Raw genomic sequence first — 70,322 nt, 5'->3', positions numbered from 1 at the left:
GTCGGTGTAGGCCCTCGTCCTCGGGGAACCGTATTCTAAGTCTGTGGGCAAGATGGCCTCGGCCCCATAGACCAGAAAGAACGGCGTGAAGCCCGTGGCTCGGCTCGGCGTTGTCCTCAGGCTCCAGACCACCGAGGGGAGTTCCCTCATCCATCGCTTGCCGAACTTGTTGAGGTCGTTGTAGATCCGAGGCTTGAGTCCTTGCAGAATCATGCCGTTGGCACGCTCTACTTGCCCATTTGACATGGGGTGAGCCACGGCGGCCCAGTCCACTCGGATGTGGTGATCCTCGCAGAAGTCCAGGAACTTCCTGCCGGTGAACTGGGTGCCGTTGTCGGTGATGATGGAGTTCGGGATCCCGAAGCGATGGATGATGTTGGTGAAGAACGCCACCCCCTGCTCGGACTTGATGCTGTTTAGGGGTCGGACCTCGATCCACTTGGAGAATTTGTCGATGGCGACCAAAAGGCGGGTGTAGCCCCCGGGTGCCTTTTGCAAGGGGCCGACGAGGTCCAGACCCCACACAGCAAAAGACCAGGTGATGGGTATCGTCTGCAGAGCCTGAGCGGGCAGGTGGGTCTGCCTTGCGTAGAACTGACACCCTTCGCAGGTGCGGACAATTCTAGTGGCGTCGGCCACCGCCGTCGGCCAGTAGAAACCTTGTCGGAAAGCATTCCCGACAAGGGCTCGAGGCGCTGCGTGATGGCCGCAAGCCCCCGAGTGTATTTCTCGCAGGAGTTCCTGACCTTCGGCGATGGAGATGCATCGCTGGAGGATGCCCGAGGGGCTGCGGTGGTAGAGCTCCTTCTCGTCTCCCAGCAAGACGAACGACTTGGCGCGCCGCGCCACCCGCCGAGCTTCGGCTCGATCGGAGGGTAGCTCTCCTTGGTGGAGATATTGCAGGTACGGGGTCTACCAGTTTTGATCAGGCGCGACCCCACTTCGCTCCCCCCCCCCCCGACGTGCAGCGTCTCGCCCTCGGGGGCCGAGGGTACCTCGGGCCGAACCGAGGGTGCCTCGAGCCGAGCCGAGGGTGTCTCAAACTGTGCCGAGGGTACTTCGGGCAGGTCCGAGGGTGCCTCGGGCCGAGCCGAGGGCGCCTCGGACTGTGCCGAGGGTACCTCGGGCTGGGCCAAGGGTGCCTCAGGCTCGGGCGTGCCGTCGATCTTGACGGAGGGCTGATGCAGATCTCGGGAGAAGACGTCCGGGGGAACCGTTGTTCGCCCCGAGGCTATTTTAGCTAGCTCGTTCGCAGTCTCGTTATAGCGCCGAGCGATGTGGTTGAGTTCGAGCCCGTAGAACTTGTCTTCCAGGCGCCGAACCTCATCGCAGTAGGCCTCCATCTTCGGGTCGCGGTAGTGGGAGTTCTTCATGACTTGGTCGATGACGAGCTGCGAGTCACCGCGAGCGTCGAGGCGTCGGACCCCTAGCTCGATGGCGATCCGCAATCCGTTGACCAGAGCCTCGTACTCAGCCACATTGTTGGATGCCGGGAAATGGAGACGTAGCACGTAGCGTAGGTGCTCCCCGAGGGGCGAGACGAAGAGTAGGCCTGCGCCGGCTCCTGTCTTCATCAGCGACCCGTCGAAGAACAGGGTCCAGAGCTCCGGTTGGATCGGAGCTGTTGGGAGCTGGGTGTCAACCCATTCGGCCACGAAGTCCGCCAGGAACTGGGACTTGATGGCCTTCTGAGGGGCGAACGAGATTGTTTCGCCCATGATTTCCACCGCCCACTTTGCGATCCTACCCGAGGCCTCTCGGCACTGGATGATCTCCCCCAGGGGGAAGGATGACACCACAGTTACCGGATGGGACTCGAAGTAGTGTCGCAACTTCCGTCGTGTCAAGATCACCGCGTACAACAGCTTCTGAACTTGTGGGTAGCGGATCTTGGTTTCGGACAGTACCTCGCTGACGAAGTAGACAGGCCTTTGAACGGGCAATGCATGCCCCTCTTCTTGCCTCTCGACCACAATCGCGGCGCTAACCACCTGAGTGGTCGCGGCGACGTAGACCAAGAGGGCTTCTCCGGCAGCTGGGGGCACCAAGATAGGCGCCTTCGTGAGGAGCGCCTTCAGGTTCCCGAGGGCTTCCTCAGCCTCAGGGGTCCAAGCGAAGCACTCGGCCTTCCTTAAGAGGCGGTACAGAGGTAAACCTCTTTCGCCGAGGCGTGAGATGAAGCGGCTCAAAGCCGCGAGACATCCCATGACCCTCTGTACGCCTTTCAAGTTCTTGATGGGCCCCATGCTGGTGATGGCTGCGATCTTCTCCGGGTTGGCTTCGATGCCCCGCTCGGAGACGATGAACCCCAAGAGCATGCCTCGGGGCACCCCGAAGACACACTTCTCGGGATTGAGCTTGACGCCTTTTGCCTTGAGACATCGGAATGTCACTTCAAGGTCGGAAAGGAGGTCGGAGGCTTTCCTTGTCTTGACTACGATGTCATCGACGTAGGCCTCGACCGTGCGTCCAATGTGTTCGCCGAACACATGGTTCATGCACCGCTGGTACGTCGCGCCCACGTTCCTCAAGCTGAACGACATGGTGACGTAGCAGTACATGCCGAAGGGTGTGATGAAAGAAGTCGCGAGCTAGTCGGACTCTTTCATCCTGATTTGGTGATACCCTGAGTAGGCGTCGAGGAAAGACAGGGTTTCGCACCCAGCAGTGGAATCCACGATTTGATCGATGCGAGGCAGAGGGTAGGGAACCTTCGGACATGCTTTGTTGAGACCAGTGTAGTCTACACACATCCGCCATTTCCCCCCTTTCCTTCTCACAAGCACAGGGTTGGCAAGCCATTCGGGATGGAATACCTCCTTGATGAACCCTGCCGCCATTAGCTTGTGGATCTCCTCGCCTATGGCTCTGCGCCTCTCCTCGTCGAATCGGCGCAGAGACTGCTTGACGGGTCGGGCTCCGGCTCGGATGTCCAGCGAGTGCTCGGCGACATCCCTCGGTATGCCGGGCATGTCCGAGGGACTCCACGCAAAGACGTCGGCGTTCGCGTGGAGAAAGTCGACGAGCACTGCTTTTTATTTGGGATCAAACTCGGAGCCGATCCGGACTTGCTTGGAGGCGTCACTGCTGGGGTCGAGGGGGACGAACTTAACCGTCTCCGCTGGCTCGAAGTTGCCGGCATGACGCTTCACGTCTGGCACCTCCTTAGAGAGGCTCTCCTGGTCGGCAATGAGGGCCTCGGACTCGGCGAGGGCCTCGGCGTACTCCACGCACTCCACGTCGCATTCGAACGCGTGTTTGTACGTGAGGCTGACGGTGATGACCCCGTTGGGACCTGGGATCTTGAGCTTCAGGTAGGTGTAGTTGGGGACAGCCATGAACTTCGCGTAGCATGGCCTCCCCAGTACCGCGTGGTAGGTTCCTCGGAACCCGACCACCTCGAACGTCAGGGTCTACCTTCGGAAGTTGGAGGGTGTTCCGAAGCAGACGGGAAGGTCGAGCTGTCCGAGGGGCTAGACGCGCTTCCCGGGAATGATCCCATGGAAGGGCGCAGCGCCTGCCCGGACGGAGGACAGATCGACACGCAGGAGCCCGAGGGTCTCGGCGTAGATGATGTTGAGGCTGCTGCCTCCGTCCATGAGGACCTTGGTGAGCCTGAAGTCGCCGATGACGGGGTCGACGACGAGCGGGTATTTCCCTGGGCTCGGCACATGGTCAGGATGGTCGGCTTGGTCGAAGGTGATGGGCTTGTCGGACCAGTCTAGGTAGACTGGTGCCGCCACCTTCACCGAACAGACCTCCCGACGCTCTTGCTTGCGGTGCCGAGCCGAGGCATTCGCCGCTTGCCCACCGTAGATCATGAAGCAGTCGCGGACCTCGGGGAACTCTCTTGCCTGGTGATCTTCCTTCTTGTCATCGTCGTGGGCCCTGCCACCCTCCGTGGGTGGCCCGGACCTGTGGAAGTGGCACTGAAGCATGACGCACTCCTCAAGGGTGTGCTTGACGGGCCCCTGGTGGTAGGGGCACGGCTCCTTGAGCATCTTGTCGAAGAGGTTGGCACCTCCGGGGGGTTTCCGAGGGTTCTTGTACTCGGCGGCGGCGACAAGGTCTGCGTCAGCGGCGTCGCGTTTCGCTTGCGACTTCTTCTTGCCCTTCTTCTTGGCGCCGCGCTGAGTTGACGCCTCAGGGGCATCTTCCGAAGGGCGGCCCTGGGGCTGCTTGTCCTTCCGAAAGATAGCCTCGACCGCCTCCTGGCCGGAGGCGAACTTGGTGGCGATGTCCATCAGCTCGCTCGCCCTGGTGGGGGTGTTGCGACCCAGCTTGCTCACCAGGTCGCGGCAAGTGGTGCCGGCGAGGAACGCGCCGATGACATCTGAGTCGGTGATGTTGGGCAGCTCGGTGCGCTGCTTCGAGAATCGCCGGATGTAGTCTCGGAGAGACTCTCCCGGCTGCTGTCGGCAGCTTCGAAGGTCCCAGGAATTCCCAGGGCGCACGTATGTGCCCTAGAAATTTCCGGCAAAAGCTTGGACCAGGTCGTCCCAGTTGGAGATCTGCCCCGGAGGCAGGTGCTCCAACCAGGCGCAAGCGGTGTCAGAGAGGAACATGGGGAGGTTGCGGATGATGAGGTTGTCATCGTCCGTTCCACCCAGTTGGCAGGCCAGACGGTAGTCCGCGAGCCACAGTTCCGGTCTCGTCTCCCCCGAGTACTTCGTGATAGTAGTCGGGGGTCGGAACCAGGTCGGGAACGGTGCCCGTCGTATGGCCCGGCTGAAGGCCTGCGGACCGGGTGGTTCGGGCGAGGGACTCCGATCCTCCCCGCTGTCGTAGCGTCCCCCACGCCTGGGGTGGTAGCCTCAGCACACCCTCTCGTCGAGGTGGGCTCGGCGGTCGGGGTGATGGTGCTCGTTACCGAGGCGACCCGGAGCCGCAGGCGCGGTGTTGCGCGTGCACCCGGTGTAGACCAAGGCTTCCCGCATGAATCGGGAAGTCGCGGCATGATGCTCCGAGGGGTACCCCTGCCTTCGGGAGGCGGAGCTCTCGGCCCGCCGGACCGCGGCGCCTTCTAGGAGATTCTTGAGCTCTCCCTAGATTCGCCGCCCCTCGGTGGTTGATGGCTCCGGCATCGCGCGGAGGAGCATTGCTGCGGCAGCCAGGTTCTGGCCGACCCCACTGGATGTGGGTGGCGGCCTGACCCTGACATCGTCGGCGATGCGGTGCTGGAAGCCCTGGGGTAGATGACGTATTTCTCCGGCCGGAGGTTGGCCCGCCCATGCCTGCCCGACGTCCCGGCGGATTGGCTCAAGCGCTCCTGCTCCCTCGTCGAGCCTGGCCTGCACCCCGCGGATTTGCTCGAGCTGTGGGTCATGGCCCCCCGCCTGAACGGGGACCACAGCTAGCTCCCGTGGGATATCAACACGAGGCACCGGCCTAGGGAGATCACCGTCCTCCGGCATGCCGAGATGGTTGCCTTCGGAGGGGCCCCCTAGATCGACGTGGAAACATTCGTGGCTTGGGCCACAGTCCTCGTCGCCGAGGCTACGGCTTCCGTCGGAACAGTCGGAAAGGCAGTAGTCACATGCGGTCATGAAGTCCCGCATGACACTGGGGTTGCCAAGTCCAGAGAAATCCCAACAGATGCTGGGCTCGTCGTCTTCCTCGGACCCAGAGGGCCCGTAGGTCGAGACGTTCGTCAGCCGGTCCCAGGGTGACCGCATACGAAACCCCAGAGGGTTTGGACTCCCCTCTACGAGAGCACCCGCCAAAGCGAAGCCGCTAGGCGGGTCGAGGCTGAATCCGAAAGACGTGGGATGGGAATCGGTCGGTACCTCTTGGTCGACGGGCGGCGATGAAGTCACGTCGGGGACTGACTGCACCGTCGTCTCAGGTACAAGGGTGACGTCCAGCAAGCCTTTCACGAGCGCGCTGTCGTCGTCCGTTTGCCCGGAATCAACGCGTTGCGGGGAGACGGCGCTCGTCTTCGTCTCAAGCGCGAGGTCGATGCCCTGTGCGCCCCCCGTTGGGGTGCTGGCGCCGTCGACTCGCTCGACAGCCGACGAGGCGCTGCCTCCTGCCTGGCCTTGGTTGCCCCGCCTCCTCCTCCGTCGATGGGGGAGAGGACGGGGTGAGCTCGAATGTTGTTCTTCCACCACGCGGGGAAGACGTCGTCGATTCCGCCACCGGCGGGCGGGCTGTCGGCCGCCATTGTCGCTGTCGCACGGCGGTGGAAGGAGTATCATGCCGTAGCTGCCGTCGAGGGACACGAACTCAAGACTCCCGAAACGGAGCACCGTCCCGGGTTGGAGAGGTTGCTGGAGACTGCCCATCTGGAGCTTGACGGGAAGCTGTTTGTCAACACGCAGCAGGCCCCTACCTGGCGCGCCAACTGTCGGTGTTTCGAGACCGGGGGGTCCCTAAGCCGATGAGTGAATGTCGCCGCGTGCCCCAGCCTAGATGGGTCGACGCGAGGCCGAGCGCGAAGGGGGGAAGTGAGGTGGCCGGAGACAGGCGTGAGAGAGGTGGGAATCCCGCGGCCTTCGTGTTCGTCCCGCGCCCAGGTCGGGTGCGCTTGCAGTAGGGGATTACAAGCGTCCACGCGGGAGAGGGAGCGAGCGGCTTCAAGCGAGCGCCTGTCTCGCCCTCGTCCCCGCGCGGCCAACCCTCTCTAAGAGGGCCCTGGTCCTTCCTTTTATAGGCGTAAGGAGAGGATCTAGATGTACAATGGGGGTGTAGCAGAGTGCTACGTGTCTAGCGGAGGAGAGCTAGCGCCCTAAGTACATGCCGTTGTGGCAGCCGGAGAGATTTTGGCACCCAGCTGGTGTGATGTCGTGGCCGTCGGAGGAGTGCCGGAGCCTGGCGGAGGGACAGCTGTCGGAGCTGTTGAGTCCTTGCTGACGTCCTCTTGCTTCCGTAAGGGGGCTGAGAGCCGCCGTCGTCACAGAGTATGCGGGGCGCCATCATTGCCTATCTGGCGGAGCGAGCCAGATGGGACGCCAGTCTTGTTCCTGTGGCCCGAGTCAGCTCGGGGTAGGGTGATGATGGCGCCTCCTATTGACGTGGCTGGTCTGCGCCCTAGGTTGGGTGATGTGTAAGCTCCTCCGAAGCCGAGGTCGAGTCTGTCTTCCGTGGCCGAGGTCGAGTCCGAGCCCCTGGGTCGGGCGAGGCGGAGACCGACGGATGAGGCCGGGGCGGAGTCCGAGCCCCGGGGGTCGGGCGGAGCGGAGTTCGTCGTCTTCTGGAGCTGAGCCCGAGTCTGAGCCCTGGGTCGGGCGGAGCGGAGTTCGTCGTCTTCTAGGGCTGAGCCCAAGTCCGAGCCCTGGGTCGGGCGGAGCGGAGTTCGCCGTCTTCCGGGGCTTAGCCCGAGTCCGAGCCCTGGGTCGGGTGGAGCGGAGTTCGCCGTCTTCCGGGGCTTAGCCCGAGTCCGAGCCCTGGGTCGGGCGGAGCGGAGTTCGCCGTCTTTCGGGGCTTAGCCCGAGTCCGAGCCCTGGGTCGGGCGGAGCGGAGTTCGTCGTCTTCCGGGGCTTAGCCCAAGTCCGAGCCCTGGGTCGGGCGGAGCGGAGCTTCCTATGGTGCCTGCGGCCGGGCCTGACTGCCTGTCAGCCTCACTCTGTCAAGTGGCACCGCAGTCGGAGCGGCGCAGGCGGCGCTGTCTTTCTGTCAGACCGATCAGTGGAGCGGCGAAGTGACGGCGGTCACTTCGGCTCTGTCGGCTGAGGGGCGCGTGTCAGGATAAAGGTGTCAGGCCACCTTTGCATTAAATGCTCCTGCGATTTGGTCGGTCGGTGCGGCGATTTGGTCAGGGTTGCTTCTTGGCGAAGACAGGGCCTCGGGCGAGCCGGAAATATGTTCGCCGCTGGAGGGGGGCCTCGGGCGAGACGGAGGTCCTTCGGGGTCGGCTGCCCTTGTCCGAGGCTAGGCTCGGGCGAGGCGTGATCGAGTCCCTCGAATGGACCGATCCCTGACTTAATCGCACCCATCAGGCCTTTGCAGCTTTATGCTGATGGGGGGTTACCAGCTGAGAATTAGGAGTCTTGAGGGTACCCCTAATTATGGTCCCCGACAGTTTTGTTAATTGATATAACTTGTGAACTAATCTTTACTCTTAGCGTTGTGAATGAGATATATTCAAGTTCACACCCAAAGGTTGGGCAATGTTGGCTACTATGAAAAGGATGATAATGGCTATAAAGGTGAACAAGTGCTCGACAAAGAAAAAAAATTAAAGCAACTACCTATCAAAGATGTAATAGTGTGCGCAACAAGATTTAGTATAAGTAGTCGTACTATGAAGTGGAAAACTCAAAGTTTAATAATGTTACTTTTGTGCGATTAAGCGAAATGAACTTATGTATTTACGTTGGACCTAGTGAAGTTATGAAATTTCACTTTATACATCATTGGTGAAAGGCTAATTGATAGACTCTAATGTTTGAGACACGATAGAATTAGCATATATGATAAGGATGGAGGAAATGAGACTTGGATGTCTAGTATGGACGTCGGACCCTAAGCTATGATCTAATGGGAGTCGTCATACTGGTTCAAAGCTCACATTTGCTCTCTAGTTTGTTTCAGGAGAGCGTCACACCCGTATAATTTGGTACGACAATTGAGAAAACTAGATGGGTGCACTATTCACTAGGAGGGTCAAACTATTTGTATCCTATGTGACTAGGAACAAGGGCATCAGATCATGTGCTCTGGTCTTACAGTGGTCGACGAATTAGTTCAACACCACTAGTTGTTGTTCTTTGTTATATTTTCTAAGGACATCAGATCATGTGTCCTATGGTACAAAAGTTGTCGAATTAGGAGCGTCGGACCATGAGATTTGATCTGACAACCCCGCAAAAAGTGCGCAATAATAGTTCCCACTGAAAGTCGCCTAGAGGGGGGGTGAATAGGACGAAACTGAAATTTACAAAGTTAATCACAACTACAAGCCGGGTTAGCGTTAGAAATATAATCGAGTCTGCGAGAGAGGGTGCAAAACAAATCGCAAGCGAATAAAGAGTGTGACACGCGGATTTGTTTTACCGAGGTTCGGTTTTCGCAAACCTACTCCCCGTTGAGGTGGTCACAAAGACCGGGTCTTTTCAACCCTTTCCCTCTCTCAAACGGTCCCTCGGACCGAGTGAGCTTTTCTTCTCAATCAATTGGAACACAAAGTTCCCACAAGGACCACCACACGATTGGTGTCTCTTGCCTCAATTACAAGTGAGTTTGATCTCAAGAAAGAATGAGAAAGAAAGCAATCCAAGCACAAGAGCTCAAAAGAACACAACAAATCACTCTCACTTAACACTAAAGCTTTTGTGGAATTGGGAGAGGATTTGATCACTTGGGTGTGTCTTGTATTGAATGCCTAGCTCTTGTAAGTAGTTGGAAGGTGGAAAACTTGGATGATTTGAATGTGGGGTGGTTGGGGGTATTTATAACCCCAACCACCAAACTAGCTGTTTGGTGGAGGCTGTTGTCGCATGGCACACCGGACAGTCCGGTGCGCCACCGGACACTGTCCGGTGCACCACCGGACACTGTCCGGTGCGCCAGCCACGTCACCAGGCCGTTGGGTTCCGACCGTTGGAGCTCTAACGTGTGGGTCCGCCTGGCTGTCCGGTGGTGCACCGGACAAGTCCTGTAGACTGTCCGGTGTGCCACCGGCGCGTGCTCTGCTCCTCTGCGCGCGCTGGCGCGCATTCATGCGTTGCAGACGACCGTTGGCGCCAAGTAGCCATTGCTCCGCTGGCTCACCGGACAGTCCGGTGTGCACCGGACATGTCCGGTGAATTATAGCGGAGCGGATTCCCAAAGCTGGCGAGTTCAGAGTCGCTCTCCTCTGGAGCACCGGACACTGTCCGGTGGTGCACCGGACAGTCCGGTGAATTATAGCGAAGCGCCTCTGAAAATTCCCGAAGGTGCGAAGTTTGGCTTGGAGTCCCCTGGTGCACCGGACACTGTCCGGTGGCACACCGGACAGTCCGGTGCGCCAGACCAGGGCTGCCTTCGGTTATCCCTTGCTCTCTTTGTTGAACCCAATTCTTGGTCTTTTTATTGGCTAAGTGTGAACCTTTGGCACCTGTATAACTTATAGACTAGAGCAAACTAGTTAGTCCAATTATTTGTGTTGGGCAATTCAACCACAAAAAACAATTAGGAACTAGGTGTGAGCCTAATTCCCTTTCACCCACAGGTAGTTGTCTCTTGTGATATTATAAATAGGGTTAGTGATGTTGGCTTTCCAACTTGATATACACCCTAATAAGTTAGATAAAACATCTCCCATTCACATATATTGATAGTGATTCATCTCAAGTGAGTTTGTGAGTTATATAGTCATTGGTTTGAGTTGTTGCATCTAGTGGCACTAGTTACGATATTGAGCTATGGGGTTCTTATCACTCTTGGCGATTGTCACCACTTAGATGACTTGGAGGCAGCGAAGGATCATTTAGCAGCTTTGGTGGTTGTTGTGAGCTATAATCATTGGATTGTAAGGGGCTCTTGTGGTCATCCATGCGGGAGATTTACAAAGATCAACTCTAGCTACAATGTGGCTTGTTGGAGTGCCTTAGTAGAGTTATTTGAAGGAAACATGTGACGTCTAAGAGGGGGGGGGTGAATTAGGACATCTAAAACTTTCTCTAATCTAGGCCACAAATAAATCCCTAAAGCAAAACCTATGCAAAATAATCAAACTAGAATGTGCAAACTAGGTTTTGTTTAAGTGTTGCTATCTCTACCGCAATGGCTAAGTTTCAATCCTAAACAATATAAGTATAAAGATAAGATTGAAACTTAAATGCTTAATATAAATGTGGAAGCTAAAGAGTAAGGTAGAGATACAAACTCTTATGGATGGCATCGATATTTTTACCGAGGTATCCGGAACCACGTAAGGTCCCGACTAATCCTTGTTGGTGCTCGTAAGTAAAGGGAAGCTCACGCGAGGGCCAACCACCACAGTCAAGTAACTCCGTAGAGAGCCGCAGTCCTTCTCCACGTGCAAGTGGTGCTCCGCTTCTGGCTCCTCTCAACGCTCCCCGCCGTCTCCACTATCGAGCTTCCGGTTGAAAACGTCGCGGACCTCGTTCCTTCTGGTACACGGTGGCGGTTGTGACACAAACACGGTTGTCACGGTCTCGCAAGACTCTCGCCCCACTCGGTACAATTACAACGGCTTGCGCAAGAGCCGAGGGGTTGTGTGTTTTTCTAAGCTCATTCAAATAAATAGGATTCACCTAGAGCAAACGCTAAAGCGGTCTAACTAATCTAAGCACTTCGCAAAGCACCTACACTAATTACCGAGTGATTCTATTAAGCACTTGGGTGTATGAGCACTTGAAAATGTCTATTATATGCCTTGGTATCTTGCTTGGGCTCCCACACCTTGAAATGACCGGTTGGGGTGGTATTTATAGACCCCAACACAAAACTAGCCGTTGGAGAAAAGTTGCTGCTCTCTGCGGCAACCAGACAGTCTGGTGCCCCTGTCCGGTGCGCCTAGCCGTTGGACTGACACCGCAGGTGATCGTTGGCATTGTATGATTTTACACCGGACAGTCCGCGTGTCACATCGGACAGTTCGGTGGCTTATCTCCACTAGTGCCACCTAGAACTAGCCGTTGGGCTACTGTTCCTGGGTGCACCGGACAGTCCACGAGTGGCAAAACTTGTCTTCGTTTCTTGGACTTACTTGATACTTGTTGATCTTCTTATGATCTGCATAATGTCTTTTTTTGAGGTGTTGCTTTCCTTATTGCCTTAGTCCAAGTAATCTTAACATTCTGTGAACTATAAACATAAACATTAGCAAACACATTAGTCCATAGATTATGTTAATCATCAAACACCAAAACCTATTGAGCCAAATGACCCGGGGTCCATTTTCCTTACATGATTCTTACGACACCCTTTATAGGTTTTGCTTGTTACACCATTTAAGCGCATAAATCATCTAGTTTGGACTCACCACGAGGACATAGGTATAATATACTACAAAAATATTAACCATAATCAAGTAATGGAAATGTTTACCAGGTATGAATCAAAGTTGACCCTCTCATTTGTATGTCATATGAATGATCGGGGACGAGTTGCGTAGAGCTTGTCGAGATGTATACGTTTGACTTATAACTTGTTCCATGTGTATAACATGTGAGTTTTTACATAGTCTGAAGATTTGGTCCATTGGATGATGTAGGGACGTAGGGTCAAGGAGAGACTTGTGTGTTTTTCCTCATGACGTCTCTTCCTCTCTGCTAGCTAGCTGTTGTTTTATCAAGGTTACTTTTTATAAATCTTTATAAGATTAATGCTAGAAATAGGTATAAAAATTTGCATAGCAGATTTTCTATTCTACTAGGTGAGTGCCCGTGCGTTGCAACGGGAACATATAATGTCACGGTAATTTTATGTACAAATATGTGTTATGTTGTTAAGAGAAAAAGTTTCGTAATCTATTTGTGGTTCTAGTGATAAGATGGAGAGCGAGAAAATTCAAGCTATGGAAATACAGAAGATGAAGAACTGGTCGAAGGTTACCACACTTTCAGTTTTGTGGGCATCAAAGAATCAAATTCAAAATTTGCATATCCATGAACTGTTGTTCAATAATGATCGAAACTTGGAATAGATTGAAGAGAAACCTCATCGCATGGTACAACGGTATGTACCAAAGCATGTATGAAAGAGGACACCGAATATTGCGTAGATTACAATGAGGAACCATTTGATATTTGTTAAGAGAGTAGAGAGAGTCAGAGTCCGACGACGAACCAGACCTGCGAACGGGGCTGCCGTGGATGACTCCAGCTTCTTGCAGGCAGAACCGTCTGAGCTCAGGGCATCGATCAGCACAGGCGTGTTCCTTCAGGATGGTGAGACATAAGTTGTTAGATCAGATCAGATCAGCACAGGCATGTTCCTACAAGGGGCGGGGGAAGACATAGGCACTGAGCTCGCACGCGGGGTAAGAACCACCTGTCAACTATTTCACCGTTGTCGAGCTGTCCGCTAGTGCCCCTCCCCCAGGAGAAGACATTTTTCTTCTCGGAGAGGGCTAGAGTGTGCCTCAATCCGCATGCAACCTGGGAGATTTTCTGTAGCAAACCACATTTTGTTTAAGGAAAAAGTCGGCATTACGCGCTAGCCCTCCCATATATAAGCACGTTGTACCTGATCCTCTGGAAAACTGACTTGTCCAAATAAAGCTAAATAAAGTATAGGCTAACACATGTATACCTTTTGTAAAGTTGAAGTAGTTCGTGCAATATATATTTACATATGCCGATGACATGAGAAAACATTCGGTGTGGTCATTGTGGGAACAACAATATAAAACAATTATTAACAAGCGTAGATTCATCAATCTAACTTAAATACTGGAAACAGTCCTAGAAAATGAGCAGTAAAGTTTTAAAAAAATTGCAAGACTCATGTACTCCTAGCAACAAAGTTCTGGCGAAGTACAACAGCTACAGGTGAATTTCTCTGGACTCTTCTCTAAATTACTATTATTAGAATGGAATTCAATTCCAATGATCCAAACGGGGCGTTAGAGGAATTGAAATTCACTCGATAAATTAACTTATTTAGTTTAGAATTTGACATTCCACCATTTTTCAAAGTTAATATATAAGTCTATCTTAAATTCATGGGGTGGATGATGAGAAATAATTTTATGCATTAGTAGAATTTGTTTCTACTCTGTAACTTACATGACACTCTTCATCTCACTCCTCTATAGTAAAAATGTGGCACATAAATATCTCCGACATCTTGATAATAATAGTATATAAATATATTTTACATAAAAGCGAATTAGCTTAATTGATATATGCCTAAATTACTATTATTAGAATAGAATTCAATTCCAATGATTCAAATGGGACGTTATTAGAATAGAATCCAATTCCAAAGATCCAAACAGATAAGAGTTAAACCCACTCAATTCCTAATCCATATGGATCAGGATTGAAACGAACATGCCCTAATTGATATCTAATTGATATCTTTTGGCTAGGGTGCCATCTTACTCTTCGAAATCACCCACAGCACATTACATGGTGCAGAATGTGAGTTTCCGTTCAATTCAACAGACCATTAAAATGAAAGAGGGGAAAAACTGACTTACACTTGACGGCATTCTTTACCATTTGCTGGTAAGATAGGTGGCGATCACCTAATATCTACACTAAACGGTCATATGCATCAAGATATTAGAGCATCTCCAAGAGCTCTCCATAAAACGACTCCTCAAAATCAGTTTCAAGGGACATCTAAATAATAAGTGAGGGATAAATTTTAATCCTTTCTCCAACAGATCCCTTAAAGCAGCAGTTTGTTTCTGGGGAGCCCAAAAAACCCCTCATTTGTAGCTACAAATGAGGGAGTTTTAAGGGCTATGAAAAAGTTGGGGGCACTTTAGGGGAACTGTTGGAAACATGTTTTTGTGTTTTTCCTAAAAAAATAGATTTAGGGAAGACTTCTGGGGAGCTTTTGGAGATGCTCTTACACCCCTAGATTTGTACATCTTTGTACTATACAAAACCGCTCTACCTAAACTACAAAACCAGCGATAACCGCTAAACTGTGCATGGTGTTTCTCAATCCAGTTTTCCGTCAAATTTTGAAATGCTCCTCAAAAGTTGTTTGGAGCAGACGTTTTGTGCCTGAGCTACATACCGCACACGATTTGCTTTCACCCACGCAGGCTCCTAATTGGCAGAAATAAAACCAAGAAACAGCACAAGGGCACTTCAGTTATGAAGAAATCGCAGCAACTGAACAGAAGCAGATAGATACAGAAAATCACCTCAAGCACAAAGTGTGAGAAACCAAACTTGATTAAGAGGAGAGCATGCTCCATTATGAGGATTGCTGCTAGTCCTGGCTCAATCCTCCATTTCCCCTCCTCGTCATACAGACAAACGAGAAGCAAGCAGTTGGTGCATATTGCCATCACAACCAAGAACTGAAAACAAACTTCAGAGTGAATCAGGGCATGCATATTCCCACAACTCACAAGTAGTGAAATTAAAAAGCTCAGCTAGTAAACCTGGAATATGTTCAACAATGCTCCAATTGTAGCTGCAGCACGCGGCTCAGGTGTTTTCAACATGACTAACAACTTCAATGCATCTGCTCTGATTTCAGTAAGATTGTTCTGTAGTCCAAGTAGTTCACAACAACATTAACAGAGTTAAATCAAAGCAACAAACACAAGAGAGGCTAAACAACATAGTGAATTAGTGATTTAGTGATAGAGATCCATACCAGAGCTGCAAAGCAGAATATCAATGTAAATGCACAGGCAAACATCATTATCATGCCAAACTGAAGAGCCAGCTCCAGAAAGTCTGTAGTGGATTCAATATTGCTACGGGAGTTAAAACATTGAACCTGCACTTTATAAAGACAACATCAACGACCACACAAAGTAAACTTAAGAGAATATGTGATGTAGCCAACAAACATCCAATTGATAGGTCCAACCAAACACATTTATAAACCAATCACAATTGTAGAGCTAGTTACTATTAAATTCACGATGACTACACACTACATGTGCTGCCCCCTTAGCCACAATGGATTGTAATGCAAAAACACACTACATCAGTTAAAAAACAAAAATCATTCTACATCCAGTTGTTACAAGCCATTGGTAAAACCCTTGACAGAAGAGAAAGAGCTATTCTCGATGACAAACCAGAGAACACCATAACATGCCCTGAAAATCAAACGAGCCAATTTAGTATAAGATTAAATACCAGAGATAAACAAAAGACACCAAAAGAGCATACTAAAAAGAATATTTTAGCAATCGAAGCTTGACCTATTAATAATAAAACAAACTCAAAACCTACAAACAAACAAGTAATGTGGCCAACCATAAATATCTCATAAGCCTATCGCCAAAGCTTCTTAGAGGTACAATACCAGTTGGCACATGTGATATGGTCTTCTTCTGACACAAGATTGGTACATGGTAACCTATTTGTTGTATAGATGACAGGACACAACACAACTAAAACAACAAATCACTAAAATTGACGTAGTTCATAAGTGCATATTCCTCCAACACTTCGAATAATGGAAGAGTAGTAAGTCCCTCCCACTAATTATAAAATGCAATGAAGGGGTTGAATAATTGTCACCTTCGAACACAGGCCTGGCACATCAAAAAGTCGAGCCTGCTGTGAGAGTGACTACAACAGTAAGATGCAGGGTAACTACGCAAGAGCGTAACCTTCTCATGGCGAGTCCACCGAGAACCTTATAACAGACGACTCAGCCTGGGCAATAGCGCAGAGCCCACGGTTGTTCACCTCTTCATACAGCTCAGCGCCACCCTGTTCAGCGGATTCTTGTGCACTGGAGTTATCACCTTGAGCAATGAGTGGAGTTATCGAATGAGATTTTTATTTCAGACTGCAATGACTGTTTTACACCAAAAGTTGAGGACGCCAATAAAACAACTAGTAATCTTGAGGACCTTACCAGTCCTATGCACCGACCGACCCATGGACAGTGATGATCAAACCGCTCCACATAGTTATTGCAAAACAGACAACTTCATTAATGCTTGCAGGCTGTCGCGGGCGGGGCAGGGTAGGCGTGATCTACGGAGGTGGAGGCATGGCGTAGCCTGTGGACGCCCTCCTTACATCCTTATAGAGTAGTATAGATAAGTCACAACTATTCATACTTAAAAATATAAATAAATTTTACATTATCACAAAAAGATTACAAAGTAAAAGAAATAAAATTGATAAAAATGGTATGAACAAATGAACATGGCGTAGAATCTTGTTAATTGCACATGGGAACTATTATGTCAACAGGGAAAACAAGCAATCTGCTTCAGTGAAGAGAAGTTCAGAATCATCAAATTGATCGTTAGTACTATATATATTATCTCGAGCACCCTCAGTTTGTTATATAACTTCAAACTATCCATAATTGCACATGGGAACTGTTCTATCAACAGGAAAAACAAGCAATCTAGCTTTAGTGAACTAAGTAAAGAGAAATCCAGTATCATCAAAATGATCGTTAGTAATATACATAATATCTCGAGCACCCTCAGTTTGTTATATAACTGATGAGGGGAGCACTGATCCGTTTAAGGATTATCCATGAAACCATTATTATTTTGTTTATACTGCTCATACCATGAAGGTGAAAATCTAGCAAAGCTGGAATAAACATAGTTAACAAATAGCACATCACAATCAATTCAATAAAGTTGTGCCAAAAAGGCATCATTAGTTCAATGGCATAACTAACCATGACTAAACCCAATGTGGTATGCCCTTGGGAATGTCACCACAAACTCTCCAGGATACTGTACTAACCTGAAACAGTACATATTAGCAAAAAAATCATAAGATCTGATGTCTGAAAAATATCATGAACATTTGACCCAATGGAAACTCTGGCCATTTCAGAGCTTGTACCTACAGCAGGCACACCACGGGCTACAAGAACATCTGGAGACATCAATGTTGTCTTCTCCCCAAGCACTGCCAGCGATGCTGCGTAGATTAACAATACAAATTTATGGAACCTGCTAGACCACAACCGAAACATGCAGATGGCGAGCATGAGAAAGGACAAATACCAAGGCGGTCAGGGTTTCCTCCATATCCATGTACACGAATAACTTCCTCTAGCTCTGAGGCTCGGTCCCTAGGGACTGCATACCATGTCTTGGGTGCACCGGTGTGAAAGGAAGTTAACTGGTTTAGTGTAGTGAATGAAAAACTGGCATATTTAAACTTTCAATCAATACATGACAAAAGTAAAGCAGCACATACAATTACTAAGCACACAATTTTCATTTTCTCTATTTTCTTCAAACATATATAACAGCATACATATAGTCTCTAGGAGGCTGGGACTGTGTAATGCATGTTTCCACATAAGGTTCTATAGAACAAATAGAATATCAATATTGATGTCATGCACCTTTTTTCTCGAGCATTAATCCAAGTAGCAGTCCAAAATTTCCTGTTGGCTTCCTTAAGAATAGCAAACAAAAAAAGCAGGTAAAATGGTAATTCTTTGCAAACATGGTATAAAAGAAGGCAGGGATGGGAGCAAACCTTAGTACCAACAGGAAAGCAGATATCCATAGATCCTCAGGAACATAGCAACAAATCGTTAGTCAAAATGCACGTAAAGTAAATAGCAACATCATGCAGGGCAGTCAAACACTGTCTAAATTTCATGCAAAGTAAATAGCAACCCCATACACTTCGTAGTTGTTATCTTTTCCTTCTAATTTTACAAAACAAGCATACACGATTTCTCAAATAACCTTTCCGAAGAAATCCCAAATAGTATAAAACGATCAATAGTTTTGGGTCAGTCTCGTGTACACAATACAAGAAACCATGCTAAAACTATAGATGTAAGCACAGAAGTCCTTACGGGACTATATACCGACCCATCAAGGAATCCGGCTTACAAGACATTTGTATATTCCTAGCCAAAAGAAGGTTGAGCTAAATGGACAGACCAAAATAGTTTAAGCTCTAACTTCAGCTGACTATTAATTAAAACATAATTTGTATAGTGCTAACAAAGGAAGACAAGATCATTGTCTTATAATTCCTTTTGAGATAAATGCACAATGTTTGACTGTCGGATTCCTCGATGGACAAAAATAGCATGTCCATTCTGCGAGTTTGAACATTGTGTTCTGCTTATAAAACCAGTTGGAGGAGTTCTACACAATACATGGTAGTCAGTTTTACTTGAATTGTTTCATATTAATTTGGTTTATCTCCATTGCTTCTTTCAAATATTTAAATAGATCGTGTATTTGCATCAAACATCTGGCCGAGCAAGGGGAAACGAAAAAATAGTCCCTTTTGATAATTGTTTTGTTTGTTCTATATTCTCCTTAACAAGTGCTATGTGCCAAGGCAAAATTTAGCTATGTGTTCTCCACATATACTTGTTCTCCGTCAGTGACTACATATACTTGTTCTCCATCAGTGCCTTCTGATTCACTATTATTTGTGTTGTTTAGGTTATTGCTATGCACCACACCTCTTTCCTTAGCTTATTTACTCTACCTGGTATGGTGACCGCCTTAGAATTAATGTGTTAAATAATTAGGCACATTCATGTTGAATTCTGACCAGTGTTTATTTCAGCTATGGCAAAACTAATGTGTTACTGAATATATATAAAGGTCACTAAAAATTCTAGAAAATAACAAATTCTTATTCCAGAAGTGTGTTGAACAGAAATGTTACATTCTCTAATTGTTGATCATACATATGATGTTAAGCAGAAAAAAATAGACACCAAGTATGTCCAACTGTGTTTAGTAAAAACACGGATAGAAGGTGAAGCCCCATGACTCTCAGGTTCCCTGTGTTGTATGAATCAACAGTAGAAGATTATAGTATATCAATTAGAAATTAAACAAATAAGCAATTAGAAACTTACATAACTATCTATTCGAAGTCCCAAGTGCAGTGGCCTCCTCTTGTTCCCAATCCCCTTAATGGAGATGAAGCTACGGGGACGACTTGCCAGCCAGCCTGGCGGACGGTGTTCTCCATGTTACCCTCGGCACACAGATAGGCACGCATGGCCTTGAACGGGCCTGGGAACAGCTCGACCACACACAAATAAAAATCCAGGGACACCAGCACATCATACTACCCAAGTGCAGTGGCCTCCTCTTGATGAAGTGGACGGGGATGAAGTAGTATGTCCAGGCACACCACCACATCGTACCGCAGGAGTGGGAGGGGATGAAGAAGCGGGCGTGGGCGCACAGAAGAGTATGAGGATGGGGACGGGCCACCAAACGCAGATCTAACCTGACCCAAGTGCGTACAGCGGTGGAGATCACAGGCGAGGATGGTTAAGACACGGCGGCGGAGATCCGGGGCGAGCATGGGCGGGGGCGTGCGGATGAGGATGAGGATGGGGATGGGCCACCAAATGCAGATCTGACCTGACCCAAGTGCGGACGGCGGCGGAGATCACGGGCTTGGGTGGTGAAGACGCGGCGGCGAAGATCGCAGGAGAGCGTGGGCGGGGGCATGACGCGCGTGGTTGACGGGGGCGGGGGCACGGTGTAGTTGTGGACGCCCTCGTTAGGCTCATATAGAATAGTAGAGAATAGGTATATGCTCATGCATTGCTACAAAATCGATATGATAAAATAGAGCAAAAAAATATGCATGTGTTTCCTCAATGTAGATTACTACATTATTCAGAAAACCAATTTGATAAGGGCATGGTACCATGCACGGAAAACAGAATATGTACACACATAATGTGAGTACAATGTTTGGTTGAATATATACAAAATGCACATCAAAATCTGGTAGCCTTCCATGACTACATGTGGGAAGACTAACTGCAATAAAGCACATAAGAATCCAAAAAATGTGTCAAGTACAAAAATAACCAAAACATCAAAGGAGAAAGGCGTCACTATTTTAGAAATAAAACAAAGTCAAGTAGCTAGTACCACCAACAGAATTCGTTCCACAACCTCCCCCTACATAACAGAAGTGACATCAAGTGCATGTTTAAGACTTGTGTAAAGAATCTAAAAAGGTGGGGAGAATATGTGAACAGACACATTTGTGCCAGGAATGCAAACACTTATCCATGGGATTCTTGTTCCTAACATTTGACATTGTAGTGCTTGTCAACCAACAAAACATATTTGCTTATACCAAGTTAACAGAAAACTATACTAAAGTTGGACACCAGAAAAACAACTGTAATTATTCAGAATTGGTAAATAGTGACAAACAAAAGCAAGCAAATGCATAATATGACAGATATAATAGCAAAATGAGTAAATGAATTGTTCCTGACCAAAAAATGAAACACATATTAGGCCTACAGTGCTGCAAATTACATATAAACCATGAAACATTCATTAGAATAAGTTGTAGATCAAGTTACCCAGATTAGCTTGTACGAACCGAGTGGGATGATTCCCCATCATGTGTTGATCGACGTTAGTGCTTCTGCAAAATCCTCTTCATCTTGTCTCCTTCAGTGCAAGCTTGGATGAGCTACATCCGACCACCATCGTTGTTGTAGTCTGCGAAAATAACCTCGGAGAAGAGCACAAGCAGCAGAAATGTAAGGTACCGAGCTAAAAGAATCCTAGGATTTGAAAACAACCAATAGTGTCTGAAACTGAGCATATGTTAACCAGAGCATATACTATGGAGACAGCACATGTTAAAGCTGAAACTGAGGAACTAAGGTTAAAGCGCTGCCTTATTCCAATTAACCAAAATCCTTGCCCTAACCTTATGTCTGCATCAGCAGTTCTTAAGCACAACTTAACACACGAAAAAAGATCTAGGGATTGGGGTTCTTACTGGGGCCTGAGAACACAACAAGAAGCCCCTAAATTGGATGGGTGTGGGCTAGACGATGCCCCGGGGCCTTCCAATTGCGTGCGGGCAACACCACTGCCAACTTCTCGGCGGAGTCTTCATCGCCCGCCGCCTTCTCCTTGCAATCGCCTGCGGTGGCCATAGGGGGAGCTCGGAGAGGGGCGGCTCTGGCGTCCTTCGATCCGTCGGCGTCGACCTCACGAGCAGGGGAGGCAGCTAGCGAGGATCCGGGCATGGGCGGTCGCGCCGGGAGACGACACGGATGGCGAACTTGTCCTGCCCGCTGTTCCCTTTCTTGGAGCTAGAGGAGGAGGGAAAAGGCCACGACCACGCCGCACGGGGGGCGAGCTGGAGCTCCCAACAGTGGAGCTTGAGGCGTCGGGGTAGGTGCTGGCGGCGTGCCGAGGGCTCGACATGTTCTGCCTCGCGAACCACAACGCGCCCACGGTGCTCTGCAGGCCCATCAGCGAGAGGAGAGGGAGGAGCCACCGCATCGATTCTATGAACCGAGGCCAGATCTAGAGCCAGGAAGCTAGGGTTCGCCAGCTGCCCGCCATGTCCTCCACCGTGTCGTGATCGCGTTACGGCGTCGTCCCCAATTCCTCCTGCAGCATGCGCCAACACCGACGCCGCAACGGCTCAAGCCGGATAACGTCGCGGTCGCAGGCGACGAGGCGGCACCCTCGTATGGCGGCAACGAAGACCGAGGCCGGATTCTTCTCCCCGCGCGCGGCGGGGCGTGCTACAGGAAGACCGGCGCGCGAGCGCGCCTGGAATCTCGATGAGGAGAGGCCGAGCGTGACGCGATGGGCGTGGGAGTGGAGGTGAGCGGCGGCGGCTATAGGATTGGGAGAGTAGAGAAGGGGAACGACGACGGTTGTGCGCGATTGAGGAGAGAACAGCGAAACGGACGGATGGGACGCACGATACTACGGACGGTCCAGATGGATGGGAGGCAGAACGACAGACTACCCTTACAGCCTTAATAGGTAGTATAGATTTACAAACTTAATGCTAAATAGGACAATACAAATTTGCATCACAGATTCTCTATTCTATTTATTCGCAATCAATAACAAATAATAAAAAAACTGGTATCCAAATAAGTATCGGCATATGATCTGATGCTGAATTATAAAGCAAAGATTTAAAACTACCTTAAAAAAAGAGAACTAAAATTAAAGCCAAAAAATTTGCTGCATCGCTCGCGTCGCACCGGCCACCGTTCACCCCTGACCCCCATTTCGTTCCTTCCAGATCTCCCCGCCCCCGCATCTCGCCCGCCAGCTACCGGCGAGTGGGCGCGCGCCCGCCGCCGCCGCGATGTACCTGGCGTACGGGTGGCCGCAGTCGATCCCTCTGGACCCGGACGACTCGGACCGCGTGGTCCTCCTCCGCGTGCTCGGCCGCCTCCTCCTCGCCGTCTGTCCGGCTTCGCTTCACCTCTGGTCCGCCGCCCAACACCGGGTCCGCCTAGCCCGCTCCGATCGCTCCCCGGAGTCCCTCGCCACCCATGGCCACAACGCGCACGCCGCGTGGAGCCCCGACGCCAGGACCGTCGCCGTCCTGGTCAGCCCACTCCCCCTCCCGGAGCACTTCGCTCGCTCCCTCCGCCCGCGGGCGCGGCAGACTCACCATGCTGTTTATGCGTGCTGTGTACAGACCTCTTCCTTCTACCTCTACGTTTACAAGGTTCAGCACTCGGGAAAGCAACTGATCGTCGGTGGCAAGCAGGTCCCGGGGCTTTGCCTGGCTAGTATATCCCTAATCATCACCGAGAAGGTTCCTCTCGCCAATGGCGTTGCTATAACGTACTATGTCCGCCGCCCCTTAAGTCTTCGTCTACAAAATGAGGCGCTCCACTACTGCAGGGGAGCTGACTTGTAAGTTTGATGTCCTGTTGCAGGAGCAATTTCGTGTGTGACAGCAAAAGCATGCTCCTCGGACTATCCAATGGGCATGTGCAGGTCGTGTCCTGGAACGCTGAGGTACATGGAAATGCATGCAACTTTTGTTTATTGTAAGTTACTGATTATTAGGTGTGAAATATAGGTCTGCTGTACCCGCTCTTCCTACTTGCTATGCTAAGTGTTGTCTATGTATTTGTTGTTGCTTGCCAGTTCTCAGACAGCTTCAAGCTTGGTTGCTATGTGTGTTCATCTGAGAAACCTACTGCTGCCGTAGATGCGTTGGTGTTTGATCCTCCCAGTTTGCGAGAAAGCTCTAACGCAAGGCCTGCTCCTTGCTGCACAGGCAATTCTTCTATTGTCCATGTTGAGCTGTCGGTGAAGCTGAGATTGCTGGTTGCTTTGTACTCAGGCTGTCGCATTGCCCTCTGTACTATTGGTAAGAAGGGATTAAGGCAGCCTGGCAGCACCAGAGTGGAGAGATGGTTGGACACTGATGATGCGATGTGTACTTCTGTGGCTTCTGAGCAACAGATTCTTGCTGTCGGGTGCAGTAGAGGTGTTGTTGAATTGTATGATCTAGCAGAAAACACACGCCATATACGAACCATTTCGTTGTATGATTGGGGGTAAGTCTCACATGATATATTATTGTTCACAAGCTATAGTAGCTGTTACATGGATACTTCTGATTGACTGCCTAAATTTCTGGCAGTTGATGTTAAATTTGTGCTAATTTGCGAGACGACCCTACCTGGCACTTTGTCTGGTTAAAACACTTAGGGCCCGTTTGTTTCCTTTCATTTTGAGGAATTGGAATTTAACTAATGCAGTAGGCTATTTTTTTTAGAATGTGACATTCCACAACTTTCCAAAGTGTATATATAAGCCTATCTCAAATTCATGGGGTGAGAGATGAAAATTAATTCTATAGATTTACATGTTACTTTTCTAATGTACAATTTATAACACACTCTTCTACTTGTTTCTCTATAACATAAATGTAGTGTATAACTATCTATCTGATATGATTTAGGATAACATACAAATACATTACATAAATAAATATATTAACTCAATTAGTTTTGTCTAAATTATAATTATTAGAATAGAATTCAATTCCAACGAAACAAACGGGGCCTTATAGAATTATGTTGTTATCTCGTGTTTAGGCTCAACCATTTCCTTTCCCCTAGAGTTATCAATTGTTTAGCATCTTGTGAACCTGTGGTTAAGGTGTAACCGTGCCAATTCGCACCACTCTACTTTTGGTTATTCTATTTGAAGCTGAGCTTTAACTACTCACTTTTCTTCTTTTTTGGGTAAAACTGTAGGTATTCAGTGGAAGATACCGGTCCTGTTGCCTGTATATCTTGGACGCCTGACAATTGTGCTCTTGCAGTTGGGTGGAAATTTAGGGGACTTACTGTATGGTCTGTGTCTGGATGTCGATTGATGTGTACTATTCGTCAAACTGGTTCAAATTCTGCCTCATCTCCTATGGTGAAACCTAGCGCTCTAAAATTTGAGCCTCTTATGGGAGGAACATCACACATTCAATGGGATGATAATGGATATAAGTTATTTGCTGTCGAAGAAAGCTTGTCAGAAAGGGTTCTTGCTTTCTCATTTGCCAAATGTTGCCCAAACAGAGGGCTTTCAGGCACAACATATTCCCACCAGGTTCTTTATGGGGAAGATCGAATCCTTTTGGTGCAACCGGATGATGCCGATGAACTGAAGATATTGCATCTTAATGTTCCAGTTAAGTGTTAACTTCTTTGCCTTTGATTTATTTGAGAGGTTAAAATGCTGCAGCCTCTGTTGTTTGATGATGCATTTTTATGACAATATATATTTTTTGAAGTAGATTTCATACATTTCCCAGAACTGGCCAGTTCTACATGTGGTGGCAAGCAATGATGGGATGTACTTGGCAGTTGCTGGCTCTCACGGACTAGTGCTATATGATTTGCGAAATAAAAGGTGGCGTTTTTTTGGTGATGTTACACAAGAGCAAAAGATCCAATGCAAAGGCCTATTGTGGATGAGAAAAATTGTTATTGTGTGCAACTATGTTGAATCGTCAAACACGTGAGTTTTCACTTCTATACCATCTTTCTTGCTATTCCTATCCTGTAACTGACTTGGCCCTGTTTGGTGGAGCTCTGGTCGGCTTTAGCTCTGGCTCCTCCGTGTGTTGAAGCAAGGAGCTGTTTTCTTATCTCTTCTCAAAATGAGCTAGGAGCTGGTGAAGCCACTATTTTTGGCTTCACTAGATCAGGGTCCGTGTACTGTAGCAAGGAGCGGGAACTGTTTGGAGCAGTGCCAAACAGGACGAAGGCTCACATTTTCTGGTTGAGCATGGGAGAAAGCTCGCTACATGAGAGTTTCTCACATTGAACATGATCATAGAAATACTAGCTGAACTGCATTTTTTCTGTTGATATTTTGATCTTATTTTATTAACTTAGGCCTCCAGTGTCTTTCCAATTACAATATATTTTAGTCACAGACATGTATGATTCTTTTGGCTCAGGTATGAGCTCCTCTTTTTCCCAAGATATCATCTTGATTATAGTTCTTTACTCTACCGGAAACAACTGCTTGGAAGGCCAATTGTCATGGATGTTTTCCAGGATTATATATTAGTTACTTACAGTCCATTCGATGTACATATCTACCATGTGGTGGTCTCGGGAGAATTATCTCCTGCTAGCAATCCAGTTTTAAAGGTAATATCCATCATGAAAGATATTTGCAACTCCAATTCAGAATGTGTTTCCATTTTTTCTCTGTGAATAGTTATTCTTATTCAGTTATTTTTTGTCTGAATGAACAGCTTTCAACATTGCGAGAACTTTCAATCATGAGTCCAAAAAGCCCACCTGTTTCAATGCGCTTCATTCCTGAACAAAATGACAAAGGAGCGCTGACAGAAGATACTCATGGATTTTCTGATCTTTTGTCCCAGCAACCATCAAGGTATTTCCTCCCCCCTAATAATGTTACATAATCCTTTTATCCTTTGTTTTTATTGTTTTTTAATTTATGAAATCAGATGTTTGATCTTGCGGACCAATGGGGAGCTTTCTGTGCTTGACATGGACGATGGACATGAACACACTCTCACAAATTCAATTGAACTCTTTTGGGTCACCTGTTCGCAGTTTGAAGAGAAGGGTAGTCTTATCAAGGAGGTTTCATGGCTTGATTACGGTCATCGGGGTATGCAGGTTAGATTGATCTTATTATATTGTACATAATCACTTCACCATAGATGCCTCTTTTAGGGCATAGTTACTTTTCAAATATCCCTTTCTACCCTTTTATAAGCAAAGCAACACTGGTTGCAGGTGTGGTACCCATCACATGGAGCAGATCGTTTTAAGCAAGAGGATTTTTTGCAGGTATAAGTCTCTGCCATGAGATAATTATGAATATCCATTATAAGTTTTGTTACCTTTATGAGAAACTTGCTGTAGTCATAATACTTTCATATTCTATTCCTCTTCTTTAATTCGTTGAAGACCTCATGATGATGATATTAACAGCTTGTCATGTTATACTGTAGTTGGACCCGGAGCTTGAGTTTGATCGTGAGGTGTATCCTCTTGGTCTTCTTCCAAATGTTGGTGTGGTTGTTGGTGTTTCTCAGAGAATGTCCTTCTCAACTGCGGAGTTTCCATGCTTTGAGCCTTCACCTCAAGCCCAAACAATATTGCATTGTTTATTACGACATCTCCTTCAGGTAAATCACCTTGCATTTATTGGTTCTAGATCTCATGTTTCCATTTGTATTCTAAGATGCCTTTTATCTACTGAGAAAACAGTTGATGTTTCAAAATGCATCTAGGTGTCTAGGTGCTTGTTGCGTCATGACTCCCGTGTCTCTGATATATGTGATAGTGTAGGTGCTGACCACCTAGTCAGGCCTTGGTTGGGCTGGCGCCACAGACTTGGTGCTGGTGTGTGTAGAGGAGTGCTCGTTGGGTGCTGGCTGCTGGGGGACATGTGGGGTGGGGTACTGGGGGGTGATAACTGGGATGGAACTTTTGTAGGAGAGGGATCAAAGGGCTCTGGTGGGGTTGGAGGACGTTATGTTTCTGTTGGAGGGGAGTGTTAGGCTGGTTCCAGCGCTAATAGCCTATATCTACCGCCACATCAGCTATCGTCCGGTTTGTATCTACCATTGTTAGTCTTTATCTACCGCAACGCTCCAGTGCACAACCTTTACCGTGAGCCTACAGCCACCTCAGCAGCACACAGTTTTTTTTACAAGCTCTTTTTAGAAATGAAACACGTCGTTTTATCGAAATAAAATTTCGTCTGAGTATATAACTAAGCAAATAAAAATTATAAAACAAATACAAATTACTATAGTTTATAAACCGTAAATAAAATCGACATAATTCATCAAACATAAAAAATCATGTAATATCTGAAACTAAAAGTTACATAATTCATATTTTTTTTACATCAAAATTATGTGGACCAATTAAAACTTTAAAAGATGACATGTGGCAGCTGACAGTCGGCGATACTGCCCCACGCGCGCACTGGCCTTAGGGGATTAGGTTTTCTTCTTTTTAAAGAAATGTTGATGTGAACATCTTACTAGTAACTTGCTCGCGCTTTGCGCGAGTTGAATTAATGTGTTAAACTGGATAGCAACTCAAATTAGAGAATTCGAGGCTTACATAACATTCTTCTAAGTATTATATGAACAGGAATCAAATAATTTCATGGATAGGGCCAAAGATGGATAATAAACAACATATAAATTGAAGTTCACATTATGTCAATAGTAATCAAAGCATTTTATTGATTAGGAGAAAGATGGACGGTAAACAACATAAAAACCAGAGTGCACGTAAAATTCAAATGTCGAAGTCCAGCATTGATGCAACATTGCATCACGATTTAATAAATAAAACTTTAGCTCAGTCTGGTAAGGCAAGAACAGAAAGCAAGGAAGCTACCATAGTCAATTGGAACTGTAAATAGATTTGTAGCAGTAATGAAATATTGAAGTTTACAAATGTAGCAACATGAGGAGCTTAGAGATTATATTACTGTGTACATATATTTGTAGCAGTAATGAAATGCTGAAGCTTCAAAACGTAGCAGCATTGATGAACAGAGCGTGTGCATCTCTAGAATCGTATTCAAAATACATAATCTTATTCAGTTTGCATGTCGTCATTACTACTTTTCCTCCTTGTCACCCGGCGTCGTTTGGGGGAGGAGGGGGTGGGCTCATGAAGGTGTGTAGCTCGGCGGGAAAGACATGATTGAGGATAGGGCTCCTGGCGGCATGCTGTGGAAGTCACCGAACGGAGGAGGATCCAAGGAGGTGATACGGAGATGATGGACTGTTACCTGTCGATGCGATTGGTGAACAGAGCGGGAGTGCCATGACATTGACGGTGGCGACGCCCTAGCTTCAGCTGTCAGATGCGTTGAAACCCTAGCTAAGAGTATGCGTTGTTGGGGAGGAAAAGGCTACAACGTTTTTCACCTAACCTGCACAGATGGTGAAGACGGACGAAGCTTCTAGAGAGGGGACGCACAGCCGCTGGTCCCAGCCGCCGACGCCGCAGTCACGGTAGCCGACGCTAGGCACGCGATGCCTATATGTACGCCCTTCTAGAAAACAGTTGATTTTTTTTATGAACTGCACATTGCTAGAATTCTCCAGGCGCCTACAGCGGCCCGGGGAGGCTGAGAAGAAATCTCGTCCGTTGATGGAACATCCTGCGCACATGTTTTTTTGCCGACGTGGACGCACGGGTGCACGCGTTTGCGTCGCGCTCTATATAGTAGTAATTTAGTATGAGCATCGTGCTGCTCTTTTGGGGCTGGGTAGAACTTGGTTACCTTTCAGTAAATTAGGCAGAATGAAGGAATGTTTCATATTGAATTTTGGGTTCTAATCATAGTTTTCAAATCGTCTGATCGTCAGATCGTGGTCTGTGATTGATTAGGCGATTAATCGCGCTTAGGACGTCGACCAGGACGGTTAATCCGTGACTGGTCGGCCACCTAGTCGTCCTATACAGTTATACACTATAGTGTATAGTTATATACTATATAATTTACTTCAAACAGAAGACAGTAGTCCTACACCTACAACACTACAGCAGTAGGTAATCAAAGTATCAATTATCAAGCTCAAACAAACAACAGTATAGTCTCAAACAGCACTGATATCTGTGCAGGATGAACAAGGAGAAAAAGTGGTTCAGATAAGGGGATTCAGAAATCAGAACTCAAGTGAGTTCTTCCTGAGAAAATCTAAACTGAAACCAAACTGTATTGAGTTCTTTATCAGTTGAATCCAAAGATACAAACTGAGACCAATGCTTGAACATGAAGCCTTGAACACAGACAGAGAGATGGATGGATAGTGAAAACTGAAAAGTAAATTCGGATTTGGAAACTGGAAATGAAGCGCCAATCAACATTTAATACGGCGCCTACATGGAAACGAGACGCCCAAAAATTAGGACGCAGACGCGACCTTTCCATTTCCAGGTCGCAGCAGTTAAGAACCGGACGACTAATCGTGATTAAGGAATGATATATCGGACATCTGGACGATTAGGCCACCTAATCGGGTCGGTGGCCCTAATCGGCTACATGTGACCGACCAGACTGATTAATCGCGGTAAATCAGACGATTTGAAAACCATGGTTCTAATATTTGTCTGCAGTAAGTTATGTAATAAACTAATAAGGCTATTTTTTTGACCCAGAATCCCAGATTGTTTACATCTAACATCTCAAAATTAGTTTGTTACATCATGAAATTCTATTCCTGATGGTGCTGTGCTGCTCTGCCTCAATTTTTGTTGACTTATTGGTGTAAACACATTTTCTGACACCTCTAAATTCAATTATCCTATGTTAATTGTTTAAACCAGAGGGACAAGATTGAAGAGGCTTTGCTCTTGGCAAATTTGTCCGCAGAAAAACCTCATTTCTCTCACTGTTTAGAGTGGCTTCTGTTTACAGTATTTGATGCAGATATATCAAGGTACTTTTTTAGCTTGCTATATTCTGAAACAAAGGCAATTTTCATTGCTTTACAATGTCCCATCCCATCTATAATTTAGTGGCTTTGCTAGATGCGCTCTGGTAAGTTCTTTTTTTTTCTGACATGTTTTAATTACAGGCCAAGTGCTTCAAAAAATCAGGCTTCACAAAAAGTTGATTCTCCCAAGAAATCTCTTCTTGAGAAAACTTGTGACCTACTACGGAATTTTCCTGAATATATGGATGTTGTAGTCAGCGTTGCTAGGAAAACTGATGGACGACACTGGGCTGATCTGTTCTCTGCAGCTGGACGATCCACAGAGTAAGTGTACAACCCTTCTATTTGAACTATGCATATTCCTTTAATTCACATCTTCAAAAAGATAATGTTCTTCCAATTCTTGCTGTTGTTCTGCCTGTAGTAATTACCATAGTCAGTATCAGCATGTTCCATCTTATATTCTTATATATGTGGTGTGCCTGTAGTTTGCATGTAATTACATTACACCTGACACACCTCTCATAGCCAGTTCCCATCCATGTTATCTTTGTGATTCATATGTTAAGGCCAGCCACTTGTCCAAAAAAGAGGTTATTAGGACTAATTATCATGGATCACTAGTGTAGTAAGAATATCTGCTAATAGTTGCCTCTGAGAAATTTAGAGAGTTGTCTGGTTCCTTGTGTTTGAGAGGACAGAAATGCTGTTTTGTTTCTGTATGCCACTTTTCTTCATTTTGTTGATTCTTTATTGATTACTATAAACATATGTAGAATTTAGGATTTATCAGGACCCATGCATCAATTAGTATACCAGAGCATGAACAGAGTATGGTATCCTTAAACTGGCTAAAGTTGAAATTGTTCTGACAATATCTTAATAACCCGCAGTATTAAATTTGACAAAGATTTCAAATAAAATAATCATGCTTTTAGTATGACCAAACTTTCATGATAGGATGTTTGAGGAATGCTTCCAACAGAGGTGGTACAGGACTGCTGCTTGCTACATACTGGTATGTAACTGCTGGAGGTGTTATGGTAAACCTTTTTAGAATGTTCTGATACATCATAGAGGTCGAATGCATATAATAGTGTTGTACTTTTGATACTGCAGTTTCTACCTCTTGTTTTTATTGCTTGCAATTCGTCCAATCCTGTATGGAGTTAGTTTATTGATTGTTGTAGTTTATGCATGCATGAAGAAAACATTATTGCTAGTCTTTTATTATGAATTTATGGTCATTGATATTTGTTTATCATGAATTTCTTCTATAATTAGCATTGGTAATGTTTTGCAATTATAGGTCATTGCTAAGCTGGAGGGCCCTGCAGTCAGTCAGTATTGTGCACTCCGTTTGCTACAAGTAATTCTCTTACCTCCACTATGTGGCGGTTTTAGCTTGGACATTAGTTGCCTCAGATGTTCATCTCTCAGACTCACTTCCATGTGGTTGTTGCTTTCCAGGCTACACTTGATGAGTCTTTGTATGAGCTTGCAGGGGAGTTGGTATGCTTCTTGTGCTATATGTTGTTTGTTTTCCTTTATTAGTATATTTCAGATGAATAAGGGAGTACCTTCATACTTAGGTTCGCTTCTTACTAAGATCTGGAAGAGATTTTGAGAATGCCACTTCAGACTCTGAGAAGCTATCTCCAAGATTTCTAGGCTATTTTCTGTTCCGTTCACCTTATAAGCGGCAATCTTCTGATTTGAAAAGGTGCACCCTGTTCTTTACACTTAAACTGCTTCTGTTGGAAAATCTCTCATGTTATTTCTTTTGTTCGACAGTAACTCAACGAAAGAACTTAGTCCACATATTGCTTCTGTTATGAACATTCTAGAGCGCCATGCTAGCTATTTGATGTCTGGCAAGGAGCTTTCTAAACTCGTCGCTTTTGTCAAGGGGACTCAATTTGATCTTGTGGTGAGACTCCTGTCATTCATTGCCTTAACGAATCTTATTGTCCAAAGCCGTTTGTCATCAATCTATGCTGTAACATATGCAGGAATATCTACAACGAGAAAGGCAAGGGTCTGCTCGTCTGGAGAATTTTGCTTCTGCACTCGAACTGATTGGACAAAAGGTTCTGGTCAATATATCACAAAGTTTATGATTTATTATGCTTATCATTATTAATTTATTATATTCTCATGCCCCTTTGGTCCATCCATATGAATAAAATATTTTTGGTTTTCATCTGCTTCTTGAAACTTACTTATCATGTACATGTTGGTATTCTGATTTCTGATGACAGCTCCAAATGGATACACTGCAAAGCCGACTTGATGCAGAGTTCCTTCTAGCTCATATGTGTTCAGTCAAGTTTAAGGAATGGATCGTGGTGCTAGCTACTTTGTTGCGGCGTACAGAGGTAAAATTTTAAGAGTTCATTATTTTACATGGTTTAAAATTATTGTATACAATACACATGTTAACGTTTTGTAATAATTCATTTTAAACTTGCTGCTGTCTTCTTTTATCTGGACTACCCTACCCCACAACACACATGTTACTTATCAGTTTTCTGTTTTTTTTTTGTAATGGTCTATTTCAGACCTTTTTCTTCTTCATATATATGATGTGTAGCTCTCCTACGCTTTCGAGAAAAATATTTATTTGGAGACACTGATTTGAGTTGAACTTCCCAAAGAAATACCCCTTATCCAAGCGTTCCCTGCAGAGTGCATCTCAAGTTCAAAACCTGCACGACACAATTATGATATCGAGACAGACTTTCTAAATGTGCCTTAAAAAAGGAACTCATAGCAGGATACTGACATGTGAAATAATCTGCTACAAACTTCTAGATGGAAAATATCAATTTTCTGCAAATAACAACATCCCAGTTTCTTATGTTGTTACCAAAATGGAAAATATAGATAGCCTTGTTCCCTATTTCCAGTAGGAATATATGATCCTAAGGCAGCGAAGCTAGTTAATCCGAGTTGATGTACTATTTGACATTGTTCTTGGCACTGGATAAGTCTGGATGCTATTCTGATCTATGAGAACATGTTTATTTAGTTTTTGAAGGTACATCTATTTGTAGGGGTTTCTTTTGATGTGAATTGTTTGACTGAGCAAAACAACCCCATCATTTGTGATAGATTTTTGCTTCCTTAGGTTTTGGTGGATCTCTTTCAGCATGATTTGCGATTGTGGAAAGCATATAGCATTACTCTACAGGTTTGTGACCAAGATATTTTTTGGTTGGATTTATGAACTTTTTAGGTATCTCTAACATGGTCACAATCATCCTTGCTGCAGTCACATGATGTATTCAGGGAATATCTTGACCTTCTTAATATCTTGGAGGAACAGCTTTCGTCTGTCTCTGATCTTACATTGCAGAATGGACCATTGTCATGAATGCTGGACGGTGACACTGATTGAAAAAAACAACTGAATACGGCGTTTTAGCCTTGAGTTAATTAACACATACGGCGGGACCAGGAATCTGATGTAAATAGATTATTCAGGGTGTTTTTCTCTTTGAGCAACACCCCGAGGTGCTATGGCAGTTTTTTGTACAGTGATCAGCTAAGCACCTATTGTTGTATCATTAGTTTGTTGCAGCGGAGTTGAGTCTGCATTCTTCGCCTTACTGTAAATATGTGCTGCGCCCTTAACATTGTAAGCCATATACCATTCTGAGCAGCAAGTTCTTTTCTCTGTTCCATAGAATCGTGTTTAAAGCTAGAAGCCTAGAACATGTAGATAGTCTTCACCTGATGTTTGTAGACTCCGAGATATTATTAAAACTGACACTATGATTTCTTAATTGCATTTTTTCCATGGCATACTGATGTTTTTTTTTACTTTGCGCAATTAATGGAAATACCCTAACCTGCAGGCGGAATTTAGAGTGAATGGGGTTTGCCCTGCCCTTTGGCAGGTTATTTAATAGCGTGTTTGGTTTGAGGAATGAGCTAGTCCATCATCTTCTCACTCCTCACTATTTTTGTTTGGTTTGTAGAATTGAATGAGTTGATCCATCACCACCTCATTCCTCATAGTCAGTTAGTTAGTACTAATGTGAGGAATGAGGTCATCTCATCAAATTTAAGGAATGAACCCATGATGTATCAACTCAATTTGGATGTAGTGATTCATTAAACCAAACACCCCCAAAGTGTACTCTGGAGAAAAGTTAACATTCCAAAAGTGTTTTCTACAGCTATAGGAAATGTATTTTACTTCTACAGTAGGTACACCGGCAACCATGTATGTTTCTATGACAGCATCCGAGCCGTTCATCCACAACGTGCTGCACATGTCTAGCATCTCCATTGCAAGGTCCTAGATTTATATATGTACACAAAAGCATGCACTAGAGTGTTTCTGTATCATCCTTGAAAGGTTCGGCACAAGTCTGAAAAGTATTCATTGTTGTCCATCACTGTCATATTTAGTGCTGTCGCAATGTGTAGTAGACTGTTCACTGATGTGTGTCATGGCCAGATGCACCCTTCGCTGTATGAATAGTTGCCAACATGGGCAGCACGTAGTGATGTAGCCATGAAGGTCCGCTGATGCCCGAAAGAGTTAATTAGGAGCGTGGCAATTAATTTGGTGGTTTTCCTTTTCTCTGTCACGGTGACCGTGCCGGCAGGACTCCGAATCATCGCCGCGTCAGTTGCGCAATTTGCTCGCGCGCGGACTTTCTGGGGTTCGCCACTTGCAACCGACACGGTAAAACGTCCTTTACTCTAAAATTTTTAGAGAAGATTTCTGTTTCCAAGAGCGTTTAGATAGCGTCCTCTATTTAGGTAACGCTGCTGGTGGATACTCTATTTATAGAGTTTCTTTTCTTTTTCTCTATCCATTTTAATATTTTAAAGTTTAAATAACTCATTTAGTAGTATAACAAATACGTACTTACAAAAATTAAAATAAAATATATCTTTAATATAGATATTTATGTGTAAACCCTAAAATACGTTTTAAGCAACTAGGAAGTCCCTTTATTCTTTTTTATTGGAATTGATTCTAGTATATGATTTATTATGAAGCATAACCTTCCAAATGAATAAACAAATAAAACCAATATTGGGATTTAATGACTCAGATTTAAATTTGACTTATAAAATTTAAATTACAATTTCAAATCTCAGAAAAATAAATAATAGAGAGTTTTCCTATTTAATTAATATAAATGTTTCTTTCATTAACATTACATCTAGAAGCATTTAAATAAATAAACAATAAATATAAGATAATAAATAAATAAAATCTTTGCATCTCATGTTCAATATTTTCATTGTTGCATGATGACTTGGACGTGAAGTTTGAATTAAAATTTGAATCTGGAATTTGAAAATAGAAAATATAAAAGAAAAAAGAGAGAGAAAGAAAACAGACTTACCTGCGCACTAGGCCGCTTCCTCATCGCTTGGCCCATTTCCCCCTCTCCTCTACCCCTCAGCCGTGTGGGCCGGTCAGGCCGCGACCCCAAACCGTGGTGCTGACGCACGGACTCCAATCCAACCGAGGGGTTGTTGCGAACTCCATGAATGAAGTTATGCCAATCGAGTATAAAACAAACCTCTCATGCGACCCCACTCATCCATCATCCCCTCGCACGCCATGAGCCATAGCCTACCGGGGAGGAGCTAGCCGCGTAGGGGGGGAGAGTTGGGGGTCGCACGATCGATCTACGCATATGCCATCACCCGGGCCTCAACGTACGACTAGGAGTTCGCCGTTGGGTATCGAACTTCGGCACTGACTCGATAGCCGAGACCGCTCGACGAATCGTGAATCCCTTGTCGGAGTTATTCTTGAAAGTCGCCTAAAGGGGGGTGAATAGGGCGAATCTGAAAATTATGAACTTAAACACACACTATAAGCCGGGGTTAACGTTAGAAATGATTTCGAGTCCGAGAGAAGGGAAAACAACTCAACCAACAAGTAAAGCGGATGAACACGGTGATTTGTTTTACCGAGGTTCGGTTCCAAAGAACATAGTCCCCGTTGAGGTAGTCACAAAGACCGGGTCTCTTTCAACCCTTTCCCTCTCTCAAACGGTCATCTAGACCGAGTGAGCTTTCTTCTTTACTTCTCACGGGTCACTTAGACCCCGCAAGGATCACCACACAATTGGTGTCTCTTGCCTTGCTTACAAAGCTCTTGAGAGTAACAAGGAAAAGAAAAAAAAGCCAACCAAGCAAACAAGAGCAACAAGAAACACAAGTGATCCTCTCACAAGCCCTAATGCGCTAGAGTTGAATTTGGGACTTTGAGTGGATCGATCGCTTGATTTGTGTCTTGGAGTGAAGTCTATTGCTCTTGTATTGAATGCAATGTGTGGAATGCTTGAATTGTTAGAGTAGAGGTGGTTGAGGGGTATTTATAGCCCTCAACCACCAAACAACCGTTGGGGTTGGGCTGCTGTCGATGGGCGCACCGGACAGTCCGGTGCGTCAGCCACGTCACCCAACCGTTAGGGTTCGGGCGCAGTTGACCGTTGGAGCTTTGTCTTCTAGTGGCACCAGACAATCCGGTGCCGCACCAGACAGGTACTGTTCACTGTCCGGTGCGACTGCTCTGACTTCTGTGCGCACTGTTCTTCACTATTCACGGAGTCAGCGGCTTTTGCAGTCGACCGTTGCACGAAGTAGTCGTTGCTCCGCTGGTGCACCGGACAGTCCGGTGGCACAACAGACAATCCGGTGAATTATAGCGGAGCGTGGCCTGAGAAACCCGATGGTGGCGAGTTTGGAGTTGTACGGTCCTGGTGCACCGGACACTGTCCGGTGGCACACCGGACAGTCTGGTGCGCCAAACCAGGGCACTCTTGGTTTCTTTGCTCCTTTGATTTTGAACCCTTTCTTCAATCTTTTTATTGGTTTGTGTTGAACCTTTATGCACCTGTAGAATATATAATCTAGAGCAAACTAGTTAGTCCAATATTTGTGTTGGGCATTCAACCACCAAAATTATTTATAGAAAAAGGTTAAACCCTATTTCCCTTTCAACCTCCCCCTTTTTGGTGATTGATGCCAACACAAACCAAAGCAAATATATAAGTGCAGAATTGAACTAGTTTGCATAATGTAAGTGCATAGGTTACTTGGAATTAAACCAATTAATGAATTCACTAGATATGCATGGATTGCTTTCTTTTATTTAACATTTTGGACCACGCTTGCACCACTTGTTTTGTTTTTGCAAATTCTTTCTGAAAAAACTTTTCAAAGTATTTTGCAAATAGTCAAAGGTATATAAATATGGTTGCAAGAAGCATTTTTAGGATTTGAAATTTCTCCCCCTGTTTCAAATGCTTTTCCTTTGACTTAACAAAAGCTCTCCCTGAATGAAATTCTCCTCTTAGTTTTCAAGAGGGTTTTAATAGATACCAATTGGAAGTATATTTAAATACTAGTTTTGAAATTCTACCAATTGAAGAATTTGCTTATCATAAGATACCAATTGGAAAGACAAACTTTTGTAAATAAATCAAATTTTTTGAAGTTGGTGGTGCGGTCCTTTTGCTTTGGGCTAAATATTTCTCCCCCTTTGGCATTAATCGCCAAAAACGGAGACATTGAGAGCCTTTTTAACTTTCTCCCCCATTGGTAAATGAAATATGAGTGAAGATTATACCAATGCGAAGAGTGATGTGGAGTGACGGTGAAGGGTAAATGATACCGTTAGAGTGGAGTGGAAGCCTTGTCTTTGCCGAAGAACTCCATTTCCCTTTCAATCTATTACTTAGTATAGAATTATACTTGGAAATACATTAGTCATAGCTTTGGTATATATAAATAACAAGAAGTATGTATTTATACCAAAATGAAAGAGATATGATCAAAGGTATAAAAATGAGCGATGTGTGCAATGTTTCAATCAAAATTCCGAGAATCAAGTATATTTAGCTCATTCCTAAGTTTGCTAAAGGTTTTCTCATCTAATGGTTTGGTAAATGTATCAGCTAGTTGTTCTTTGGTGCTAACATAAGCTATCTCGATATCCCCCTTTGTTGGTGATCCCTCAAAAAGTAATACAAATGTCTATGTGCTTAGTGCGGCTGTATTCAACGGGATTATCCGCCATGCGGATTGCACACTCATTATCACATAGGAGAGGGACTCTGCTCAATTTGTAGCCATAGTCCCTGAGGGTTTGCCTCATCCAAAGTAATTGCACACAACAATGGCCTGCAACAATATACTCGGCTTCAGTGGTAGAAAGAACTACTGAGTTTTGTTTCTTTGAAGCCCAAGACACCAGGGATCTCCCCAGAAACTGACAAGTTCCTGATGTGCTCTTCCTATCAATTTTACACCCTGCCCAATTGGCACCGGAATATCCAATTAAGTCAAAAGTGGATCCCTTGGGGTACTAAAGTCCAAACTTAGGAGTGTAAACTAAATATCTCATGATTCTTTTCATGGCCCTAAGGTGAACTTCCTTAGGATCGACTTGGAACCTTGCACACATGCATATGAAAAAGCAAAATATCCGGTCGAGATGCACATAAATAGAGTAAAGATCCTATCATCGACCGATATACCTTTTGATCTACGGACTTACCTCCCGTGTCGAGGTCGAGATGCCCATTGGTTCCCATGGGTGTCTTGATGGGTTTGGCATCCTTCATTCCAAACTTGGTAAGTATGTCTTAAATGTACTTTGTTTGGCTGATGAAGGTGCCTTTTTGGAGTTGCTTGACTTGAAATCCTAGGAAATACTTCAACTCCCCCATCATAGACATCTCGAATTTCTGTATCATGATCCTACTAAACTCTTCACAAGTGGAATTGTTAGTAGATCTAAATATGATATCATCAACATAAATTTGGCATACAAACAAATCCTTTGCAATGGTTTTGGTAAAGAGTGTAGGATCGACTTTGCCGACTTTGAAGCCATTAATGATAAGGAAATCTCGCAGGCATTCATACCATGCTCTTGGGCTTGCTTGAGCCCATAAAGCGCCTTTGAGAGCTTATACACATGGTTAGAGTACTCACTATCTTTAAAGCCGGGAGGTTGCTCAACATAGATCTCTTCCTTGATTGGTCCATTGAGGAAGACACTTTTCACGTCCATTTGATAAAGCTTAAAGCCATGGTAAGTAGCATAGGCAAGTAATATATGAATTGACTCAAGCCTAGCTACGGGTGCATAAGTTTCACCAAAGTCCAAACCTTCGACTTGTGAATAACCTTTGGCCACAAGTCGGGCTTTGTTCCTTGTCACCACACCATTCTCATCTTGCTTGTTGTGGAATACCCACTTGGTACCTACAACATTTTGGTTAGGACGTGGAACTAAATGCCATACCTCATTCCTCGTGAAGTTGTTGAGTTCCTCTTGCATTGCCAGCACCCAATCTGAATCTCTTAGTGCATCCTCCACCCTGTATGGCTCAATAGAGGACACAAAAGAGTAATGTTCATAAAAATGAGCAACACGAGATCAAGTGGTTACCCCATTATGAATATCGCCGAGGATGAAGTTCACGGGGTGATCTCTTTGTATTGCTTGGTGGACTCTTGGGTGTGGCGGTCTTTGACCCTGTATCTCTTGCTCATCTTCCTTGTCTTCATCTCCCCCTTGACCATTGTCCTCCTCTTGAGGTGGCTCATCCTCTTGATCTTCATCAATATCATCTTGAGCATGTTCCTCATCTTGAGTTGGTGGAGATGCTTGCATGGAAGATGATGGTTGATCTTGTGCTAATGTAGGATCTGCGGATTCCTTAGGACACACATCCCCAATGGACATGTTCCTTAGTGCGACGCATGGAGCCTCTTCATCATCTAGTTCATCAAGATCAACTTGCTCCACTTGGGAGCCATTAGTCTCATCAAACACAATGTCACAAGAAACCTCAACTAATCCAGTGGATTTGTTGAAGACTCTATATGCCCTTGTGTTTGAGTCATAACCAAGTAAAAAGTGTTCTACAGCCTTAGGAGCAAATTTAGATTTTCTACCTCTTTTAACAAGAATAAAACATTTGCTACCAAAGACTCTAAAATATGAAACATTGGACTTTTTACCGGTAAGGAGTTCGTATGATGTCTTCTTGAGGATTCGGTGAAGGTAGAGCCGGTTGATGGAGTAGCAGGCGGTGTTAATTGAGATGGGCTAGTCAGTGATTCAGTAGCACATGGGCTAGTCGGCGATGCCAGACCCAACCCATATTAGTCTTAGCAATTAAGCAAGTATCGAGTTCAGCTCTATTAAAATCAACTAAGTATAGTTGACCCTCTAATACTCCCTTAAATGCTACTGAATCACCACTTCTTCTAAAGACAGTAACACCTATATCCGTAAAAAGACAGTTGTAGCCCATTTTGCATAATTGAGATATAGAAAGCAAATTGTAATCTAAAGAGTCTACAAGAAAAACATTGGAAATGGAATGGTCAGGTGATATAGCAATTTTACCAAGTCCTTTGACCAAACCTTGATTTCCATCCCCGAATGTCGGGTACCGTAATTAGGGGTACTCCCAACACTCCTAAACACGGCTGGTAACCACCATCAGCACAAGCTGCAGAGACTGATGGGCACGATTCAGGTCAAGGCTTCGTCTACTCAAGGGACGCGATCTCGCCTCGCTCGAGCCCAGCCTCGGGCGGGAACAGTAGTCGAGGTGAATTCACGCCTCGCCCGAGGGCCTCCTCAAGCAACAGGCGCACCCTCGACTCGCCCGAAGCCCAGCTTGGGCAGGCTTCGTTGTGAAGCAACCTTGGCCAACTCGCCTTCACCAACCGACCGCATCGCAGGCGCATTCAATGTGAGGATCGCCTGACACCTTATCCTGACACACGCGCCTCAGTCGGCAAGGTCGAAGTGACCGCAGTCACTTCGCCCTTCCATTGACCGACCTGACAGGAAAACAGCGCCGCTCGCACCTCTCTGACTGCTGTGCCACTCGCCAGGGTGAGGCTGACAACAGCTAAAGGCGCAACAGGAAGCTCCGCCTCGCTCGACCTTGGGCCTCGGCCTCAGGAGGAGGTCTCCGCCTCGCCCGACCTTAGGGCTCGGCCTCACCCTCGGCCTCGGAAGGTAGTCTCCACCTCGCCCGACCCCAGGGCTCGGCCTCAACCTCGACCTCGGGAGGAATCACGTCCTCGCCTGACCCCGACCTCGGCCTCAGGAGGAGTCTCTGCGTCGCCCGACCTTGGGCTCGGACCGACCGCGCCACAGGGGATACATCATTACCCTACCCCTAGCTAGCTCATGCTATGGGGGAACAAGACCGGCGTCCCATCCAGGCTCGCCCCGGTAACAAGTAATGATGGCTCCCCGCGTGCGTCCATGACGACGGCGGTTCTCAGCCCCCTACGAAAGCAAGGAGACGTCAGCAAGGTCCCAGCAGCCCCGACAGCTGTGCTTCTACAGGGCTCAAGCGCTCCTCCGACGGCCATGACACCGCGTACATAGGGCTCTAGCACCTCTCCGACAACCACGTTGGCATGTACATAGGGCTGTGGCACCTCTCCGCTGGACACGTTAGCGCATAGCTACACCCCCATTGTACACCTGGACCCTCTCCTTGCATCTATAAAAGGAAGGTCCAGGGCCCTCATACGAGAAGGTGGTCGCGCGGGAGGACGGGCTGACGAACAAGCTCGCTCTCTCTCCCTCGCGAAAGCTTGTAACCCCTACTGCAAGCGCATCCCCTCTGGCGCAGGATAACACGAGCCGCGCTCTTTCCCCCTTGTGTTCCATCTCGCGCCAACCCATCTGGGCTGGGACACGCAGCGACAATTTTACTCGTCGGTCCAGGGACCCCCAGGGTCAAAACGCCGACAGTTGGCGCGCCAGGTAGGGGCCTGCTGCGTGTTGACTAACAACTTCCCGTTGAGCTCCAGATGGGTAGTCTCCAGCAACCTCTTCAGCCCGGGATGCTGCTCCGTTTTGGGAGTCTCGAGTTCATGTCCCTCGACGGCAGCTACGACATGGTACTCCTTCCCCCGCAGCGCGACAGCGACAACGACGGCCGTCAGCTCGCCCGGCGGCGGCGGACTCGGCGATGTCTTCCCCCCGTGGCAGAAGAGCAGCATCCGGGTTTGTCTCGTCGCCTTCCTCGCCGCAGGAGGAGGAGGCAGGGCAACCGTGGCCAGGCAGGAGGCGATACCTCGTCGGCTGTCGAGCGAATCGACGACGCCGGCACCCCAGCGGGGGACATGTCGGGCGTTGACCTCACGCCTGAGACAACGACGAGTGTCGTTTCCCCGCAACGTGCCAACCCCAAGCGGACAAATGACGCCAGCACCCTCGCGGAGGACTTGCTGGGCGTTAGCCTCGTACCTGAGATAACGGTGCAGTCCGTCCCCGACGCGACTTCGTCACCGTCCATCGATCGAGAGGTACCGTCCGTTTTCCACTCTGTGCCTTTTAGATTCAGCTTCGATCCACCAAGCGACCCCGCTTTGGTGAGCGCTTTCATAAAGGCATATCCTAACCTTCCGGGGTACCATATGTGGTCAATCTGGGACCGACTGACGGCCGTCTCGACCTACGGGCCCCCGGGTTCCGAGGAGGAAGACGAGCTCGACTCTGGTTGGGATTTCTCCGGGCTCGGTAATCCTAGTGCCATGCGAGACTTCATGACCGCATGTGACTACTACCTCTCCGATTGCTCCGATGATGGCCACATCCTTGACGACGAGGGTTGTGGCCCAAGTCGCGAATGTTTCCACGTCGATCTAGGGGGTCACGACGAAGGCAACCACCTTGGTATGTTGGAGGATGACGATCCCCCTGGGCCTACGCCTCGCGTTGACATCCTGCGGGAGCTAGCTGTGGTCCCAGTCCCTGCAGGGGTTCAGGACACACAGCTCGAGCAAATCCGCGAGACGCAGGCCAAGCTCGACGAGGAAGCAGGACAACTTGTGCAGCTCCAGCAAAACATCGAGCAGGAGTGGGCAGGCCGAGCACTCACCGGAGAGGCGCGTCATCAGGCCCGGGACGTCCAGCGCTGTATCGCTGACGATGCCAGGGCAAGGCTGCCCCCGGCCTCCAGCGGGGTCGGCCAAAATCTGGCTGCAGCGGCAATGCTGCTCCGAGCGATGCCGGAGCCATCCACCACCGAGGGGCGGCGTATCCAGGGAGAACTCAAGAATCTCCTGGAAGATGCCACGGTCCGGCGGGCCGAGAGCTCTGCCTTCCAAAGGCAAGGGTGCCCCCCGGAGCATCGCGCAGCAACTTCTCGACTCATGTGGGAGGCCTCGGTCCACACCGGGCGCACGCGGGGCGCGACGCCTGTAGCCTTCAGCCGGGGGACGACCGTCGAGCCCGCCTCGACGAGAAGGTGCGTCGAGGCTACCACCCCAGGCGTGGGGGACGCTACGACAACGAGGAGGATCAGAGCCCCTCGCCTGGACCACCAGGTCCGCAAGCCTTCAGCCGGGCCATACGACGGGCGCCGTTCCCGACCCGGTTCCGAGCCCCGACTACCATCACTAAGTACTCGGGGGAAACGAGGCCGGAGCTGTGGCTTGCGGACTACCCGCTGGCCTGCCAACTAGGTGGAATGGACGATGACAACCTCATCATCCGCAACCTCCCCCTGTTCCTCTCCGACGCCGCCCGTGCCTGGCTGGAGCATCTGCCCCCTGCGCAGATCTCCAACTGGGACGACCTGGTCAAAGCCTTCGCTGAAAACTTCCAGGGCACGTACGTGCGCCTGGGAACTCTTGGGATCTCCGAAGCTGCTGCCAGCAGCCAGGGGAATCCCTGCGAGACTACATTTGGTGATTTTCGAAGCAGCGCACCGAGCTGCCCAACATCACCGACTCGGATGTCATCGGGGCATTCCTCACCGGCACCACTTGCCGCGATCTGGTGAGCAAACTGGGCCACAAGACCCCCACCAAGGCGAGCGAGTTGATGGACATCGCCACCAAGTTTGCCTCTGGTCAGGAGGCGGTCGAGGCCATCTTCTAGAAGGACAAGCAGCCTCAGGGACGCCAGCAGGAAGACGTCCCCGAGGAGTCCGCCCAGCGCGGCACGAAGAAGAAGGCCAAGAAGAAGTCGCAAGCAAAGCGCGACGCCGCCGACGCAGATCTTGTCGCCGTTGTCGAGCACAGGAACCCTCGGAAGCCTCCCGGAGGGGCCAACCTGTTCGACAAGATGCTCAAAGAGTCGTGCCCCTATCACCAGGGCCCCGTCAAGCACACCCTTGAGGAATGTGTCATGCTTCGGTGCTACTTCCATAAGGCCGGGCCCCCAGCGGAAGGTGGCAAAGGCCAAGACAACGACAAGAAGGAGGGCAACAAGACAGAGGAATTCCTCGAGGTCCACGGCTGTTTCATGATCTACGGTGGGCAAGTGGCGAACGCCTCGGCTCGGCACCGCAAGTAGGAGCGCCGGGAGGTCTGCTCGATAAAGGTGGCGGCGCCAGTCTACCTAGACTGGTCCGACAAGCCCATCACCTTCGACCAAGGCGACCACCCCGACTGCGTGCCGAGCCCAGGAAAGTACCCGCTCGTTGTCGACCCCGTCATCGGTAACACTAGGCTCACCAAGGTCCTCATGGACGGAGGCAGCAGCCTCAACATCATCTACACCGAGACCCTCGGGCTCTTGGAGATCGATCTGTCCATGATCCGGGCCGGTGCGGCGCCTTTTCACGGGATCATCCCCGGGAAGCGCGTCCAGCCCCTTGGACAACTCGATCTGCCCGTCTGCTTCGGGACTCCCTCCAACTTCTGAAAGGAAACCCTCACGTTCGAGGTGGTCGGGTTCCGAGGAACCTACCACGCGGTGCTAGGGAGACCATGCTACGGCAAGTTCATGGCCGTCCCCAACTACACCTACCTCAAGCTCAAGATGCCAGGCCCCAACGGGGTCATCACCGTCGGATCCACGTATCGACACGCGTACGAATGCGACGTGCAGTGCGTGGAGTACGCTGAGGCCCTCGCCGAGTCTGAGGCCCTCATCGCCGACCTGGAGTACCTCTCCAAGGAGGTGTCAGATGCGAAGCGCCACGCCGGCAACTTCGAGCCAGCAGAGGCGGTTAAGTCCATCCCTCTCGACCCCAGCAACGAGACCTGCAAGCAAGTCCGGATCGGCTCCGAGCTCAACCCCAAATAGGAAGCAGTGCTCGTCGACTTTCTCCGCGCAAACGCCAAAGTTTTTACGTGGAATCCCTCGGACATGCCGGGCATACCGAGGGATGTCGTCGAGCACTCGCTGGATATCCGAGCTGGAGCCCGACCCGTGAAGAAGCCTCTGCGCCGTTTCGACAAAGAAAAGCGCAGAGCCATAGGCGAGGAGATCCACAAGCTGATGGCTGCAGGGTTCATCAAAGAAGTATTCCATCCAGAATGGTTAGCCAACCCTGTGCTTGTGAAAAAGAAAGGTGGGAAATGGAGGATGTGCGTAGACTACATTGGTCTAAACAAAGCATGTCCGAAGTTTCCCTACCCTCTGCCTCACATCGATCAAATTGTGGATTCCACTACTGGGTGCGAAACCCTGTCATTCCTCGACGCCTACTCAGGGTATCACCAAATCAAGATGAAAGAGTCCGACCAGCTCGCGACTTCTTTTATCACACCTTTTGGCATGTACTGCTATACTACTATGCCATTTGGTTTGAGGAATGCAGGTGCGACATACCAAAGGTGCATGAACCACGTGTTTGGAGAGCACATCGGCCGAACGGTCAAGGCTTACGTCGATGACATTGTAGTCAAGACGAGGAAAGCCTCTGACCTCCTCTCTAACCTTGAAACGACATTCAAGTGTCTGAGGGCGAAGGGTGTGAAACTCAATCCCGAGAAGTGTGTCTTCGGAGTCCCCCGAGGTATGCTCCTGGGGTTCATCGTCTCCGAGTGGGGCATCGAGGCCAACCCGGAGAAAATCGCGGCCATCACCAACATGGGGCCTATCAAAGACTTGAAAGGAGTATAGAGGGTCATGGGATGCCTTGCGGCTCTGAGCCGCTTCATCTCGCGCCTCGACGAAAAAGGCCTACCCTTGTATCGCCTCTTAAGGAAGACCGAGCACTTCACTTAGACCCCCGAGGCTGAGGAAGCCCTCGGAAACTTAAAGGCACTCCTTTCAAACGCGCCCATCTTGGTGCCCCCCGCTGCGGGAGAAGCCCTCTTGATCTACGTAGCCGCAACCACTCAGGTGGTCAGCGCCACGATCGTAGTCGAGAGACGAGAAGAAGGGCATGCACTGCTCGTCCAGAGGCTGGTCTACTTCATCAGCGAAGTGCTATCCGAGACCAAGATCCGTTACCCGCAAATTCAGAAGCTACTGTACGCAGTAATTCTGACGCGGCGAAAGTTGCAACACTACTTCGAGTCTCATCCGGTGACTGTGGTGTCATCCTTCCCCCTGGGGGAGATCATCCAGTGCCGAGAGGCCTTGGGTAGGATAGCAAAGTGGGCGGTGGAGATCATGGGCGAGACAATCTCGTTCGCTCCTCGAAAGGCCATCAAGTCCCAAGTCTTGGCGGACTTCGTGGCTGAATGGGTCGACACCCAGCTACCAACAGCTCCGATCCAACCGGAACTCTGGACCATGTACTTCGATGGGTTGCTGATGAAAACAGGAGTAGGTGCGGGCCTGCTCTTCATCTCACCCCTTGGGAAGCACCTCCGCTACGTGCTGCGCCTCCATTTCCCGGCGTCAAACAACGTGGCCGAGTACGAGGCTCTGGTTAATGGGTTGCGCATCGCCATCGAGCTAGGGGTTCAGCGCCTCGACGCTCGTGGCGACTCGCAGCTTGTCATTGACCAAGTCATGAAGAACTCCCACTGTCGCGACCGGAAGATGGAGGCCTACTGCGACGAGGTTCGGCGCCTGGAAGACAAGTTCTATGGGCTCGAGCTCAACCACGTCGCTCGATGGTACAACGAGACTGCGAATGAGCTGGCTAAAATAGCCTCGAGGCGGACAACGGTTCCCCCGGACGTCTTCTCCAGAGACATACATCAACCCTCCGTCAAGATCGACGACACGCCCGAGCCTGAGGAGGCCTCGGCCCAGCCCGAGGTATCCTCCGCCGCCAAGGGTGAGGCACTGCGCATCGAGGAAGAGCAGAATGGGGTCACGCCTAATCGAAACTGGCAGACCCCGTACTTGCAATATCTCCACCGAGGAGAGCTACCCCTCGGCAAGGCCGAAGCTCAGCGACTGGCGCGACGCGCCAAGTCGTTCGTCTTACTGGGATATGAAAAGGAGCTCTACCACCGCAGCCCCTCAGGCATTCTCCAACGGTGCATATCCGTCGCCGAAGGACAGGAGTTATTGCAAGAAATACACTCGGGGGCTTGCGGTCACCATGCAGCACCTCGAGCCCTCGTCGGGAACGCCTTCCGACAAGGCTTCTACTGGCCGACCGCGGTGGCTGACGCCACTAGGATTGTACGCTCCTGCCAAGGGTGTCAATTCTACGCAAGACAGACGCACCTGCCCGCTCAGGCCCTGTAGACAATACCCATCACCTGGCCGTTTGCTGTGTGGGGTCTGGACCTCGTCGGTCCCTTGCAGAAGGCACCCGGGGGCTTCTCACACCTGCTGGTCGCCATTGACAAATTCTCCAAGTGGATCGAGGTCCGATCCCTAACCAGCATCAGGTCCGAGTAGGCGGTGGCGTTCTTCACCAACATCATCCATCGCTTTGGGTCCCGAACTCCATCATCACCGACAATGGCACCCAGTTCACTGGGAAGAAGTTCCTGGACTTCTGCGAGGACCACCACATCCGTGTGGACTGGGCCGCCATAGCTCACCCCATGACGAATGGGCAGGTGGAGCGTGCCAACGGTATGCTTCTGCAGGGACTTAAACCGAGGATCTACAACGACCTCAACAAGTTCGGCAAGCGGTGGATGAAGAAACTACCCTCGGTGGTCTAGAGTCTGAGGACGACGCCAAGCCGAGCCACGGGTTTCTCACCGTTCTTTCTAGTCTATGGGGCCGAGGCTATCTTGCCCACAGACTTAGAATACGGTTCCCCAAGGACAAGGGCGTATGACGACCAGAGCAACCAGACCAGCCAAGAAGACTCACTGGACCAGCTGGAAGAGGCTCGGGACATGGCCTTACTACACTCGGCGCGGTATCAGTAGTCTCTGCGACGCTACCACGCCCGAGGGGTCCGGTCTCGAAACTTCCAGGTGGGAGACTTGGTACTTCAGTTGCGGCAGGACGCCCGAGGGCGCCACAAGCTTACTCCTCCCTGGGAAGGGCCGTTCGTCATCGCCAAGATTTTGAAGCCCGGAACATACAAGCTAGCCAACGATCAAGGCGAGGTCTACAACAACGCTTGGAACATCCGACAGCTACATCGCTTCTACCCTTAAGATGTTTTCAAGTTGTTCATATACCTCGTTTTCTATACATACACAAATAAAGTCTAACCGTCAAGGAAGGGTCAGCCTTGCCTCGGCAAAGCCTGACCCTCCCTCGGGGGCTAGAAGGGGGAACCCCCTCTGCGTCAAAATTTTCCTCGGAAAAAGTCTTTCTGCTGGAACATCTTTCGCGCTTTTCGACTGCTTCGATAGCGGGGTCCTGAAAACGATGGAGTACACGTAAGCGGCAAGGCCGACCGAGCCGAGGGACTCCTACGCCTCCAGGATATGGATACCTCACTCATCACCTTCTGCGATAAGTAACTCACGCTCGGATAAGCGATTTTGCTGCCGAACAAGTCTTAACGCTCGAAAACTTTTCTGCCAGAACGATTTCCGTGCCTTCTCGACTATATCGATAACAGAATCCTATGAACGAGTAAGAGTGCACGTAAGCGGCGAGGCCGACCAAGCCGAGGGACTCCTACGCCTCCGGGATATGGATACCTCACTCATCACCTTCCGCGAAAAGTAACTCTCGCTCAGATAAGCGATTCTGCTACCGACGAACAAGTCCTGATACTCGAAACAAGAGGAAAGGAAACATAGCTTTATAACACGACAATAATATGTTTGGGCCTCAGCGGCCGCAAAAAACATACGCATACTACAGACAAACTGTCCCTGCAGGTTCAGACATCGACAGAGGGAGCAGCAGCACCCTCGGCGTCGTTTTCGCCTTCGGCGGGATCTGGCCCGGCCTCGGACGGTGACACGGGCGGAAGGATCTCCACCTCGAAGGAGGACACCAGGACCGCGCTTGGGCCATCGCAGCCAGGGTCTCCGCTAGGGTCCCGGCCCGAGCGGACACCTTGACCGGCCGCTCCATAGCCTCAGCCAGCTGTCCCCCGAGGACATCAGCCCGGCTCACGGCCTCGGCAGCGTGACTCCAAGGTTGGTCCCGCTAGTGGACGACCTGGCCAAGCTCTAGCCGCCGCTGCTGCATCTCCTCGGCCTGGGAAGCCACCTGCTCCTGGGCCAACGAAGCCTCTTCTCGAGCCGACTCCGCCTCTGTCCACGCCGACACCGCTGCCTCCGGTTCTGGCTCATCGCAGAGCAGCCAAGGGTTTTGTAACTAAGCAAGAGAAGCCTTGAGTGGCAAGGCCGACCGAGCCGAGAGACTCCTACACCTCCGGGATACGGATACCTCACTCGTCACCTTCCGCGCAGGGCAACTCACGCTCGGTTAAGCGGTTCAGCTAGCTGACAGGCGAGTCCTAGTGCTCGAAATGAGGAAGAAACACGGTATTACACTCAATACCCAGATGTTCAGGCCCCGACAGCCACAATGAACATACACCGGCACTCAAGGTGCCATTACAAACGGAACTCCGGTTCCACTCCCGCGGGTATGAACAACCTCCACATCAGAGGGCCTGCAGGACGACAAACTCCGGCTTAGCTCACCCTCCGCCACAGCAAGGATGATGAAGATCCTTGAAGCTGAGGGCGGGGCAGAGGCCGCAGCCCAGCTTGCTTCTCCCCACCATCGAACTGGTGGTCACCATCCTGGGTGACCATCGGTGAGGGAATGCAGCCGAGCTACCTGATGAAAATTCTTGAAGCCGAGCGATGGCTGAAGGGTGCCAACCTCCGTGAGGTTGCGCTCCTCCAACAACAAAACAAAGGCAACGCGGGCGCTCCCCATCCGGGGGCACGGAAGGTGGAAGGGCGCGATGCATGAGGGGAGTGCGAAGGCATGGCTACCGCCCGGGGGATCGATCCCTTTTTTAAAGGCGGCTCTCCCCACTCACGTCCTCAGGCGTCGCGGACTAAGTCTTCACCGACGTGCTCCAGGGTCCTCCCCCTACGACACGAGGGATGGGTCCCACATGTCATGCAAGCTGACCTGGAACGGAAGAAGCCAAACCGCCGCAAGCGGAGCGTGTAACCGCCCCGCGGTTACAAGCACTCCTCCATCCTCGCCGAAACCAGCGGTTGAAAGGGCGGACCGCCATGCAGGTGGCGTGCAACCGCACCATGGGGACGCACCCCTTCGACTTTGTCGCATCCAGCACAGAGGCCCAGGCCCACACGTCATGTAACCGGCGCGCCGGTTACTACGTGCGAGAAACTGCACCGCCACTTGCGCCAATGCCGCGCCTTCTCGACTGCGGAACCAGTGCCGCGACTCGAGGCAACCCTGCGCATGGCCCAACAGTGCCGATCGAGCACATCGATCACGGGTCAGTCAGCCACGGGAGGAGGCGCGGCGACCGATATGGCCAAAAGTGGACCAGCAGTAATGGCGGCAGCAGACGAGCGGAAGCGGTGGTCAAATCGTCTGCAGGCTCACGTCCCTTCCTGGAGCAGCAGGGGAGCCCTCTCCCACGGCGTAAAGACGACGCACCCATGTTCCGTTCCTCGAACGGCTCACGCACGCGGCCGCCCCACGAACCACCCGTCCCGTCGCATTAACTACGCGGCAGGGCAAGCGCCACCTTTGGCAGGCGAAGCGGGCGTCGTTTCACCTCCGCCATGATGACCGCGTCAAAAAAGGTGCGCCACACCGTTTAAAATTCATATCCTTTTTCTTCTTCCCCTTTCTCTCTCTTGCTACAGGGACCGGGAAAGGAGATATTTCGAAAGGGATCCTTCTCCGCAAAGGAAGCGGGCCCCGAGCCCTCCTACTGATTAGGGGTTCGAAGGCTAGCCCCTCGGAAGGGTTTGACAGCCGCCTCAGAGCACGCAGAGCGAGGGATGACTCTGGGTATGTCCGTTACATGGCCGAGGCTCGGGCTACGCTCCCGAGGTACCCTAGGACATTTCTGAGACCAGCAGGAGCGATTTTGTAACGGAATCCCATCAGAGGGAGGCATCGAGCCCTCGGACCCTATCGAACGTGATCGGGTCCGGCAAATCACCTGCAGGTACTTTTGGAGCGCGCCTCTGGGCCACTAGCCAACCCTTATCAAACAAGGCACGGGTGCCCACTCGGATCACCCGTTAGCAACTCACTGGAGACACCATGTTCGGCGCCCTCCGAGGGCAACATGGCGCTTTCCCCCATTCCTCCTTGCGGAAAGGTGACGAAGGGGCGTATGAAAAAAGTCGAGACAGTCCTTGATCGTCCTCTTGCTCCGTGCAGAGGCTCGGGGGCTGCTCTCGCAAACCCGGCTACGGCCAAACCGTTGACAGCGTCAACAAACCAGCCTGAAAACTCGGAACCTGACCATGCACCCGGGCTACGATCAGATCGCATGAGGGAACAACCAGACTGGCCGAGGCATCACGAAAGGCATTAAGACCTCAGAGGAGTCAAACCACTCCTCCGAGGCCTCGGGGGCTACACCCGGCGGGTGCGCTCGCGCGCACCCACCAGAACAAAGTGTTACTGAGAAGGGCTGGTCCCCTCGCAAAATAGTGCGACAAAGCCTCCAAGCGAGTACCAACACTCCCTTTGAGGCTCGGAGGCTACTGTCGGGTACCGTAATTAGGGGTACCCCCAACACTCCTAAACATGGCTGGTAACCACCATCAGCACAAGCTGCAGAGACCGATGGGCACGATTCAGGTCAAGGCTTTGTCTACTCAAGGGACGCGATCTCGCCTCGCCCGAGCCCAGTCTCGGGCGGGAACAGTAGTCGAGGCGAATTCACGCCTCACCTGGGGGCCTCCTCAAGCAACGGGCGCGCCCTCGACTCGCCCGAAGCCCAGCTCGGGCAGGCTTCGTTGTGAAGCAACCTTGGCCAACTCGCCTTCACCAACCGACTGCATCGCAGGCGCATTCAATGCGAGGATCGCCTGACACCTTATCCTGACACACGCGCCTCAGTCGGCAAGGTCGAAGTGACCGCAGTCACTTCACCCTTCCACTGACCGATCTGACAGGAAAACAGCGCCGCTCGCACCTCTCCGACTGCTGTGCCACTCGCCAGGGTGAGGCTGACAACAGCTAAAGGCGCAACAGGAAGCTCCACCTCGCCCGACCTTGGTCCTCGGCCTCAGGAGGAGGTCTCCGCCTCGCCCGACCCCAGGGCTCGGCCTCACCCTCGGCCTCGGAAGGTAGTCTCCGCCTCGCCCGACCCCAGGGCTCGGCCTCAACCTTGACCTTGGGAGGAATCGCATCCTCGCCCGACCCCGGCCTCGGCCTCAGGAGGAGTCTCCGCCTCGCTCGACCTTGGGCTCGGACCGACCGCGCCACAGGGGATACATCATTACCCTACCCCTAGCTAGCTCAAGCTACGGGGGAACAAGACCAGCATCCCATCCAGGCTCGCCCCGGTAACAAGTAATGATGGCTCCCCGCGTGCGTCCATGACGACGGCGGTTCTCAGCCCCCTACGGAAGCAAGGAGACGTCAGCAAGGTCCCAGCAGCCCCGACAGCTGTGCTTCTACAGGGCTCAAGCGCTCCTCCGATGGCCACGACACCGCGTACACAGGGCTCTAGCACCTCTCCAACAACCACGTTGGCATGTACATAGGGCTCTGGCACCTCTCTGCCGGACACGTTAGTGCATAGCTACACTCCCATTGTACACCTGGACCCTCTCCTTGCATCTATAAAAGGAAGGTCCAGGGCCCTCATACGAGAAGGTGGTCGCGCGGGAGGACGGGCTGACGAACAGGCTCGCTCTCTCTCTCCCTCGCGAACGCTTGTAACCCCTACTGCAAGCGCATCCCCTCTGGCGCAGGATAACACGAGCCGTGCTCTTTCCCCCTTGTGTTCCATCTCGCGCCAACCCATCTGGGCTGGGACACGCAGCGACAATTTTACTCGTCGGTCCAGGGACCCCCCCGGGTCGAAACACCGACACTGAATGTGATAGCTCTTTGGGGATCTTCGTTTTTCTCGTAGGAGGAGAACATCCTTTTCTCCCCTGTCATGTGGTTTGTGCATCCGCTATCAATAATCCAACTTGAGCCCCCGGATGCATAAACCTGCAAAATAGTTTTAGGCCTTGTTCTTAGGTACCCAAACGGTCTTGGGTCCTTTCACATTAGAAACAAGCACCTTGGGTACCCAAACACAAGTCTTGGAGCCCTTTTGTTTGCCCCCAACATATTTGGCAACTACTTTGCCTGATTTCTTAGTTAAAACATAAGATGCATCAAAAGTCTTAAATGAAACATTAGGTTCATTTGATGCAGTAGAAGTTTTCTTTTTAGGCAATTTAACATGGGTTGATTGCCTAGAGTTAGAAGCCTCATTCTTATACATAAAAGCATGGTGTGAAACATTACAAGGTTTTCTAGCATGACTTCTTCTAATCTTATGCTTAGGATATTCAGTTGGGTATAAAATGTAACCCTCGTTATCCTGAGCCATGGGAGCCTTTCCTTTAACAAAATTATACAATCTTTTGGGGGCATTAAGCTTGACATTGCTTCCCTGTTGGAAACCAATGCCATCCTTAATGCCAGGGCGTCACCCACTATAGAGCATGCTTCTAGCAAATTTAAAATTTTTATTTTCTATCTCATGCTCATTGATTTTACTAGTTAATTGAGCTATATGATCATTTTGTTGTTTAATTAAAGCAAGATGATCATGAATATCATTAACATTAATGTCTCTACATCTAGTAGAAATAGCAACATGTTCAACAGTAGATGTAGAGGGTTTGCAAGATTTTAATTCATCAATCTTAGCATGTAAAATAGCATTCTCATTTCTAAGACGGGAAATAGAATCATTGTAAACATTCAAGTCTTTAGCTTTAGAAATCAAATTATCATTCTTAGTCCTAAGCCTAGCAATTGATTCATTCAATTTATCAAACTTAGCAACTAAATTAGCATTATCACTTTTAAGATTGATGATTGAATCATCACAAACATTTAAATTCTCAACCTTACAAATAAATTAGCGTTCTTAGTTCTAAGGTTGGAAATCGATTCATGGCAAACCCTAAGCTCTTTAGACAAATTTTCAAAATTTTCTACTTCCTGAGCATAGGCATTCTTCAACTTAACATGCTTCTTATTTTCCTTAATAAGGAATTCCTCTTGGCTATCCAAGAGTTCATCCTTCTCATGAATAGCTCCTATCAATTCATTTAATTTTTCTTTTTGTTGCATGTTAAGGTTGGCAAAAAGGGTAAGTAAATTATCCTCATCTTCAGTAGAGCTACCCTCATCACTAGATGTTGTATATTTAGTGGAGGCTCTAGACTTTACCTTTTTCCTTTTGCCGTCCTTTGCCATGAGACACTTGTGGCCGACGTTGGGGAAGAGAAGTCCTTTGTTGACGACGATGTTTGCGGCATCCTCGTCGGAGGAGGAGTTGGTGGAGCTCTCTGAAAGCATCTAGGCCCCTGGTTGGTTTTAGTGATTAATGACAACGTATTATTATATGTGACTAACATGTGTTTTGCAGAGACAAATGGTAAGTTAGGTCGCATGACAGGTAGAAGTACTACAACGGTGAAAACAATCCCGGAGATAAGAACTCGAAGCGACGGCTAAAACGACGAAACAAAAGGTGAAGGTCTACGAAGTCCGAGTGTCAAGGAGATGTGGACACTCGCGATTTAGTTAGGCTTTTTATTCTCTTTTAGCCGTACTATAAAGAGGGGTTGTCGATAAGTAGTTTGACCAAGAGAGTTCTAGTGTAGTGTTGGTGCACAATCACACTCATATACAGTGCTAGGTGTCACTCTAGAACTCACACACAAGTTAGAGCGAAAACCGATTTGAAAAATCAGCTGAAAACAAGATTTAGTGTTTCTGGCTTAGGGGCACCGGACTGTCCGGTGTGCACCGGACTGTCCGGTGCACCCTCTGCCAGGTGGGGCCAGGCTGGTCCACGGCAGTGTTTTTACCTTCCCACAAACCCGAGAGCGCAGAGTTTGAAGTTGAATTTTAGTGGCACACCGGACACCGCACCGGACTGTCCGGTGTGCACCGGACAGTGAACTGTTCACTGTCCGGTGCGCCATGAGTCCAACGGCTAGCTGTCAGAACTAGCCGTTGGAAGTGACCGTTGGCGCACCGGTGGCGCACCGTTGGCGCACCGGTGGCGCACCGGACTGTCCGGTGCGCCATCGCACAGCACATTGCCTGTAACGGCTAGTTGGTGGGTGAGGGCTATTTATGCCCCCCTCCACCCACCATATTCTATGTCTTGCACTCCACATTTATTCCAGCACCTTGGTAGAGTATTGCAAGCACCAAAAGCCTAGTGAGGAGATTAGAGAATCATAATCCGCGCTTGTTCCTCATTAGCGCTAGTGAGAGCCACCTAGAGCACACACCACTTGCATTAGGCTTCTCTTGGTCAAGCGAAAGTCTATGGCTTGTTACTCTTGGTGATCGGCATCACCTAGACGGCTTGGTGGCGTTGGGAGCTCGGTGATTGTTGGGCCCATGCTTCGTTGCGCCGAAGGTCTTGCGTGAAGAAGCAGCTTCGGCTGAAATCGTCCCCAGGAAATGGCCGAAGGTTCCTTTTTATAGAGCTTCGGCGTTGCAAACCGACATAAAGATAGAATGACCTTTTTATCCATAGAGGTCTAAGATAATGTTGTAAACTTTTGTAAAGGGCATAATTGTAATTCGTCACAGGCTGCGTCCTGTGTCTATAAATAGATGAACAGTACCCCCGTACTGTTCACACGCTGACTTGGCATTTGCTTTTGCGTCACGCTTGTACTTTTTACCTTCTCTCAGGACCGAAGGTACATTTGTAATTTGAAATCATTTCTATTTTTCCATATTAATAAAATAGAAATGATTCTATGATGATGCTTATATTATATTTCATGCTTTATATGAGTCCTTCGTCATTACTTGTTATGTTTACGAAGGTATGTCTCTTATGACCTTCGTCCGAAACTCATTATTTCCCGAAGGGACATAATGCTTCGAAGGACGAAGGACTTTAACACTTAACACTTTTTATGTTGCCTTGTTCTTAACTCTTAGCATTTGAGAACAAGTCCCCAACATTGGCGCCCACCTCCGGTGAATTCACTTCCACTTTTCTGAGCTGATGGCTTCGTTCAACAATCAAGCTGGAGTTGCTTCGGACCCGAAGCTGGTGCTCCCGATCACAGGTGGCTCGTCCTCAGAGCCAGCTAACAAGAAGCAGAAGAAGGAAGCGCAGAGAAGAGTACAGCATGTTGGGGTGCAAGGACCCTTCATCAAATCAAGATGGTCTCACATTCCTATTACCTTCTCTCAAGAGGACCTTCAGCTCAAAGATTACCCACACAACGATGCCATGGTTATCTCTTGTGTTATCAAAGGATTTCTGGTTCACAATGTCTTGGTCGATACAGGCAGTGCAGCTGACATCATATTTGCTAAAGCCTTCAGACAAATGCAAGAGCCAGAAGATAAGATTCATGATGCTACACATCCTCTTTGTGGCTTCGGAGGAAGACAGATTGTAGCACTGGGCAAGATCACCATGTCAGTAACCTTCGGATTCATCAACAACACTAGAACTGAGCAAGTTGTGTTTGACATTGTTGACATGGAATATCCTTACAATGCAATTATTGGTCGTGGTACTCTTAATGCCTTCGAAGCAATCCTTCATCCTGCCTATCTTTGCATGAAGATACCTTCGGACCAAGGGCCTATTGCTATCCATGGAAGCCAGGAAGCTGCTAGAAGGGCCGAAGGAAGCTGGACCGACTCCAAGGCAATCCATAATATAGATGGAACTGAAGCTTGTGAACAGTACAAATTCAGAAGGGAGAAGGCAGCTTCAGCAGATCAGCCGAAGCCCATGCTATTGTGTGAGGACATAGCAGAGCAGAAGGTGCTGTTGGGCTCGCAATTATCTGAAGACCAGGAGAAAACCTTGATAAGGTTTTTATTCAACAACAAAGATGTTTTTGCATGGTCGGCTAATGATCTCTGTGGAGTAAATCGGGATGTTATTGAACATTCGCTCAATGTTGACCCATCCTTCAGACCCCGAAAGCAGAGGCTTCGGAAAATGTCTGATGACAAGGCCGAAGGGGCTCGCAATGAAGTAAAAAGACTCCTCAGTGCAGGAGTTATCAGAGAAGTGAAGTATCCAGAGTGGCTAGCTAACACTGTTATGGTGAAGAAGGCCAATGGCAAGTGGAGAATGTGTATCGATTTCACAGATCTCAACAAGGCTTGTCCGAAGGACGAATTCCCGTTGCCAAGGATAGACTCTCTAGTCGATGCAGCAGCTTCTTCAGAGCTCATGAGTCTCTTGGACTGTTACTCAGGATATCATCAAATCTGGATGAAAAAGGAAGATGAGCCGAAAACTAGCTTCATAACTCCAAGTGGCACGTATTGCTATCTTCGGATGCCTGAGGGGCTCAAAAACGCTGGAGGAAGTTTCAGCAGAATGACTGCGAAGGTTCTTCAGTCTCAAATAGGCAGAAATGTGTTGACCTATGTTGATGATATTATCGTCAAAAGCACGAAGCAGGAAAATCATATTGTTGATCTGCAGGAGACCTTCGCCAGCTTCAGACAAGCTGGTTTGAAGCTGAATCCAGAGAAATGTGTCTTCGGAGTAAAGAAGGGTAAATTTCTTGGATGCTTGGTTTCAACAAAGGGAATCGAAGCTAATCCAAATAAAATCGAAGCTATACTTCGAATGGAGCCACCAACTACAAGAAAAGGGGCCCAAAGATTGACAGGAAGGCTGGCATCTCTCAACAGATTTATATCCAGATCAGCAGAAAGAAACTTACCATTTTTCGAGGTGCTGAAGTCAGCCGAAGTCTTTCAATGGGGCCCAAGTCAACAAAAAGCCTTCGAAGAGTTGAAGCAATACTTGATAGATCTCACAACATTAACTCCGCCAACGCCAGGGGCTCCTCTGTTGTTATATGTGGCAGCTTCGCACTCAGCAGTAAGTGCGGCGCTTGTCCAGGAGAAGCTTTATGGCCAGCTCAAGAAGCAAGTTCCAGTGTATTTTGTATCTGAGGTCCTTAGTGTCTCAAAGAAAAATTATACAGAGCTGGAGAAGGTATTATATGCCGTTTTAATGGCATCCAGGAAGCTTCGGCATTATTTTCAGGCATACAATATCATTGTTCCTTCTTCGCAGCCGTTGAAGGATATAATGAGAAATAGAGAAGCTACTGGACGGATTGGGAAATGGGCTGCAGAGCTCAACGAATTTTACATTGATTATGTGCATAGATCTTCGATCCAGTCTCAAGCATTGGCAGATTTCATTGCCGACTGGACGCCAGGGGCTCAGGATGAAGAAGCAAATAAAGATGCCGAAGTGTGGACAGTGTTTTGTGATGGCTCTTGGGGAATCTTCGGAGCAGGTGCAGCTGCTGTGTTGGTTTCACCATCCAAGGTCAAAACTTGTTATGCAGCAAGACTTGATTTCAGCTGCACGAACAATATTGCTGAGTACGAAGCCTTGCTTCTGGGCCTTCGGAAATTAAAGGCAATGGGAATCAGAAGGGCAATTCTTAAAACTGATTCCCAGGTGGTTTCGGGTCATGTTGACAAAAGTTGCAAGGCTAAAGATCCGAAGCTTGAAAAATATCTAGATACGGTCCGAAGGATCGAAGCATCCTTCGAAGGATTCTCTGTCAAGAATATTCCTCGAGGACAAAATGAGCATGCTGATTTGCTAGCTAAGTCTGCGGCACAGGGGCTGCCGTTACCTTCGGATGTGTTCTTCGAAACAATAAAGGCACCTTCAGTGGAGCTCCTTGAAAGAGCAGTCCTCAACATATCTCCTGTTTACAACGAAGATTGGAGAACTGAAATAATCTCTTACCTTCAGGGTAAGTTCCTTTCAGATGACGAAGCTTACAATAAAAGAATAGAGGCAAGAGCTCGTCCGTATGTCATGATAGAAGGGGAATTATACAAACATGGAGTTTGCGCTCCGCTGCTCAAGTGCTTATCTAGAGCCGAAGGTATAGAGTTGATGAAAGAGATACATGCAGGCCTGTGTGGATCCCACATCGGATCCAGGCCATTACTTGGGAAAGTCTTCCGCCAAGGGTTTTATTGGCCGAAGGCAGCTTCGGATGCGGCGGAGTTAGTGCAAAAGTGCGAAGGTTGTCAGAAATGTGCAAGAGATCAAAAACAACCTTCGTCTTTGACACAGCTGATACAACCCATCTGGCCATTGCAAAGGTGGGGCCTTGACTTGTTGGGTCCATTACCACCGGCTCAAGGGAATCTAAAATATGTTATAGTGGCTGTGGAGTATTTTTCCAAGTGGATTGAGGCGAAGCCATTGGCCACAATAACTTCGGCCACTGTCCAAAAGTTTTTCTGGCAGAATATTGTCTGTCTCTTCGGGGTACCGAAGGCAATCACTGTAGATAATGGAACGCAGTTTGACTCCGAAGCTTTCAGAAATTTCTGTGATCAAATTGGAACGAAGATCCATTTCGCATCAGTCAGGCATCCGGAGTCAAATGGGCTCGTTGAAAGGGCCAACGGCATTATAATGACAGGAATAATGAAGTTAATCTTCAATCAACCCAGGGGAAAGTGGCCAGATCAGTTAATCAAAGTGGTGTGGAGCCACAATACAACAACATCAAGGTCTACAGGCTTTACCCCATTCAAATTATTATTCGGTGACGAAGCAATAACTCCGGAGGAAGCAAAAGCTGGATCAATAAGAGTAGTAGCTTCGGCAGAATCAGGTCCCGAAGATGCTTGCCTTGTGGAAAAGGATGCTTTAGAAGGGATCAGGCTTCAGGCCGTGGAGAATATCAATAAATATCAGGCTGAAACAGTTAAATGGCGAGATAGAAAAGTCCGGCTAAAAAATATTGAGCCGGGACACTTGGTGCTTCGGAGAGTGGCTAACCCAGATACAGTGGGTAAGCTACAGTTGAAATGGGAAGGACCATTCTTAGTAGTATCTTCGTCAAGGCCTGGATCGTACAGATTGAAGGACATGGATGGCAACGAAATTCCAAGGTCTTGGAATGCGGATGAGCTTCGGCGATACTATGTATAACATGATGTAATTTTTTATGTTTTTTCTTTTCTTTTTCATGGCACCCTTTTCCTTTCCGAAGGGGGAGAAAGGTTTTTAATGGGGCCATCATGTGTAATTTCCTTTTTTAGTCTTATAAGAGCAAAATCCCCCAAAAAATGTAAATGTAACAGCTGAGAACGCACCATCGAGTGCAGAAACTGAAAAAGAAAAAAGAGAAGAAGCTCCAAAGACGTTCCTAAGGGAATGCAGAGCTTATACCGCCTAAGTAAAAGGCGAAGAAACTCCAAAGACGTTCCTAAGGGAATGCAGAGTTTATACCGTCTAAGTAAAAGACGAAGAAGCTCCAAAGACGTTCCTAAGGGAATGCAGAGCTTCTACCGCCTAAGTAAAAGGCGAAGAAACTCCAAAGACGTTCCTAAGGGAATGCAGAGTTTATACCGTCTAAGTAAAAGACGAGGAAGCTCCAAAGTCGTTCCTAAGGGAATGCAGAGCTGATGTGTGGTTGATTCCAAGGAAATAATGGTTGAGTGTGGCCTCGGTTATATGCTTTGGACATTCATTCGCACATTACATCATAGCATTTGCATTCATAAGCATTCATTCATAGCATTTGTGTTCCTAAGTGGTTGCTTCGGCAAAAGGAAGAAGTGGTCTTTTATGTTCCGTTATGTACAAAAAAGAAAAAGCTTCGGCAAGAGGAAGAAGCGGTCTTTTATGTTTCGTCATGTACAAAAAAGAAAAAGCTTCGGCAAGAGGAAGAAGCGGTCTTTTATGTTTCGTCATGTACAAAAAAGAAAAGCTTTGGCAAAAAGAAGAAATGGTCTTTTATGCTTCGTTGTGTCCGAAAAGAAGGGAAGGTGTTTTTTCGCCTTCGGCTCAAAATACTGATTTCGTCCACATCAAAGCGTCTCAATAAAAGGGTAAGAATATATTACAAGGTATGAACAAAGTTCCTTGAGAATAGATTAATTGTATTTACAAAAAGTTGTTACAAATTCTCCTGAGTTTTTTCTAGTCTACTCCTAATAATCTTCGTCAGGTTTCTGCTTCGGCGACATATCCTTTAAGTATCACCTTCAGCTTCGTCATCCTACATGAATCAAGGTATCCCGAGTAAAAATCAAGTGTGAAGGAGAAGGTAAGTACAAAGTATGATTTCTTACTGGTTCAAGATGACTTCGAGCTTCGTCCCCAGCCTTCTCTCGCCCGCCTTTTGTCCATATCATTTTTATGAATCTATTTGAGATGCTCCGGGCGAGGTCAGGAATGTCGTCGAGAATTGATGGAGACAGGGCGAAGTTGGGCCTGTTGACAATCTTTCCATGCTCGCAGCCAGCCTTCAGGAATGCTGCAGCAGTACCCCGAGAAGCTACCCAGGCACAGAAGTCACCGTGCCCAGCTATAACTTCGTCAAGTTCTTCAATTTCAGCTTCGATATGATCGAAGGCTTTTGGTAAATCTTCATCCGAAGGGGTAAATTTCCCGCTGCTGGCTCCAACTGAGTAAAAGATCTTCTTTAGTTGTTGGATACAATTGTTGCTAAAATTCAAACATTTATCCTGAAGGCTTGTTAATGATTTCTTCAAATTTGAGTTGGCTTGGACTTCGGCTTCAAGTTTCGAATCAAGTTTTAGCTTCTCTTGTTCAAATTGTTTTGATTGGCAGAGAAGCTTCGAATTCAATTCTGCTACTTTGGCTTCAGTCTCTGCCAGCAAGCCTTCGGTTGATTGAAGTTCGAAGTCTTTCTTTTCAATAATAGCTGATTGTTCTTTTATCTTGCTCTCTAAATTTTCAATTATAGCTTCGTGCTTCTTATCTTCTAGATCTTGCTGCATCCTCAAAGCTTTGCTTAGAAGCATGCTCTACAAATAAACAACCTTCGTTAAAGAATATTGCCATTATTAAAAAACAATAGAAGTTAGAGAGAAGGATGTTTACCTTGAAATTTGAATAAAATAAGCTGCCGACGATATGTTGTCGTCGGTAGCGGCTGATGTCTGTCTCTAGTTTCGGAAAACCGATACTCTTTGATAGAGTACCGATGACCTTAGCCCCAACTGAGTCCCGGATGCAGCCCAGTTTTTCATCATCAATGCCTCCAAATAGAAGAGCTCCTGGCTTGTATCCGCAAGATTTGGCGTATTCCTTAAGCTCTTCTTTTTCGGCCTTCGACAGTTTTTGCCCGACTAAATTTTGAAATGAGTAGGTTTCGTCGTCCGAAGTGTCTTCGGCTATTTCTTTCCCTTTCCCAGGCACTGTGGCCATGGTTTCTTCAGCAGTGGTGGCAGCTTCTTCTGCAGCCATGTCTGTTAAAATTTTGTTGATGTCTTCAATAGTAGATTCTAAGTTTACATCTTCGGCTGTAGCGGCTTCGGTAGCCGCGACCTCCGAAGGTGCGACTTCGACATTTTCTGTGCCCTCAACAGCTGGTGTTTTCTGAATTGACGCCCTCGGTGGCGTCTTGTCAATAACTTCTGTTACGGCAATAATTCTTTGCCTTTTCGCTTTGGCTATCTTCGTTTTTTCCGGCTCCGCCACCTTTTGAAAAAGCTTCGTCAGTCGAGGCCCTAATGGACTTAGCTTCGTGGGCATGGGTTCAGTCATTACCTTTAGAATTTCCTCCACGTCGCTAGTAGAAGGTGGTGTGGGGGTCCCCTCTTCTTCGGATAGTTTTCGCTTTGGAGTTGATATTTTTCTCTTGACAATTTTCTTCTTTTTTGGTGGTTGTTCTTCATCCTTGTTTAAAGCTTCGGCCGCTCTTTTTCTTCTCTGGCCCTCAGCACCCTTGTTCAGCTGCGCATAATCAGGATATTCGAAACCCAGTGCATCAAGCACTCGGTTCAGCCTTCGCTTCGGACGGGTGCCGAAGGCTGCTGTCATCAGTTGATCTTCTTTTTTCGAATAATTTCCAAGAATTTCATTACACATCACCTCAACTGTATCCAGCCACTCTTGGCAGGGCTTCTTAAAATATTTCTTGAATTTGAAGTGGTAAGGAAGCCGGACAAGATCCCCTTCCTTCTTCTCCCCCTTTAACTTTGGCATTTCCCATTTTTTCAGAGTAGGGAAGACTTTGAATGCTAAGAATTCTTGAACCAGATCCCTGGTACCAATATGCTCTGCAATGATTCTGAATTCATCCATTGCCCGTTGAGTTTGACCCTCTGGTGTCATGTTGCAGTGGGGTCGGGTTTCTCCGAAAGTTAGCTCGAGTGGACTTTGCACAAGCTTCTCCTTGTCCTCATCAACCTTGACATAGAACCATTCTGATTTCCAGCCTGCCGGCCATTTGCTTCGGTAGCTGATTACAGGAAACTTTGCGGTTTTCCGGTAGGCAAAATTGTAGCAACCGAAGTTTTCATGAAGCCCATCTTTTCTGGCCTTTGTTTGATAATGCAATTCATGAACTCGACAGAAACTGTCAGCAAAAGGCTCCACTGCTTGGCTTCGGAGGGCCCAAATATAAACGCTAAGCCTAACGATAGCGTTAGGAGTTAACTGGTGAAGGTAGATGCCAAACCTCTTCAATATCTCCGCAACAATCTCGTGAACAGGGAATCTTAGCCCAGCCTTTAAAAAGCTTTTGAAGATGACAACCTCGTCCTTCTCTGGCTTCGGGGTGGTCTCTTCTCCCCCGAAGCGAAGTAGCTTCTTCTGATCTTCACTGAAAAAACCTGCTTTCACCATCTTGGCGAGATCAACCTTTGAAACAGTCGATTTTCCGAAGTCTAGGTGGCTGGGTTTGCTGGGCATGGCAATACGGTAGTCATCTTCGGAGTCGGTTTCTTCAATGTTCCCTTCTCCTTCGGCAGCTGTCGGGTTTGCTTCGGCAGCAGGCATTTCTTCCGCAGTCACCAGTCCGGAGCGCTGCATCGCTTCGGAGATGGGCACAGTCTCCGAAGCTTCAGTTTCGTCCCCCTCACGCTCAACCCTAGCTGTAGAGCGAACTCTGGCCATTTAATTATGAACTTGTGAAACTTTGATACTTTTTTCTCCGAAGCAGGCTTCAAGATGGAGCTTCGTTCAAATCTGACAAACAAGCTTCGGTGATGGTTAAAAATTTTGGCAGCAAAACAGTGCAAATAGCAGTAAATGCTGTGGTAACTTCACACCTACTCGTCTGTTTATATAGTGCTGCAGGTAAGAAGGCGAAGCGGCAGGGTTTTTACACCAGGCGGGCAGTAACTTGTACTCGCTGCGCAGTGGACCGAAAAGACCAAACAGTGACTCTGCAAGGTGGGACCGACACGATCTCGGGAAATGAATCGTTTCTCGGCAACGAGCTCAGGGAAGGTGTTTTTTGGACCTTCGGCTTCCCGAAGCTTGAGAGGATTTTTTCACGGTTCAAGCTCGTTACGAAAAACGATCTAGCGCCGCGAAAGGGGCTACTGTTGGGCCCATGCTTCGTTGCGCCGAAGGTCTTGCGTGAAGAAGCAGCTTCGGCTGAAATCGTCCCCAGGAAATGGCCGAAGGTTCCTTTTTATAGAGCTTCGGCGTTGCAAACCGACATAAAGATAGAATGACCTTTTTATCCATAGAGGTCTAAGATAATGTTGTAAACTTTTGTAAAGGGCATAATTGTAATTCGTCACAGGCTGCGTCCTGTGTCTATAAATAGATGAACAGTACCCCCGTACTGTTCACACGCTGACTTGGCATTTGCTTTTGCGTCACGCTTGTACTTTTTACCTTCTCTCAGGACCGAAGGTACATTTGTAATTTGAAATCATTTCTATTTTTCCATATTAATAAAATAGAAATGATTCTATGATGATGCTTATATTATATTTCATGCTTTATATGAGTCCTTCGTCATTACTTGTTATGTTTACGAAGGTATGTCTCTTATGACCTTCGTCCGAAACTCATTATTTCCCGAAGGGACATAATGCTTCGAAGGACGAAGGACTTTAACACTTAACACTTTTTATGTTGCCTTGTTCTTAACTCTTAGCATTTGAGAACAAGTCCCCAACAGTGATCACCGTGAAGATCTTGTTGGTGACCCGACTCAAGTTTGTAAGCGGTCTCGAGGGATCCACCGCGCCGGAGTGGCAAAGGATCATCTCGTAGTGAGCACTTGGTTCTTGCGAGGACCAAGGGGGAGCGATACCCTTGCGCGGGTGCTCCAACGAGGACTAGTGGAGAGTGCCGACTCTTCGATACCTCGGGAAAAATTGGAGGAGTCTTCTAAACTTTGCTTTACATTCCGCACTTAATTCAAGCACTTTACATTGTGTATTTGTTTAGCAAGTATTTGAAGTATCATCTTAGCTTTGTTTCATTTCTAGTATTATTTGCTTAGTGCTAGTTGTTGGGGTGAAGTTGGGCTCTTGTTTAGCTCTTGCTTAGGTTTTAATTGGTGTTGATTTTTAGAAAAGCCCAATTCACCCCCCCTCTTGGGCATCGTGATCCTTTCAATTGGTATCAGAGCCTTGTTGCTCATAGATTAGCTTAACCGCTAGAGTTACGATGTCCGGTGGGGATGGACCTCCTCCCGTTTTTGATGGTGACGATTTTCCTTATTGGAAAATTCGTATGGAAGCATACTTAGAGGCTATAGACATTGGTGTCTATAAAGCCGCCACACAAGGGTTTCCCCAACCTAGAGATCCCACAAATCTTGTAGGTGATGAGTTCAATTATGAGAAATGGAATGCGAAGGCCAAAAACACCCTTTTTAGAGGCCTTTGCAAAGATGTGTTCAATAGAGTTCGGAATCATAAAAATGCTCATGATTTGTGGATGGACATTTGTGCTCTACACGAAGGAACTAGAAGTGAACGTGAGGAAAGATATCACATAGCTATGCGAAAGTTAAATTCTTTTGAAATGCTTGCTAATGAAAATGCAAACGCTATGTACTCACGACTTAATATTCTTGTAGAGGAAGTCAATGGATTGGGGCTTACTCAAATCTCACAACCGGATGTTGTGAGGAAGATTCTCAGTGTCCTCCCAATAGACAAATATGGACACATTGTCACTGTGCTACATCAAATGGATCTTTCAGTTACCACACCTACACAAATTTTGGGAAAGATCAATGCCCATGAGATGTACATGCACATCAACAAAGAAGAATCATCTTCCAAAAGAAAGGATTTGGCTCTCAAAGCAAATCATGAAAGAAAGGGAAAAGCGAAAATGCAAGTTGAGGAAGAATCCTCAAGTGATGATGACCTTGATGCAAACATTGCCTTGATGGTAAGGAAGACCACCAAGATGTTGAAGAAGCTAAATAGAGAAGGCATCAAATTTGATTCAAGAAAGAAGAAGTTCTTTTCCAACAAAAGAAAGCCCATTTCTGAGATGGACTGCTACAACTGTGGTGAGCTTGGTCATCTTGCTCATCAATGCAACAAGCCCAAGAAGAACAAGTTCAAGGGCAAGAAGGAAGATGACAGCGATGATGAAAAGAAGGAAAAGAAATTCTTCAAGAGAAAGGATGGGAAGCAAAAGAGGTTCCACAAGAAGAAGAATGGAAAGGCCTATATTGTTGGCGACTGGCTCACCGACGTCGAATCATCAAGTGGATCTTCTTCAAGTGAAGAAGAGGATGATGAAAAAGTTGCGGCCATCGCCGGGGACTTCTCTTCACCACCACCATCGCCATCATCCACTTCTCACCTGTGCCTTATGGCTAAGGGTGAACGAAAGGTACAAAATGATATTAATATTGATGATAATAGTGATAGTGATAGTGATGAAGAATTTGCTTCACCTTCATATGATGAGTTAGCTGACTTACTTAAAGAATATACTCAAATCATTAGAAAGTCAAAAGCTAAATGTGATAGGTTAAAAAATGAAAATGAATCTTTAAATGCCAAGTATGACATAGTTATAAAGGCTAGTGATGAAATAAAAGAAGAAAATAAAACTATGTCATCAACTGTAAATGAGCTCACAAACTCCCTAAAAGATGCTAAGGAGAAATATGACAAATTAAATGAAGCTAATAGGGAGTTGCAAAATAGACTAGTTAAGATCAAGGAAGACTATACTCAAATTAAATTTGATAATGACAATCTTCTTGTTGAAAATGAACTTTTATCTTGCAAAACACATGAGGCTATTAACCCTGTTGTTAAGCTTGATGTAGCAACCTCATGTGATGATTTGATTCAAGAAGAGCAAACTAGTCTACATGCTGAATTGACTGAAAAAGTTGAAGTCCTGACTTTAGACAACCAAAAATTGAAGAATTATTTGACTGATGCAACTACTAGAGGAAAAGTTGCTATTGAGAACAATGATTTCAACAATGAGTTGGCAGTGGATAATCAAAGGCTTAAGAATGAGGTCAAGAAACTAAAAAGTGAAAATGAACATCTTGCAACAAGTGTGCAAAAGTTCAACAAGGGTCAATACCTCCAAAATGAGCTGCTTATGAACACTGTTATGAAAAATAATAAGAGTGGTATTGGATACAATGCTTTTGTGCAAAAGAAAGCTATCACTCAATACAAGCCAATGCAGACTCACAAGCCTATCAAATGCTTTGAGTGTGGAAATGAAGGTCATTTTGCCCACAACTGCAAAGCTAAACCACCAACTCCCTTGCCTAAGCACTCAAGACCATTTGCTTTCAATGCTCACTATGTTCTAAGAAAGGTTGCAAATGGAAAGATTAAGGTTACATTCCTAGGTCCACCAAATAAGAGTAGACCTAGACAAATCTGGGTGGCAAAGTCCTTAATTGAGAGAGTCACTGGTCCTATGCAATATAGGGCTCTCAAAACTCAAGCTTGAATTGTCTGTGAATGTAGGTGAACTACAAGACCGGTGGGAGCCATTGGGTTATTGACAGTGGATGCACACAACATATGACTGGCAACCCACGGATGTTCACCTCATTAGATGAGAATGTTGATGGTCAAGATAAAATCACATTTGGAGACAACTCAAAAGGAAAAGTACAAGGACTTGGCAAGGTGGCAATCTCAAATGACTTATCAATATCAAATGTTCTCTTAGTTGCACCTTTGAGCTTCAATTTATTATCAGTGGGACAACTCTGTGATCTTGGACTTCAATGCTTATTCACTCCATCAGAGGTTATTGTAACAAAAATGGATGATGAATCAATGGTATTCAAGGGATTTAGATACAACAACCTCTACTTAGTGGATTTCACTTCAGAAGATGCAGACTTAAGAACTTGCCTCTTCACCAAAGCTTCTCTTGGATGGCTTTGGCATAGGAGGCTTGCACATGTTGGAATGAGCACACTCAAGAAGGTATTAAAGAAAGATATGGTTAGAGGATTAAAGGATGTGGTGTTTGAAAAAGACAAGCCATGCAGTGCATGTCAAGCTGGAAAGCAAGTTGCTAATACACATCCTACTAAAGCTTTCATGTCAACATCAAGGCCACTGGAACTACTTCATATGGATTTATTTGGACCTACAAATTATGTCAGTGCCGGTGGCAACCTCTACTGTCTAGTGATTGTTGATGACTTCTCAAGATACACTTGGGTGTTCTTTCTCCATGACAAATCTGAAGTTGCATCTATATTCAAGAAGTTTGCCAAGAAAGCACAAAATGAATTTGATTGCAAGATTAAGAAGATTAGAAGTGACAATGGCAAAGAATTTGACAACACCAACATTCATGAGTACTGTGATGAAATTGGGATCAAGCATGAAGTATCTGCCACATATACACCTCAACAAAATGGAGTTGTTGAAAGGAAAAATAGGACCTTGATCACTCTTGCAAGAACAATGATTGATGAGTATAACACACCGGAGAGGTTTTGGGCCGAAGCTGTCAACACTGCTTGCTATGCATCAAACAGGCTATTTCCTCACCGGCTACTTGCGAAGACTCCTTATGAACTGCTAAATGGGAAAAAGCCAGACGTCTCTTTCTTCCGGGTGTTTGGGTGCAAATGCTACATCTACAAAAAACGCCATCATCTAGGGAAGTTTCAAAGACGTTGTGATATTGGTTTTCTTTTGGGTTATTCATTAAAGTCCAAAGCATATCGAGTATTCAACCATGCCACTGGCGTGGTAGAAGAAACATATGATGTGGAATTTGATGAGACTAATGGCTCCCAAGGAGCACTTGAAAATCTTGATGATGTAGGTGATGAGCCACTTAGGGAAGCAATGAAGAACATGCCTATTGGAGCTATCAAACCAAAAGAAGATGAAGAAGAGGTGCAAATCATTGACATGCCTTCTTCATCAAATGTACCACAAGATGATGAAAAAGATGAGAGGCATGCAAATGAAGATACATTTGTCTCTCATGAACAAGCAAGGGTACAAGCCGAAGATGTTGATGCTCCAGGATCTTCTTCCCAAGTGATTGACAGGAGAAACTCATCACTACTTCAAGCTCATCCTCAAAACCAAATCATCGGGAGTCCTTCACAAGGGGTTATTACTCGATCACATAGACATGCTAATTTTATTGAACATCACTCTTTTGTTTCTTGTGTTGAGCCTACTTGTATAGATGAGGCGCTACAGGATCCGGACTGGGTGAATGCCATGCATGAAGAACTTAACAACTTCACCCGTAACGAAGTTTGGACCCTGGAGAAGCCCCCACAAGATGCAAGAATCATTGGAACAAAGTGGGTGTTCAGAAACAAACAAGATGATCAAGGTGTGATTGTAAGAAACAAGGCAAGACTTGTCGCAAAGGGATTCTCTCAAGTTGAAGGCTTAGATTTTGGAGAGACCTTTGCACCGGTTGCTCGACTGGAAGCCATCCGTATCCTACTTGCATATGCATCATGCTATGATATAAAACTTTATCAAATGGATGTAAAAAGTGCATTTTTAAATGGCTT

The 70,322-nt window shown here is 47.6% G+C and overlaps 3 protein-coding genes and 1 long non-coding RNA gene across 9 annotated transcripts; 1 reads left to right on the top strand and 3 right to left on the bottom strand.

Annotated features, from left to right (window-relative positions):
* Window positions 1–14,471: 14,471 nt before the first annotated feature.
* LOC103654192 (anoctamin-like protein Os01g0706700) lies at window positions 14,472–15,096 on the bottom strand. The gene is made up of 3 exons (XM_020551914.3): window positions 15,017–15,096; window positions 14,774–14,932; window positions 14,472–14,675 (listed from the first exon to the last, which is right to left on the bottom strand). Exons 1-3 carry the CDS (start codon window positions 15,077–15,079, stop codon window positions 14,565–14,567), a joined length of 333 nt encoding a protein of 110 aa, XP_020407503.1. The 5' UTR covers window positions 15,080–15,096; the 3' UTR covers window positions 14,472–14,564.
* Window positions 15,097–17,415: 2,319 nt separating this feature from the next.
* Window positions 17,416–19,976, bottom strand: LOC109945590 (uncharacterized). The gene is made up of 5 exons (XR_002268828.1): window positions 19,423–19,976; window positions 18,066–19,345; window positions 17,929–17,981; window positions 17,582–17,669; window positions 17,416–17,495 (listed from the first exon to the last, which is right to left on the bottom strand). It is a non-coding gene; the product is annotated as an uncharacterized lncRNA (long non-coding RNA).
* Window positions 19,977–22,494: 2,518 nt separating this feature from the next.
* LOC103654191 (guanine nucleotide exchange factor subunit RIC1) lies at window positions 22,495–34,101 on the top strand. 5 transcript variants are annotated; one of them, XM_008681018.3, is made up of 22 exons: window positions 22,495–22,922; window positions 23,016–23,164; window positions 23,260–23,341; window positions 23,474–23,889; window positions 24,595–25,024; window positions 25,131–25,354; window positions 25,800–25,995; window positions 26,103–26,245; window positions 26,322–26,496; window positions 26,617–26,670; window positions 26,835–27,011; window positions 30,187–30,299; window positions 30,438–30,620; window positions 31,257–31,314; window positions 31,606–31,665; window positions 31,767–31,808; window positions 31,889–32,019; window positions 32,091–32,226; window positions 32,309–32,386; window positions 32,558–32,674; window positions 33,427–33,489; window positions 33,571–34,098. In XM_008681018.3, exons 1-22 carry the CDS (start codon window positions 22,677–22,679, stop codon window positions 33,670–33,672), a joined length of 3,375 nt encoding a protein of 1,124 aa, XP_008679240.1. In that variant the 5' UTR covers window positions 22,495–22,676; the 3' UTR covers window positions 33,673–34,098. The 5 variants fall into 5 exon arrangements, with proteins under 5 accessions (XP_008679240.1, XP_008679241.1, XP_008679242.1 ...); XM_008681019.3 differs by having other exon boundaries at window positions 22,521–22,922; window positions 25,149–25,354; XM_008681020.4 differs by having other exon boundaries at window positions 22,561–22,922; window positions 33,411–33,489; window positions 33,571–34,101.
* On the bottom strand, window positions 28,220–29,474 carry LOC103654190 (uncharacterized). 2 transcript variants are annotated; one of them, XM_020552735.1, is made up of 3 exons: window positions 28,787–29,474; window positions 28,643–28,710; window positions 28,220–28,569 (listed from the first exon to the last, which is right to left on the bottom strand). In XM_020552735.1, the coding sequence occupies exons 1-3, from the start codon at window positions 29,025–29,027 to the stop codon at window positions 28,444–28,446; spliced, it is 435 nt and encodes a 144-aa protein (XP_020408324.1). In that variant the 5' UTR covers window positions 29,028–29,474; the 3' UTR covers window positions 28,220–28,443. The 2 variants fall into 2 exon arrangements, with proteins under 2 accessions (XP_020408324.1, XP_020408325.1); XM_020552736.1 differs by having other exon boundaries at window positions 28,220–28,710.
* Window positions 34,102–70,322: the final 36,221 nt, after the last annotated feature.

The sequence above is a fragment of the Zea mays genome, chromosome 4, assembly GCF_902167145.1.
Source record: "Zea mays cultivar B73 chromosome 4, Zm-B73-REFERENCE-NAM-5.0, whole genome shotgun sequence".
In the NCBI taxonomy this organism is placed as follows: domain Eukaryota; kingdom Viridiplantae; phylum Streptophyta; class Magnoliopsida; order Poales; family Poaceae; genus Zea; species Zea mays.
The sequence above is the reverse complement of the archived record's forward strand: the minus strand, read 5'-3'. Positions and strand labels throughout refer to the sequence as shown.

Excerpts from the sequence above, each read along its gene's own strand:
- LOC103654191 (XM_008681018.3), top strand. The coding sequence starts at position 22,677 with ATGTACCTGGCGTACGGGTGGCCGCAGTCGATCCCTCTGGACCCGGAC. Across the intron at positions 31,809-31,888 it reads ATGAGCTTGCAGGGGAGTTG|GTTCGCTTCTTACTAAGATC; the intron begins GTATGCTTCTTG and ends CTTCATACTTAG. Across the intron at positions 32,227-32,308 it reads GGACTCAATTTGATCTTGTG|GAATATCTACAACGAGAAAG; the intron begins GTGAGACTCCTG and ends TAACATATGCAG.
- LOC103654190 (XM_020552735.1), bottom strand. The coding sequence starts at position 29,027 with ATGTGCGCAGGATGTTCCATCAACGGACGAGATTTCTTCTCAGCCTCC. Across the intron at positions 28,711-28,786 it reads CGTCTTCACCATCTGTGCAG|CTGAAGCTAGGGCGTCGCCA; the intron begins GTTAGGTGAAAA and ends CGCATCTGACAG. Across the intron at positions 28,570-28,642 it reads TTCACCAATCGCATCGACAG|GAGCCCTATCCTCAATCATG; the intron begins GTAACAGTCCAT and ends GCATGCCGCCAG.
- LOC103654192 (XM_020551914.3), bottom strand. The coding sequence starts at position 15,079 with ATGTTGAAAACACCTGAGCCGCGTGCTGCAGCTACAATTGGAGCATTG. Across the intron at positions 14,933-15,016 it reads CATTGTTGAACATATTCCAG|TTCTTGGTTGTGATGGCAAT; the intron begins GTTTACTAGCTG and ends GTTTGTTTTCAG. Across the intron at positions 14,676-14,773 it reads TCTCACACTTTGTGCTTGAG|GAGCCTGCGTGGGTGAAAGC; the intron begins GTGATTTTCTGT and ends TCTGCCAATTAG.